This window comes from Amyelois transitella, chromosome 16 (genome assembly GCF_032362555.1).
Source record: "Amyelois transitella isolate CPQ chromosome 16, ilAmyTran1.1, whole genome shotgun sequence".
NCBI classification, from domain to species: domain Eukaryota; kingdom Metazoa; phylum Arthropoda; class Insecta; order Lepidoptera; family Pyralidae; genus Amyelois; species Amyelois transitella.
The window spans coordinates 6,473,449-6,543,012 of record NC_083519.1 but is presented as its reverse complement, the minus strand read 5'-3'; the positions used below and the strand labels follow the sequence as shown (position 1 = coordinate 6,543,012).

Genomic DNA, 69,564 nt, shown 5'->3' with positions numbered 1-69,564 from the left:
ACCCGCAGTTTCAACTGCGCGAAATAAAAACTCCCTTTGTTTATTTTTTTTATACACGGCACATTGAGTTAGCCTCGAAGTAAGTTCGAGACTCGTGTTACGAGATACTATATATTATAATAAATACTTATATAGATAAACATCCAACACCCAGGGCAATAAGAGAAAGTTCGTTTCTCATCATGCCCTGGCCGGGATTCGAACCCGGGACCCCCGGTGACACAGACAAGCGTACTACCGCTGCGCCACACAGGCCGCCGAATCTATCTTTATTACATAAAAATTTACACAGTCACAAGAAAATAGTACATAGTAATAAAATAATCAAATCACAATTTTATTAAGTGACTGAGTTAAAAACAAAGCACAGCCGAAACTATGTATGTATGATTGAATTACACAAACATACAGCAACTATGGGGTGAAATGAAGACGCAACTAGGGAAGACGCCAGGAGGATGATACACTGTTAGACTCGGGTCTGCTGTCTGTTGCTAGCCCATCGTCTGCAAGAGGAATACCAAGTTTATAAATCTTTCCCTTAGTCACCTTTTACGACATCAATGGGAAAGAAATGGAGTGGTCCTAGTCTTTTTTCTATTAGTGCCGGGATCCACACGGCACATAACTGATGATTGATAAGTGACTTTGTACGAAAAAAGGTATAACAATTCGTTTAAAAACAAAATTACACTATAATTTTATTCTGAACTAAAATGAACGTTGTAAATTTAAACCTGTATTTTTTTCATCAAAAACTGACTTGTATAGCAGCAGGGTACTTAATTTTGGAGTTCACATTTTATAACAAACGTATTTGTTGTTTATGGTTTCAGCGTTACGGCGAATTTGCACATGTAACGTTATCCAAACAAAAAGTCCATTAGTCCGTAGTGGTTGGTCCAAAAATGAACAAATATCTCTGCGTTTCATAATTTAAAAACAAATTGAATATAAACTTGTCTCTGCTGGGTACAATTGTATTTTTAGATAAGTGAAAATAGTTTACTTAATGCCTTGTACCATACAAAGAAAAAATATTAGCATGTAAGTAAGAAAAAAAAATATGTTCAGCTTACTGATAAGTATGTGAACTGAACATATTTTCTTTTTTTGGTAATAAAAGAAGAAAGATAAAGAAGTAAGATTTTTAATTTTAGTTCCTTTTTTTATTTATTACAAATAACTTCAAACCTTCTGGTTTGATTTTGTTTCAGAAGTGACTTATTCTGAAAATTTCCACGGTATTATGGCCCCGCGAAATGGCATTTTTGGTATGATATATTTGTTAACATTATTGCTTGAAATAAATATTTACATCGTTCTCGTCATCGTCTTATACATTTAATAAAAAATTCAGTGATTTTAAATTTTTGTCTTAAGACTCTACGGAGCGTATTTGCAGACTTGGCTCCAAGTTTCATCAACTTCTTGACGCAGAATGTTTCAGTAAAGCGCTTAAGACTAAACCGTCGGAGTCTGTTGGTTTTTCTATGAATATTTGCGGTGACTATGTTTACTAAATCTTCATAAAGTGCAATTCTGATATAGACGAAAAAAAGGTATACATCAGTGCAATATTATAGGAACAAGTCAGTTAAGGATTAAGTTGCTGAAATTAACATAATCAACATACATACATATAATCATCTCTATTTCCCTTGTAGATGGGTAGACGTCTCGTAAAAATTCAAAGGCCACGTTCACACACAACAATTTGTTTATTATTTGTCTTATATATCTGTGTCGTGAATTTTACCTTTAGGAATAATTTTCACAAGAAGACAAGTATTATATAAAGCAGACTTTTATTAAAAATCAAAGTTGATTGTACCTGTTGCAGCTTTAAGGCTCAATAAAGAAAATTGAAATAATTTTTTTTATTCATTATTATGGGAAATTTCATATCTTTTGGTTTTATAACATTGATTGATGTCAAATAAATTACTTAAAACTGAGTTAACTGCCGCTTCCAAAGCATCTATACAGAAAAAGCGTTAACAAATTGCACTGCAGCATTTTCTATAATAACGTCAACTTAACAATGAATATCAATTAAAAGACATTCCCCGGGCTCTTGTCCCATGAGATTAGGATGTAAACAGGATTAATGCCAGGAGGAGGAAGAAGAATTAATTTACTAATGAAAAATTAATCATATTATTTTATAAAATTAATAAAAGAACAATGTCGATAAGTATTACGCAGCGACTTCTAGTACATCTTGGCTTCAGGCACCGAATTAAGCTATTTCTCAGGCCTTGAATAACCCAAAAAAAATAAGCAATTCAAGAAAAGTCAACAGAGAAGGCGAATCCGAGCGCAGTTAATGGACGAGTTAACGTAATAGCCAAAAGCACTCAATGCTTACAAAGTCGCGTCGGCCGCTTTATGAGCCCACTAACTGTTAATTTCCTACATTGCATTAAAGGAAATTCGTTTCTAAGGAAAATATTAGCCTTATTCTGTATTGTTTAGTTCGCTTCGGATAGTTTCATTGTGGTGCCGTGTAGCGTATAACTGGTACAGTAGTTTGGTATTGTTCGGCCCTTTGTCTGGTCTAGATGGTTCAGGTTGTGTTCACTAGCGATGCGACAGCTGTAACACTGTTAGCTTATCATTATTGGGTAGTAAGCTAGGATTTGTATTCAGTAGTTTGGTAATGATACATACATACATACATAAAATCACGCCTCTTTCCCGGAGGGGTAGGCAGAGACTACCTCTTTCCACTTGCCACGATCTCTGCATACTTCCTTCGCTTCATCCACATTCATAACTCTCTTCATGCAAGCTCGGCGGTTTCGGGTACTTTTGACCTGACCCTTTATCAGGACGTCCTTAATTTGATCAAGATACGTTCGTCTAGGTCTTCCCACTCCGACCTTTCCCTCCACACTCTCCTTGTATATCTGCTTAGTCAACCTGCTTTCATTCATCCTCTCCACATGACCGAACCATCTCAAACTACTCTTTTATATTCCTATAACTACATCTTCTTTCACATCACAACATTCCCTTATCACGCTGTCCTTATCCGGTCAATCAATTTCACACCCATCATGCTCCTTAACGCTCTCATTTCCACTGCAATTATTCTGCATGTTATGATCGTTTATTCAATTTGTGTTGTTGATATTTTTTAAATCGAAGATGTGAGTGCGTTTGATCTTGATTTATCTGATGGTAAGTAAGCTCGGATTAAAGCGTCTAGGACCTTATGGTCGCATTCTGGATGGACCACGCGACGCACATTATCATTGAAGTTGTAATAGTTTGATATTACGACTCTTATGGTAACATCCTTGAAGCTTCCACTTACGAAGATAATGAAAACTACAAATAATAGTATAAAAAATACCATATTTGACTTCGTTCTTATTTTAAAACGCTCCTTCGTACAAATCTATTCGCCTCTGAAGAAATCAAGTTTCACTATTTATTTTTATTGTCAATAACAACAGAGTGTTCTGACAAAAACTCTTTTATATGAAGAATTTGTACGCAATATCGGATAACCTTGGTCCGGGACTGTGGGGCGGAAAATAGACGCTGGAGTTTGGAAAGTCGGAAAATCCAGAGAGCCGTGACGACTGACACTATACGGGGCCTAGCTCATGTTCATCGAAACTTTATTATTTTTTTTTTTAATTAAAACACATGTGCATAACGGCTTTTGCCTGGAGGTGAAATTTAGAGGCTAAATTGTTCCAAATCTGACGATTCCTGCATACTTGTTAAAACAACTTCGCGGTTAAGGGTGACTTTTAAGACATTCTTTACCTGTTCTTTCGCCAGAAAGTCGCCGATTTTATAAAGTTTGTTCATCTATATATAATATTTTATTTTTAAGAAACCTGACGACCTGACTTACAAAAAAATGATTAATAAATGAAAAGCTGGTCGTAGAAAGCTGGAGTATCACACTTTGGGAAGGTATGCAGAGGAGTACAGTGTTCTAAATAAACAAATTAAACGTTATATCATAGTAATGAATAATGTATCATGACATCATCAATCAAACTGAAACCTTGACTACTGGAAAATTACTGTTTTTTTAAGTTCTTATTGTAGGACAATAATTAAAGATGCAAAATGTAGGGTCTGTAGAAAAATTTGCAGAATTCAAAGATACTATAATTGCTACAAGTTTGGTAACAGGGTAACTGTCAATGGCCCATTCATACATATAGCCCATCTTTATAGCAGTTTAAAAGGTCATATTGGCAAGTATTTTTCTAGTTGGTTGTCTGACTCAAAACAAACAAGTGACATTAAAACAGTTAATTTAAATTTCGGTACGCTTTTTGCATATTCTATTACTTTGTGAGATCTTATCTAAGTTTCTAATTACTAAGGGTTCTAAGTATTAGTAAAAAAGAAAATTAAACTTTACTAACATAATTGACACACTAATTTGTATAAACGTTTCGAAGCAACAGCTGTATACAAATCATAATTTAAATTAATAGCCTTAAATTGTAATTTTATAACAATTTCAAAAGACAGAATTACGTTCATCAAAACTCACCGTTTGGTGTTAGCATTTGAAACAGATTTGTTGCTCAGAATCAGAATGTATGAAGACTGAACACAACATTAGCATTCATGTCGTTACATTTTAATTTATGTGGGAGTTTAATGCGACGGTGAAATTTATTAAACGTATCCCCTAATATTGCAAGTCGTAAAACAACCAAACGCGTTTAAACAGAAGTTTAAACTTACACGTATGGAAATAATGAGACTTCTTGATAGAAAGCGATGGAAAGAATTAACAAGTACAAGGATTTATTTATTCTGATGTTGAGTTACACTCGAGATAAAGTTGCAGGCAAGAAGTTTCGTAAGGAGGTAAAATTATTTGCCTAACATGCCTACTTGCATGTGTATGACTTTGGAAATTTTGCCGTAGACGAATTTCGCTGGTGTAAAAGTTAAAGAAGATAAATCATCTTTGAAACTGTTAATTTCTGTCTACGTGTTTATGTATTGTTCAAGGGACCAGAATTAAGACGATTACAATATAAATACCCACACTACCTTGTTGACGTATTACTGAAAAAAAAACACATAATATCAAAATATAAATAAAACAAGAAAAACAGTATATATCTTGTAGGGACTAAAAGGGATTAAGAAGATGCTGTTCATGCAGTAGGTAACTGAGCATTATCGTAATATTTGAAACTGCAAAGCGTCAGAATGTCTGCGGTTTGGAACTCAAAGTATACTTTATTCGTGTGGTTAGAGATACTTTATTTGTGTGCTCCTCTTTACTAGACCTTGGCTCGACGGCGGCCCTGGTATGGTAAGGTTCCGCGCTAGTAAGTTTATGTATGCTCAGAAGCTATTTAAGGCGAGAACTGATGCGCGAATAAGTGGTAAACTTTCATAGTCCTTAGTGTAAAATCCACCGTTATCTGGGCTCTTTTAGCATAAAAGAATTCTTTACACATAATATTACTAAACGTCATATCACGTAGCAAATTCCTACGAAAGAAAATAATTGCTCTAGCTTCGTAATATTTGAAACTGCAAAGCATGTCCGTACCTACGGGTAAATATTATCTTTTTTTATTTTATTTTAGAAGATTTTAGTTGTTCAGCTGGATAAGATTTGTAATGTCACTATTAACTCGCTTCTCTATGACATTTATTGAAAAAGGCGGTTACAAACGGATTTCTGCTTTGACTGCCGAACTGCGCGTACGTTTAAGTTACGGAAAAATGAGACTGTTTTGTAATTGGGAAAAGTGTTTCTGATACATAAATTGTTCGGGTACATAAGTGGTTTAGACGGTGGTGAGATCCATTTCAGAGGCCTATTGTAGTACTATAAGAACTAAATGTTCTGTTTGCACTAGATATACATATATTGATCTAGTTGTTAAGCTCAAGTTCCATTATTCTTCTAGAACAAGCTTTGCGTTGATATTGTATCGCGGTTTTTTGAATTACACACTTATATTTTGAATTTCATAAAAATATTTAAGCGTTGCTTAGCAAGACAGCCTTGGAGCGTCCATTTTGTAAGCGATCTTCAACAATTATGAAGTGTCTCGCTCAAGCGACATCATAAATTGTACAATGTTAATTAAAAGCAAAAACTGAATGAAATTATGAGATTAATACTTAATTGGCTTTCACCGTCGTAGGGATATCCTTCACGGATTATGACTTCAAATTTATTAAGTCAGAAACAAAATACCGTAGAGCGCGGTTCGGAGCGTTCAGCAAATTGGTTAATAAATTAAAAGCGGCAGTCTAAGGCCGTCGCCGACAGATGGCGCTTGAAATACGACAGGTATTTAGCGTGTTGCAACACGGTCCGCCGCGATCTCTGTTTTAATTTTATGCTTTACGAGCAATTTTTATATCAATTTTCCAGCGCTGTTGTAGAGATCATAATCGCAAAATATAGAGTGTACACAATTCACGCGATTTAGGGTGTTGGGTAAGGTTGTTGAACTAATAAGTGGTTTTATACTTAGATGACTCGAATCTTTGATGCCAAGAAAGCCAAATAGTTAAGAAGTAGCTATGATGTGTGGCAAACGTAATCGCGTACCTGCGTTGCGTGTATGTAATCGGAATATTACAAGATACAGATTCGGCTATGGGCGTTTTGTTGAAGAGGTATTCTATACAAACTTTAATTTAGTTTCTGACAAAATTCAACAGCTTTGACACTTGACTTCTCTAAGTCGATATGCCAATTTGCTTCGAATGCTGAGACAGACAACGATTTGTTTGCACGGGACATAAGGGTATACTTGGAGAAGAAAAATAGTACTTACTAAAATATTTTTTTTAATTACTCTTATAACGACTGCCTTAATAGTCCTTAGTTTTCTTTCCATTGCACATTGATTTATAAAAACATCTGATGTTATTATCAATAAGAAACAAGAACACGCCCGCGGCTCCGCCTACGTAAAAATCCCATTAAATACTGTTCCCGGGGGTTTTTCGAGAAATCCAGTCTTAGTGCACCTTATTTTAAAACAATCTTAAGACCGAAAAACATTAAGAAATGGTAAAATTATAGACCCAGTGATATTATGTCAGTTTATCAGTTACCTCTTTGACCGAGCCAGCGAAGCAAGTGAGGGCTACCAAGCAGAAATACATTTTTTGTATATATTCATTTATTCATTCATCCAAATAAAAACTTTATAAATGAATGACTTTTCAGCAACGTTTGGAATAAAGAAATTTAGATAGTGGATGTTACAGAATATAAAATTTAAAAGTGACTGCATAAGATGTCCTTTGAGGTTTATTCTTGGCTTCTTTCGCAATTGTGCAAGATAAACATTATGCAAAAGATTTATTCAAGCCGATCTGCCTGTTTGAGGAAATTCAATAAAACAAGTGGAACTGCGAAGAAACTTAAATATGCTTAAAATTTGCAACTAAAATCGCAATGTTACTTAGATGATTCATATTTTTGATTTTTCTTAAAAGAGGTACAATGAAGACAGCAATAAAGACCCTTATGGCTTCTTTTATTTTTGGTTCTGTGTACGCGGTTTTATATATATATATTTTTGACTAAGTGAATACTTGTTTTTCAATTCTCACATTGTACCTTTTACCATATGTCGTGGCCTTAGTCTGGCTGTTTGGCTTTGACTGAACCTTGAGGGAAGGTGGTATAATATATATGTATGTTTTTTCACTTTATCCGTTATTTTAAAATAACCAGTCGACCGGGGGCGAAACGTTTTATTGATTTACCTTTGATAATTGCTTAAAGTGAAAATTCGCTCAGAGACGTTCAATACCGATAAGATACACAGCGAACAGATTTCCTTAGAAGTATCTTGCCCTTAGCAATAACAACAGAGGAAGCAAACTTTGTTTATCGATCAAAAAGTACTGGGAACTTCCTGCGTTAATAACGCGAAATATCAAGAGCTACGTGACAACGCCCGCTTGATTTACGAGTAAAAATATACCCGTGATAACCTAACCGGGAACGTGTACAACTTGATGAATGTTTATCGTTCAGCATTAAGACTGATTTACATTAATGTCGCAGAACAAAGTTATGAAAATTTCAGAAAAAATGATTTTTTGTTTCGTGCGTTTTCATGCTCGCTCTATGCACCACAACAAATTCTCTCTTCGTGAAATGTTCTTGAAGAGATTGCATAATGCGATAGGGCCGCCATTTGTACATTATCATTATTATACAGTTTAGGATTAGCTATTCTTGTTATAATTTATGTGCAATACAAGGTTTTCTATTTATTTATCTATCTACGATGATGTTTCTCAGAATCCAAAAGACACAAATGCAATATTGAATAAAATACATACTCGTAAACATAAAGACTTTAAAAATCCGCTGGAATAGGAAGGGAGTTTATCTCTTTCTCCGAGTATTTTTTCGAGTATACTCACTCGTAGTAATGGGTGCTTAGAAGTTCTAACTACTGAAGCTTGGGAAAAAATATCATGGTAGCAGGCTACTGTTTAATAATTTTCTAGTTTTCATTTTTTTTGATTGAAATAAGGTTATCTGTTTGCTCGTAAAATCTCATAACTCTCATAAGACTTATCAATAATATGCCCAATTTCCTACATCTAGTAGTTTTTACAGATTTTTTTTTCAATTCATTAACTATCACTCAGTAACTTTTTCCACATATAAACAGGTTGCTGTTTGTAATCGAGATGAATGCGAGTAAATCTTTGACCGCAAAATTTTGTAAAGTATTATCTATAAACAAGCACTTTTGGTGTTACTGTCCTAAAATAACAATTAAATATTTACGCTAGCGAAGGTCAAAGTTTGCTGAAAGTTTTGGAGTGCAGGCGTTGTGTTGTTTTATTGGATTACGACAACGATGTTTTGTTGGTACAAGCCATCATATAAAATTATGAAAAAGTTTTGTACATTTTATAAAAGATAAACAGGATGACCTATACTAACGTAAATTTATACGATGCTGAAAAGAACAATAGGTTAAATTTTTTAGTTTTGAACTTTATTTTTATTTGTTATATTAATCAAATAATTTAAGTTATTATTTTGATGATAAATTATTATAGCAAAATTACTCTTATGATAAACAGAATCATAAGAGTAATTTTGCTTAAATTATTTGATTAATATAATAAATAAAATGTGCCTTGTGTTATAAAATGCCGGGCATATCATAGAATACTTTCTTACACTTTTCAGCATTGTAAAATTGTATTTGTTCTAAGTAATAAATGTTGTGTCATGAAAAGTTGACGTTTTACCTGATAGTTATGATAATGGTTTACATAGAATTGTAATGATAATTGAGCTTGTATGAAGAGAGTTATGAATGTGGATGAAGCGAAGGAAGTATGCAGAGATCGTGGCAAGTGGAAAGAGGTAGTCTCTGCCTACCCCTCCGGGAAAGAGGCGTGATTTTATGTATGTATGTATAGAATTGTTTGAGACACCCTACCTTAAGCTATTACGACCTATATCAAGTTTTGGAACCTGAATGTCGGTAATTTAATGCCATTCTATAATACTACACATGCTACGTAGTTCTTCTAATAATTCTGTGAGAGCCTGGTTCGGTATTAACCGTAACTTTAAATAGAAAGATATATAAAGTTTTACAATTGAATTTGCTTAAATAGCAATTATACATCTGTCTTTAAGTATTAATTTACTAATTTACTATCGAAATCTTTGATAAATGAAATTTGAGTTAGTCTCTCATAATGAATTGACAACGTCACATAAGTTGTATTGACAACGACAAAAATTTGTTATCATTTTTATCACGTCTTATCAATAGTCTGGTGAACATGTATTCAATTCCAAGCGCGGGAAAATATTTTAACATCACAAATATTATGTCTGTGGTTCTCATTGAGTGAAACAATTTTTTTTTGTATGTATGCAGCACCACGGTACAAACTTGATGTGGGCCGTTGAGTGTTATTCAATTAATTTTAAACACGTCACGCGACAGTCGTACTGTGCCCGTTTATATTGCCGTATTTATTTCCATTATATTTTCACAGATGTCGCCCACTTCCGGCTTTTGGGGTTAGCCATAAAAGTGAAATATTTTTGGACGGAACTTAATAATCACAATTTGTAAGAAATAAAAATCAAGTAAATCAGCGTAAAATGTAATAAACAACTTGGTACCTCTTAAGCAGACCCTGTAATAAAATGCAGGCGAGTTCGTCACGTCTGCAGCCACATCGCCGGACACAAGAGAAAGAAAGAAAGAAAGACGTGTCGTCACGCACACTCTGATTTATGAAGGAAGTCGCCTGGCCTCACGAAAAATGTGGTTGCCGATACCCAGAAACGTGCGGCAAATGAACGAAACTCATTTCATTCTGTTGCTGTGATGGCCGGAGCATTTGTCCGCGGCTACCCGCTGGACGCCTTCGACCTTCGATTAATCTTCAACCTAGATTGATCGCGGTAAACTTTGACAATATTCAACGTATTACCTCTCTTAGCCAATTGAAATTAAAAAAAAAACTAAAAAACTACGCTTTTATTGCTAATCAAACTAAAAAATAGAAAATAAAAATTAATGACAAAGGAATTCAGTAGTAGCAAGTCGAACAATCAGTTATAGTCAGTTGTAGTAGAAATTACCTCGGATTAAAATTATAACAAAATTAAATTTATAAACAAAACAATTTAAATCAGAGTAAAAAGCGTGGGGTGCCTGATGTAGTAAATATTAAAATCATTCTATTAGCATATATTTATGACAAGAGAGTTATGAAAATGAAGTAAAATGCACCCCACGCTTTTTCCACCACCATCTCAAATAATAAGGTACTTTTTACAGGAGTCCTATCTCAAAATATCTGCACAACACAGTAAACACACGAATCACACGAATATCCGGAAGAACAAAGCTCGACTCAACGGAAGATTCCAAACTCCAAATAACGACAAGTTATCAGCACAAAACAAAGTGCAAATAGGTAAATACACAGGCACCGGTAAAAAACAACAGAAAGAAAGTTTACAGGTGTTCGAATCGAATTCAATCAAAACTTACTGCAAAACTTATTTGACATAAAAAACTGTCACTCATTTTCCAAACGAGTATTACAGTGTTGCTATTATAAATAGGCAAAAGATACCTAATGTTAATTCAAGAATTGCATTAATATGTTAAATACGTATTAAATATCGCAAAGTTCTGTAGGTAGTAACTTTATTCTTGTATTTTTGTAAATTTAGTTGTTCAATTTTCATTTATTACTTTTGTTTTATTACTTATATATTTTTTATTGTTTTAAAATATTCTACTAATTCTACTATGGTTTCTAATGGTAATTCTAAATGGAGCAATGCGATGAAATAAAGAAGCCTCAGGTTAATAGTAACATTATATGGAAATATATTACATCTCTTTTTGACTCATTATACGTCAGAACTTCTTGGTTTCTTGTATGGAGATTACTGGCACTGGTGCTATCTCTGTCTCTCTTACTCTCATACGAAGGATCTAAAAATGAATTTATTAATCCTGGCAGTTTTAATAAGGATAATGAGAAACTCTTATCAAAATATTGCATTGTCATCGGTCCTTGATACGTGTGCAAAGTTCCAAGTTGATCAGACGTTTAGAAATCAGTGAAAATTAAGCTCAAAGATTCCGTTACATACATACATACATACATACATACAACCCAAGCTAATAAAAGCGTAGTAAAAAGGAACTGTTTCGCGAGTATATCATTAAGAGGTTTCGCTTTCTAAAGGGTTTAAGATGCTTTTTTGTGAATTGCCTCCTTTGATGTCGAGTGAAATTTGACAAGAAGTGTATTAGAGATTCTTGGAACAAGCCTTTTATTTATTAAGCTTCATTGCAAAAACGTAAAATACTTTTTCTAAGAGTAAATCAAGCGATGATATAGAGAAAAAAAATGTAGCTCTCAATTTTAATTGTGTTTATTTTTGATAATATACATATAGATATCTATCTGTTGTGCCTGGCTTTGCTTGCGAGTAAACTGTAAACTATGTGTTTTCTAAGTAGGTCAGACGGGTTGAGGCGAAAGAGTAACAAACAAATAAAACAAGTAAAATGAGATCGGTAATTTATTAGTATTTGCACTCTGTTTTCATATTGAACGGTCCGTAGTTCTGACATTATCGTCTTAATCTTACAGTTATCTTTTAGTGTAGCTTACCTTTAAGTAAATTCTTTTTTTAACCAAATTTTGTAAGGTGTTCCAAACTTATATTAAGTCCGTCTAGTAGATGGTAACGATTAACGTTAAACTGGGCTCCTGCGATCCAGTGCTTAGTGAAGGGTCCAGAGTAAACTAGTGTAGTGTTGATATTTTAGGTTAACACAACTTTTTTGGAATTGTGTCTCTGTTGATAAATAAAATTATACATACATACACATGGTCACGTCTATATCCCTTAATAAAGTTATTATTATGTTTTTGTAAGTAACTGAATTTCAGGAGGTAATATATAAATAGATTTATGTTTAATGGTGAGTAGATGTTGAGATCTTAAAAGTCAAAGGGGGAATGCAAAATGTAGGTATTTTGAGAGTACTTTGACAGCAAGCCAAAAAGCTTATTTGTAGCTTTCGAGTAAGCTGTACTAAAGTTTATTGAAACTTGCTTTATTGGTCAATTCTAAATCAGATATTGGAAATATTTCCTTTAAATTTCGACCATTCTCTTTCAAGAAAGTCAGTTAATTTCAAATAAACATTACAATTCAAAAAACCAATCAATAAATTATTTTATAATATGAGTACTACTATATACTCGTATAATAGACTACTCAATGTCACTAAATAATCTTGATCCATATTTATAAATTAAAAAAATTATTTCATTTGTTACGTCTTTTATCTTCTTAAAGTAATTATTTGGTAACAGAAACCGGTACACAACTTTGCTAGCAACGAATGTTTGATAAACCGTAAAAAGCTATTTGCATAGGCGTTATATGGGCAGCAGGCATCATTATTTATGATACGAGGATGTGCACGGAAGGCTTAAATATGCTTCGTTATGAGTTACGGGTTCAAAACTGTAGCCAAATTGTTCGTCTAGGGTTTTGATAAACTAGAACAATTTGCCCGGAGCGCAAACCAGTGTTATTCAACCGGGCTTCATTTTCTATCCGCGACTTTTTGGCAAGCTTGGGTATCTCATGTGAAGATTGAGCCATACTCACCGCTGTGAACAGATCTTTCAGCGAAATTTGTTGTATATTTTCAATAAAGAAGAATTGTTTTTAAAACACTGTGCAAAATGATTAATGAATAAAAAATATAAACTTATCTGCCATAAGATAATCCACCTGTTTTATATATTTTTTAATGGCTCAGTACCATCTATAACCATTTCAGACTGCAACGAGTTTGCATCGTATTTCTGGCGAGAGACCAGAAAGAATGAGTCTCTTGCTTCGAAGGTCAGTGGTATTTGTAAATGAAATCTTTTTACAAGAATCATTTACAGAAATAAAGTTCTGGGATCTTGTAGGAAACAAACATATTTACTCGTGTTTATTATTAGGTTTATAAAACCGCTCGGTAAATAAATATTAACAGCACTTTAACTGCAGTGCCAGTGCGCGCAGGCCGCAGACGTCTACAGAGATACTTGAAAAAACTTATTACAGTTATTTTCCCAGTAAAGCGCTAAATTACCTACTTGAAGCGTTGAACTTGTAGCTTCTTAAGCCCATAATAGGCTATATAGCAATCCAGGAGTGGAGAGAATTAGCCAGGCTTACCGCTTAATCTAGCTCCGACCAAGACACTCTGCCACAGGAAAAACAATTTAGTCAACTAATGACAAAGAAGCTTCGAGAAAATACGGTTTTTACTCACCCTAGGGCAAATTTTCTTCGACTCGACTCAGATCTTTCGCCTGCAATTTTGCGAAAACTATTTTAAGGGGACTGTATAATTTTATTGGACTGTTTATCTTGTTTCCATAGTTTCGAAACTGGAGGAGTTTATAATAAAACTAGCAATATTTTATTGCGATTTATTAAAAGTTCGCGTATTTTTTTCAAGTTGTTACATCTTGTTCCCCAATATCTTGGTAACGTGGACATTGGTTATGCATCGAAAGTTTCTTGTGTATGTGCAAATGTTTCGTAAGGTGCCTTTTTTGTAGTCCAATTATATACCAGTGTTTTTGAAGTAGGTGTGGATAATCTGTCTATTTAAGAGAATTACAATTTTGTTTTCATTGATTTACCACCAGATTCGGAATATCAATTTACTTTAAGTAGTGACCTATTTCATTTGCTTATGGCTGATACATTCAGAACTACAAGGGAGATATTAAGCAAAGCGACGTGTAAGAACCAGATTATTTTATGAGTCGTGATTTCGAATAGCCACATAAAACACAAGCGTTTCCACAATTCGTCATTTTCACGAAACGTCAATCGGATCTTTTATCACCCGTGTGTTGGAATATAAAATTGAAGCTTAATCCTTTGTTTTTAATGTAGAACAAAAAGGCATTTCTCACAATGTGATTGTTCTATTCACACTAGGTCGGTCCCTCGATTAACATTCAGCTGGTGGCCGCGACGTTCTTTAATGGTTTCAATTGTGCAGAAAATTTTATTGCATTCAATGAATCTGCGGAATCCAGCCACAGGCACCTCTTTCAGCCACCTTTTATTTATTGATTTTGCTTAAATGAGCTGTATTTTTAAAGATATTGAAGCTGACAAAACAGTTCGGGATGACAAATTCTTTCTTGTGCTTAGAATATTCAATTATAGGTATGCCAAAAATATATCATGATTTGCGATGGTAAAATTCTCCTAAATGTACCAAATTGACAAAAATTTGTAACGGGTTTTTAACAAATTTCTTAAGATAATACATACGTATAAATATTACGATTGAATGAAGAGAGTTATGAATGTAGATGAAGCGAAGAAAGTATGCAGAGATCGTGGCAAGTGGAAAGAGGTAGTCTCTGCCTACCCCTCCGGGAAAGAGGCGTGATTTTTATGTATGTGTGTATGTAAATATTACGAATTTGTGCTGTATGAGAAAGTCTATAGTGCCAATAGTCTAGATCGAAAGGCCACGTTCAGCTGGATACTGGCAATTTACTAGCCTATCGCTTAAAAGATGAGTCCGAATTGCTTGTATTTAAATTATTATCAGTCCTGGGCACAATTCAGTTTGATTGAACATAAACGCAAAACAAAAAGCCTGCCAGTCCAATGTTACCGGTTCAAATGAGAATTAATAAGGATGTACCGGGATTTAAAGTCTTGTTTCATAAAACGTTTACCTAAATTAGAGCAGGTGGTCGCAGTGAACAAGAGGGATTTCAGGTATTATAAACAAGATGGCCGCCCCTTCTGCCCAGATCTTACTGTCCAACTTTTAATTCGGCAATTCTTCTTAAAATAAAGCAAATGGACAAATGATCTGTTGATGTAAAGCGATTTCTGTTGATTCCCGTGAAAACAGAGATGTACATAATGTAGTGACATAAATATATCACATCTTTAACCACACAACTTTACACTGAAATGCCTCATTCTTATATGCTTTGATGAAGGAAATGTGAGTGCTGTATGTACCTTCTTTTAGACACATTTTGGAGGACACAAAGAAATCAGAATAATTATATGCATATTATTCCGATTTCTATGTGAATTGAATATCATAGTTGATAGGTCATTTCCAAAACCAATCTCACGTTGGGGAATAATTTAAAGAAAATTAAGTCAGTGTTTCTAAGTCTTTTTACGCAAATTTTCACATTTTCACTATAATTTATAGTTAAAGCAACGAGTAATTAGATATTCTCTTTGTCAATAAACATTTAAGCACAGAACCAAAAATTATTATACAGCCACAAATAAACTTGTCAGTATTTATTTAGTGGTGCCAGCAAACTACATTATTATATTGCATGCAACTATGTTTAGTTTCTCAGAAACGACTACAAATTATGCAGTCAGTCATTTTAAAATTTGCAAATTATTTCATTAGGTACCTTTCTTTCACCTCTTTAATGTTACAAAATATTTTCTCATTTCTAAAAACTACCCCTTTCCATATCTTTAAACCATTTGACAAGGGGAGCGTAAAATAATGCTTGCATCTGGCGGCTTTATTAATAATAAGGCTCTAATAAAAGGTAATTTTTTCAAATTTCATTGTTTCACAGTTAATTTCAGATAAGATGTAAGTTAAATTTTCCCTTCAGAATATTACTTATTCAGGTTGTTGTATATGTAGTATTTATTTCGAATCTGATTGAAATCCGAATCTAGCAGCGAGTAAAAATAACTTTAATATTTGATCTGAACAACCCGTTTTCCGACCAGAGTATCATTTCTATCAAAAAAAGGATAAAATGGATGGATGGATTAAATTTGAAGGAATATTTTGAATAAACTTAGTAAACTTATAAATCCTGAAACTTCTTTCATTAGATAACCAATATTTATCATATTCACAGTTCTCATGGAACAACTTGGCAAACAAAATTCCGAGGAACGACTAGTTTTACGATAAAACTGACTATTTGTAGTTCCGATTAATCGCCACTCCTTAGGGAAAACTTTCGTTCGCGCGAATTCAATATACCCTCATCAAAAGCGAGTTGAAGTTGACGTACTGAAGTGAATTAATATTAAACTTACCTATAATATGAGGTAGTGTTGGGAAAATTTCTATTTACCGCTTCAAAGAGATTTTCTGCGTGATTGACATTTGGGTACAAGAATGGCACAATTAAATAAGTTTGTAGACTTGTGGTTTCCGGTAGAGTTTAAAATGAAATCGCCATCTCTTCCTTTGAATTTTTAGGAGAACCTAAAAGGACAATATCACTACAATCAGTACTTCGAAATAAGTCAGATTGATTGGAAAATAAGTATTCGAATATTACGTAGGTATAGGTAAGTATGATATAGTCATTAAGGTAATCATTCAAAATATACAGCAACAGCGGAATTCGTTATTACAATATTGATAATTAATGAACTATTCTAAAAAGTAACTTGCTTGTAGAACTTACATAGGTATAAACAACCGATTTCATTCTCTCAACTATTCCATTTTATATTCCCAACGAATAATTATGCGTATTCCAGAACAATAGTCAGCTAACAGTTGACAGTGCAGTACATTTGTTTTAAAAATGCAGCGGCTGAAACCCTCACGCAGGCGCTGCCCGGAAGCGACTCACTAGCATTAAAGGCTGTTAATGAGGCTAGCAGAGCTCTTAAATTTTTCTTTTTTTCCTGTTCTTAACATCAAAAGTTTCCCTTTGCGAACGCTAACGAGAATTTCCATGTTAATTGCCCCTTGCTACCGGAATATATAATTGCATATATTGTTTCCCTTGTTACAGCCACGGCAAGAGAGATTTTGTGATTATTTTGTACTTCCTAATTAGAGTTCGAATGAGAAAAGTTGAAACTTTTGTCAGTGCTGCAAGTTACGTGCATAAGTTACGAGTATCGGTGGTCGTGTAGGAAGTTCAGTTCAACCGCTTCAATTAAGCATGTTTAATCCAAGTTGCATATACCTATTGGTGTTCATATCCTTCCGCTGGATCTTTTTGGATTACGTACATTAAGTAATTTAATTCATGTTTTTCTTATGGACTATGGACTGGTATGCTACCCGAGATGCTTATCGACGCTATTCAATCTATTATGGGCTAGATTGTCCTGCAAGGTTTCGGAGGACAAATGGCAGTCGTTTCGTGAAAACTTGAACGAACGAACGACAGTATGATGTAGATGATTATCTCTCTATTAGATGATTATCTCTCTCGTAGTTCGTTTCTGGTAGTTTCGTAGTGGTTTCAGGAATCGCACACGAAGTTGCTAGTTTTCAATTAGACTGCACTTTTGATTTTAATAGATAATTTAATACGTGGTATTTATGGAGAGTTTGTTATAATAATGTAACATGGTCTCCTAATTTTGACGTTTAATATCACTATTAGAATTAACTTTAAGGCAATTAAGGATTTACTCGTTATAACTTCTATGTCTAATTTTACCAGTTTCAGAAGTTGTCAAAGATGATTTTAAACCAATGGACTAAAAGCTAGTCAAAATGGAGCGGAAAGCGTGAAAATCTTACTTGTAGTGTAGGGGAACTAAGTTCTCAGTGGATCCTCCTCATTGGAACAAAGTAATTTAAATCATGTTCCAGTTTTATATCCAAAGTTGAAAAAAAAAACAATATTCTTTTCAAAATGACAGCAACTAAGAACGGAGCTATTCAAAGAAAATAAATTATGTTCCGGCCGTTCTTGAGAAGATCTACTTGTGTTGGTGACCGCATTTCAAGCAAGATAAATCATAAACGGCACCAAGTTTTGATGTCATGAGCAAGACGAATCGACGGGAAACCTATAAACTCCACCTAAAAGTTTGTTAATTAATTGCGTAGGTACCTCCTTAATGCCAACTCGAAATGTGATGAATGATTAAAGTATAAATTAAACCAATTAGATTCGCAAATCTCCTTGACGTTGTTAAATTGTGTGAACGAGTTAATATATCCGTTAATCATATTTACGAGCAATGTAAATGACTTAATTTGAAATAGCTTAAATTTTAATAAACCTATTTTCATATTAAAAAGAATTTAAAGTATTATGAAATGTGGCGAATTATTTTCTAATGACAAAAGTATGTCAAATTCTTTCGTTTCCAAGAATAATAAAGCACTCTACTCAATAAATATAAAGAGGATTTTGTACTTACCATCCTCCAAAATATAGGATAAAGTTTCCCGTCGTTTCAGGAAAAATGTGACGTTTTTATTTTAAGAATATGTTTCGGGTATTATTTTTATAATCTCTCCCTCTCTTATGTTTCCGCCATTTTTTTTCTGTTCGACTCTCAAATGCATTCCGAGTTATCTGTATCAACAGTGATGCGACCCAAGCTCCTTAGAATAGCGGCAGAGGTGCAACTGAGTACACGCAGATATGAGAGAACGCGAGCTGAAATTGATTTAGATTAAATTATAATTTTTCCGTCAAATAAGCTTGAGCAATTTTAAATTTACCTATTATGTAATTTCTCAGTATCAAGGATTACGAATTACGATAGAAAAATGAAAAATAAGTATATCAAACCGTGTGCAATGAAATGTATAACGCGCTCGAAGCCAATGTAACGTGTAACCTTTCACTAAAATACAAGGCGCCGTTTGAGTGTCGAAATTCGTGATCGTAATAACAGAGGGGACTTAATCATTATATGTCTGTGTGGCGCGTATTCAAATAAGCATACGCAGCTATGGCTAAGCGTTTATTTTTATTAAGGCTCGCGCAGATGAATGATAATATTTTGGAGTAGCGTTACATTAACATTTTATATGCACGAAATAGGAGTATTTTTCTGGTTGTTGTTTCCTTTTGTCATTTTATAGGTAAAATAAATTCAAAAGAAGTGGAAACCTTGTGTTTTATTATTTTCTCACAAATTGAAGAATGCATACACATAGATTGTTCGAAAAATGTTAGGAAAAAAATTCAAGTAACTATACAATACAATACATACATACGGAAGATGTGTTGCAATAGGTAAGCATCCCTCTCTCTCATCTTCGGCTGTGCCTAGTATTCGTATATAAATTCGAAATGCACTTGTGATACGACGCAATAATATCAAGTTCCTGAAACGGTAAATTCTGTCGCACGACGTGTTACGTCGCATCGCCCCGTTGTTGTACAGGTGGGTTTCTACCTTTATCGTCTATATGCACGGCACCCTAGCGTCCGCACGTGGTGCTGAGCGTACATTTTTCCTAATAAACATTATTCCACGCGGGCTTACAACGCAATGTTGCGTAAATCCAGCGTCGGCTAAATGGCCCATTGCGGGAGAATGCGGATCACTGCAGAATTAGTCTAATAGCTGGCTACTTCTTCAATTCGCGTTTGTTGCGAGTTTATGACAATTAATTTCGTTTTTATTCCACTTACTGGATTTGCGTGAACTTCAGGCTTTCATCTCCATGGTTTTTCTCTGCTCTTTGCGTGATAAGGAAATTGAGGAAGCAATAAGATTTAATTTCTTACTAAAAATGATTGTTCTATTGAAAATTAAAGTTGAGGCTAATTAGAAACAGGGTAAAATCTATTAGAGCATATAAAGTTGAAAAAAAAATTTAGTACATAGGGCTTTTAGTAACCAGGCTATATGCAAGCATTAAGAATACTGTGTCATACATGCCGCTTAAAATGGTCGTAGCGTAGAAAATAAATATTCTGTGGCCAATATGAGTGTAATTATGAAGTAAAATGCGTGAAATATATTTGTCTGTACATTATAACAACACAAAACTAATATCTTATCTTTAGTTTTACAACAATAAATCTTTCCCAGAGAAAGTCTTTTTTGGTTCATGGTACAAAGGCACAGGTTCTTAATAAAATCAAACAGCATGGTTCTCTTCAAAAAAGTAACGTCTGAAATTGTTTTTCTCTCCACTTTGTGCTTATTCATTTTTATTTCCAAGAAAATTCAAGCGAAATTAATTTTCGAAACAAACATCTACTTACAGGTAGCACGTACCGAAATACCAGGTGCATTATAAATGCAGAGACCCCTTAAATATTAATGAAACGCCCGAGTCCATTTCTAATTACAGTTTCAAGTTTGTAAAACAGAGTCTGACGGGGTAAGTTGCTGCAGTATACCTACAGATTATTAAACCCGATTGGTTGCTTCATACTTACTAAATGAGACGGTATTTGTTTCCACAGAAATCCTTCTTCCTCCTACTGGTTATATCGGTGTAATCTTCACCTTTTTGGAGAAAAGGCCGAGGGTCACCTTTTAACCACTTTTTTGGGTAAGTCAGTTTTTTTTACACGTAAATCTTATTCATATTAGGTCGTAAATAGATTAATGGGCCTATTCTTTTAGTCGTCTTTAACAACATCCATGGCAAGAAGATCCTATGCCTGCATCCACACGTCTTAGTTTAAATGTTAACCTATAATTACGGGAAAAAATGATAAATTTGTAGCGGGAGCGATAATTCGGCTCGACCGCCACCAAATGGAAGATTTTCCGCCAGGCTAGGTGTTATGCCTGAGGAACCGCGGCTTCGACGATGTTGTTTGGGAGGTTGTATATATAACTCCAATCCGTGAAATCTTTGCTTGCGCGATTTAGGTTTTTGCTGTTTATGACTGATAGCGTCGAGCGATTCTACTTTTTATTTTTTTTACTTGTGGCGTATAGATATCGCCACAAATTCAAGAAGAATACAGGATATAAGTGATAATGCAGTATCAATTTGCATTAATTTCCTTCAAGATGCTGCTTACTTTTATAAGAATTTATGTTAATTTTCCATTTATACTAAGTACGTAAATAAAGAGGAAATAAATTCGAGAGTTCTCGTAAGTTGGCTAAATGGGTAAGTATGTAAAATATGGCAGGGTTTCTTGGCTCCCTGCGCAATCTTGATATATAACCTCTCCCACACATTAGTACATTTGTAACAGAGACTGTGGAAAATAGTCACTTATTCTACTCGATATGTTATTTTAAAGTTTAAAGTGACATATCAGGGCTCCTTTTGAAAAATTAGAAAATTTGTTTCCGTGAATTTTCTTCTGAATTTTCGTCTGAGCCTTCGCCTTCAAACGTTCCCTTGATTACATTCATCATTGCCTAGTCATCCATTTCATTTATAAATAATTTTTTTCCTTACGATAAAGACAAGGCCAGTGATCACCAGATTCTTGAAAATATTTGACAATTAATGACTTTTGAATCATTGTTTATGCCAACGACATGACAACAAATATGTCCCCACAAATTTTGATGTTCTTAAATGTAGGAATACTATTTTAAAACTACATTTAAGAGAGTACCTAAGGTATCACAGAGCACGGCAGACCTTCGTAACAAGTCGGCGTAACAAGCAGCGCGGCGTATCATTAGGCACGTCTTAATGAGCGCGACTGACCCGAGTGCACCGATGTCGTGTACGTAGTATTATATTTAATACTGTGACTGTCGTGCTTGTCTTAATATAGGTATTTAACTAGTGTTCTAGAAATTGAAATGCATTAAAAATGCCGTTTTTGCTTAGATAAAGATGTAGGTTTTCATTCAACTCACCGTGTGCTGTTTAAAATAATCGGAAGGAAAAATTTAATTTTTTATTACTACCAATTAGAAAGGCATGATATTCTGGTCAAATGGTCATAAAATCAATTCAAAATTTCAAAGTTTAGTTTCTTCTTCACTTAGAACCAAAGAAATATGCAGGTATAATGGTAAGTAAGTGGAGAGATGTAGTATCTGCTTAACACAGTTTGTAACAAATTTTTGAAGACGACCCTCATATTACTAGTAGCAGGAGAAAGAAAACGTCGTGTTTTGCAACGACCACGAAATTTACTCATCAAAAAACGCAAAGCTGAATACTGGAATGGGATCTCACATAGGTATGTTTGTTTCTCCAAACACCCGGATCTATGATGTTGCATCTGGCACATGCATACGTAAATCAGATTACGCGCGAATCCTCCTATGTACAGGTTCTACGTAATCCCGGTTTCCACGGAACCTGCCAAATTTACTGGCAAACTGTTTTGATCGATACCTCAATGTGTACAGTCAGAAATTGCATATGAAAATATATAATTGGTTTATAGTTATTATTTTCTTTAAAGTATTCTTTCAAGTATATAAGTAAATAAATTTTTAATTTTTTCTTAGATATTTTAGCTATCATGGTCTATCTCCGGTACATTTTAAGTTATACAACTTTAACAAAATCTGGAAATCGTTTTGCGATCACTTGTCTACTTAACACCGACTTTCCTTGGGATCCAAGCATGCCTTTGTAAAATATTTCATTATATATTTTAACATTAAATCTTATTTGATCCTTAGAAAAACTAAGGTAAAATATGCCTTTGAAATGTCAGCCGTTACATAATCTTAATTCAACCTAATAAAATTGGTTTAAAAAAATTAAGCCTTCTTTTTTGCTAGCCGTATCGCATGAAACAATTTTACATGCCTGCTTTTGCCTGCGATTTCGCGGTTTTGTCCAATTTAGAATGTATTGAACGAAAACTAGCAGAAAATTACTTTTGTGTCCGCACTTCTATGTACGTAGCGAATACGAGTTTAATTAGTCACTTTTTACCATTCAAATGTTAAAAGCTTTTTTGGAATATTTGTTTATGTAGTGTTTGTCTATAGTGCCGTGCGGTTCCCGGCACCAATACAAAAAAGAATAGGACCACTCCATCTCTTTCCCATGGATGTCGTAAAAGGCGCCTAAGGAATAGGCATGCCAAGTTACCCTGCATGGAACTCTATGACGGGGTAATAGAGTATTACTACGGTTGCCTGTACAACCTCATGTGTGAAATATTTATTACTAGTGGGTTTCAAAAGATTTGTTTTATTTATCATGAAAAGTGGAGATCAGACAAGTATTTTTTCAGAAATTTATACAAAAAAATGCGTTTTGCACGTTGGCATCATGTGCTAGTTTATGTATATTGCAACTACAGCTTCAGCTACTTAGAAAAAAAACCAATAACTGTTACCTTCAGGACGTAATCGATTAATCTTAACATTCTCTCCCAAACTTCCACAATGCTCCATACATATACCTATATGATAGAAAATACAGTGTAGTAAACTACAGCGCACCGACATAAAGGAAGTGGCCGAACTGTCAAAACTCCAACTACCCTACTAAAACAGTCGAACACAGATGTAAAAGTTTCACGTGAAGTTATCAAACTCCAAATTTTACAATTAACCGAGCGGTACTGCCATATTTTAGCATAGGTAAGCGCCCGTTTCTAATATGCCGCGAAATATATGGGGTTTTCACTTCCTACAGAGAATTGGGCCAGGGTTTTATAGACGGCGGAGAGCGATAAAATGTAATACCGAGAAAGTTCAACAAGCCCGGCTTAGCTCGTTACCCGCTTTGTAGCAGAATTGATCTAATCCGCTCGTATTTTCAAATCTAGTATTACATTGTTTTCGACCTACAAAAACTAAAATAACTAGTTTCTAGTAGTGTAGTGTAGTTTTTGGAACGAGTTCATGGCCGAGGTAGAATTTACACTTGTCCCACCTAATCAAATCTACTAGCAACGCTCAGTGATGGACATGCATATATCTCATGATTTCACGGTTCGAGAAGTGGATTAGTCAGGTCATCATCTGACCGTTGTATGGCATAGATTATAAAGGGTTTTCATCAAATAGTTTACTTATAAACGTTTAGTTTAACCTGACTCACCTAATCCCGATGGTCAATAGCCGCAAACTGCGGGTTCCACTCCAGAGAGTTAACCGGAACTAAGACTAGGTCGAAGAAAATTTAACTTAATAAATTGGTCTAAAAGAAAATAATTCCCTGGCTGAACGAACCCGAGCCTTAGCAACAAACTTGCAATGGGACCCATGAGGGCGATCAACTATACTTACACTTGCGTTAATAACAGTACTCACCCCGTGTCAAGGTTCACTGGAGACGAATTTTACCAAAATTATCCAGTTCTGAACCTTTCATTTGGCCGTAAGTGGAATAAGTTAGGGTTAGAACTTTTCCGAATTATTGATTGTTATTTGAATGACAAAGTTTAACCTACTGTATTATTTTCGGGGAATTCGATATTACTTTATATCCAAATAGGCGAAGATAAAATTCAGTTTGGATAAGTATTATGAAAAAAAAGTAGAGTATTTATAAGTAGTATATTAACTTTGATGGTATTATAGTAAGCGATTGATAATTTTGAAGGTTTAAAGCCCCGGGAAAACATTTTTTTACATCTTATGAACATGATTATCTAGTGAATCTTATCTATTCCATAGACTTTCTTCGGGCAAATTAATTTGGCGTTTACAACATAAACGTATGTATATAAAACGTCAATTCCTAAATATCTACTCACTTATATCAGAACATTGTTACAAAACTACTCATTTGTAAGATAATAAAAATAGGTTGGTGTTAAAATTTCCCTAAAATGTTCCGTTCTTAACCTTGACTTGATAAAAGAGCCATATCTCGAGACTTCTCGAAACATTTACTTATTAAAATATTCAAGCATTCGAAACGCTATTGAAGCGTAAATCTTGGAGTCGATCGTAAAAACTGTTCCCTAGAGTCCTGAAAGCGACTCTGTTTCATTGGCTCGTACCATTGTCCTCATACGCACTCGGAGAAAAGACCAATTTCTGAGATTTCCGAAGGGCTTAGCTTCATTTCCTTTTATATCTCCCAAGATACTAAATTCGTTCAGCCAATAATAAAAAATCGGAGAGGACAGTCGGAATGGACTCTGCGTGAAATTTACTCTCAATCCCCGCGGCGGATTGGACATTATAACCCACTTACTTCGGAGGGGCTCATCATATATAGACGTTATTGTACCAGGAAGAAAATACAACTCCTGCTAATTTATTCCTACAAATAATTTCATTATTCAAAACGAATAATTCATTGACTCCTACAGAGGGGTTCTTAGATTAACTTTATTGTACGAAAACGAAAAACCAACCACTAATTTATCTCCAAGCAAATAAGATCAATAATTCCATTACTTGGAAAAGGGAAAGGTAAAATAGTAGTTGAAATTTTTTTGTTATTAAGGAATGTATAAACTAAGTTATTATTTCCAAGAATTTCGCAATATGGATTATAAAACAACATTCTTAGAACGATTAAAAATAACTTGTTTTAAAACATACAAAATTAAGTACATTTCACAGAACTATAATAGTTGAGTTATTTTACAATTTTTACGTCATAGGTTAATTTGGGAATTGGAAATTTGGAAAATCTACAATATGCTGAGGTAAAAAGTTTATTTTTTTACAACCATAACTTCAGTTTTTTATGTAACCACATGTTAAAGTTATCCAAATGACGTTATATTTGTAATGCATTATTCTTTGTGTATCTGTAATGCCCAGTACTACTTATTTATTTATTAACACAAGACATACACAACAGGAAACAATCGTTAAAACTTATTCTTAAATACATTCAACATTTTGAACTAGTTTGAAACCCATAAACGTGTACAGAATAAAACAAGAAAAGTACTTATACCTATATATTTTGGAAAAGACAGTAACTATTGTCGTTGTTTACTGCTGTTATATATCCTCGGAAAATTTTATCTTGTAAACATGTTCGTTAGATGTTTTTAACGTGGCCTTACAGTCTTTTCAAGTCTGTTAGCTCTGTCTGCCCCGCAAGAGATATAGACATGGCTATATGTATGTATGAATGTAGATTTTTCTAAAGTACCTACCGCACGAAAAGATCAGCACGAGCAGACCAAAATTATCCTGACCTGAATTTTCACTTGACGTACAAATCTTTTACCTACACCTAAAACATAACCGATTGCTTTTCTCTATTATTTTTTGTGAAATCTTGTATCTGTTCTTACACAATTAGTTTTAACAACCATTAATATTCCACCTACGTGAATTCTCCATTAGCCCCAAAGATTGCCTATAAGATAAACTGTAAGATGGTCTATTGTTTCTCTAAAATTTGATACGAAGATTATCCACCCACGCCGATACTATATCTATGACTATAAAACACTGAATTGAGGAGAATATTGTCATGAATTACTCAGTCTATTGACGAAAACTGAGTTTAAGCTAATATAACCTTTTGAATTGAGAGTTATGAATGTGGATTGAGCGAAAGAATAATGCAAGGATCGTGGCAAGAGGAAAGATGTAGTCTGTGCCTTTCTGAAGAAAGTTGTCATTTTTGACTTGTCCTCTTGTTCAGCCACTCCTTCAACCCTTCTCAACTATTTCCGATTTTGGCCGTTAGGAACTAGAGGCCAGCCATCTCTTTCAACTCGTCTTTTCACCTCATTGGCGATCGTCCGCTTGGTTTCAAGTTTATTTTGTGCAGCCAATTTACGTTCTTTTTTAGCCACCACTCCAAGGCTTTTTCACATGCCGCGAAGAAGTTGATAAATGTGGACGAAACAAACTTCATCCACATTTATCAACTTCTTTCCAAACTCGTCTGTAGAGTATTCATGACGTAACAATTTACTAAAAGATACATTCCTCTTGACTTTCACAGTTATAATTCAAAGCTGACCGCTTTGAAACCGAACCAAAGAAATGCCTTATTGTTTCTTGCAGATTTGTTAATGAAATATTGCATCAGAAACTTGTTACCCACAGTTATTTAATACGAGTATCGATGTATTCTATTTTCAAAGTTGGGACTTGGGACAATACGGCCACGAGTAGTGTGACGAATAAAGACTTATTGACAGTATAAATGAATATAGGTTGCTAGAGTATTTCAATAGGTGGTACGACTAGCAACGAAACATTGAGTTGAAACATAGAATTCGGAATATTAAAGGACTGTAGAAGTGTACCTACTTATACATAGGAGGAAAATCGCACCTGGCTGGTTGGTTGTGACACTATAACGTTTTCAATTATGAGATACAGAGACAGCTTCGTGTGCGATGTAAAGAAATGGCAGCTCCATGCTCTTACTATGGAATTTCAATTGTCTTGCATTATTCCCATTTCTATGATTGGAGTAACAATTCCTTTACATAATTAACTACTAACTTTTCACATTTGTAAGTAGTACTACGAGTATGTACCAACATACTCGTGAAAATAAGTACTTCTACTACCAAGTAGAAGTACTTATTTTCATCTTTAAAACACAAATATTTAATTATTGGTCAGGGCATTGTTGTCCTATCCTAAGATCTTTACATAAGTCCGTTTCAATGTTGTAACGCACAAAATATTTTAATATAAATTTTTTCTCTAATTGGTAAGTGTTCATTAATTTTACATGCAATAACCTCTTTGAAACCTAATATTCGTTAAACAGAAATATATAAGCAATGCTTAACTAGGCATGCTAATTGCTAACAATGCCAAAACAAGTAAGAAAATATATATTTTTTTGTTATTTTTTACTGATAACGATACCGATGTTTAATGAAAATGATACCTCTTTTTGCGTCGCTTTTCTCAATGCTAAATGTCGTGATCACCCCTCTTCATCACTCTTTCTCGCACGATCTTCCTCTTCTCTGGCGGTGTATAGAGCGTTGTGGATAGTTAAATCTAGAGTGGTGTGGATCTGATCGGACCAACGTATTGGGCTGCGACCACGAAACTTTTTCCCACACACTTTTTTTGGTCACGATGAGACTTTACAGGTTGTTCCCATCTTTCGTTGCAATGTGACCGAAGCTTTCTAGCACTTAACGTAGTTATTCAGATGACAACGTTTATAAATAGATAATGAAAAAACTATAACGAATACATTTACGGATTTTTATGTTCTTTTAAAGAATTTTTATGTCTATATTGAAATTTACGTAAAGGTTTTCATAAATACTAATGAACGTTTAATTTACGATAAACCTAACACTGGAGAGTATAAGCCAAACTAGATTTGAGCAGTTTGAGCTAGGAAATATTAACCGGTAACTATTTAAACCGATTTGAAAGAGCTATCAATATCCGAAACCTGCTTTCTTGGAGTTACGGAACTGAATTCATAATTAAAATGTTTAAATAAGTAATTTCCTTGTTAATCTTGTTATCAAGGACTCGAAATAATAGAGCGTCGGTAATCGAACGGTTAAGTTGTCTAACTAAAAAAAATGTAATGCCACTAGTATATTAAAGTCAATCTATTACACACTTCACTTGTACCTTATTATGTGGACGGCTTTGTGGCGTAGCGGTAGTGCGCTTGTCTGTAACACCGGCGGCCTCGGGTTCGAATCCCGGCCATGGCATGATGAGAAACGAACTTTCTCTGATTTGCTTGGGTCTTGTTGGCGACGTTTATAAGTATTTATTATAAAATATCGTATCATTACGTCACACAAGTCTCTAACTTACTTCGAAGCTAACTCAATCTGTGTAATCTGTCCCGTATATTTATTTCATTTTGTCTGCTTACACTCCACTATTTACCACTATGTACTGCACTTGTAAAACAGGTGAGAGTGAAAATTATCTGGTATTGTAACTAAATAGGAGCGGGAGAGACCTGGCGACCCGTAACACAGGGTCTTCGGAACCTAGTATCGGCACAACATAGCTGTGTATGATATTATTTTCTTTGCGTAGTTTTACGGAGAAAAAGAAATAAATAAAAAATACATACATATATACATACATAAACTCACGCCTCTTTCCCGGAGGGGTAGGCAGAGACTACCTCTTTCCACTTGCCACGATCCCTGCATACTTCCTTTGCTTCATCCACATTCATAACTCTCCTCATGCAAGCTCGGCGGTTTCGGGCACTTATAATAAAAAATAATACAATAACACAATAAAAAATCCTACCACGTTAAGTCAGATGACTAATTTCTGAGTTATGAATAGCACTTAATTTTATTACTCTGCAAAAATAGTCTGATATAATTTGAAGCGCGATATATAAGGTGAAAAAGTAAGTGCTGACGCATAGTGTCCAGCATTTTCATTCTCCAAATAAACAATGCACACGTGTTTTGGCTAAAATAAAGTGATTTAACCAAATATTCTTGTAAGCTATATAAACGGTCCACAACCTAGTTTTCATTACGTCTAAAGCCTCAGGGATATGTCCCACTCTAAAATCGTCAGGATAAAGTTTACTCAACACAGGCGTTGCTTTTAGCGGCAAAAGTTTAAACTGCAAGCGTTTACTCAAAATGCAAATTACAGCCTTCCTACAGACGCCCCGCGATGTGATACAGGTCCCAATATTAAACCACACGATCGCGTAATAAATTTAAACCATAATAGGTACTCAGTAATTTTCAGGAACAATGTGATGTTGAAACCTTTTTAAGTAGGTGTCAGCTTCTTGTTTTTACTTTAACTTAGTATGTGAAATTGATTATTGGACATGTTTGGAATTTAATTATAATTTTTATTAAGAACTTATTTCATTTTTGGTCTTGATTAAAAAGCGACGTGTTCGTATCAAGCCATTTACAATCCCAAACGACTGTCCCGAACTACTATTTACTACTTACTTTTTGAAATTAGTTTAATTTTCTAGTACTTGATAACATTTTATACATACATACATACATAAAATCACGCCTCTTTCCCGGAGGGGTAGGCAGAGACTACCTCTTTCCACTTGCCACGATCTCTGCATACTTCTTTCGCTTCGTCCACATTCATAACTCTCTTCATACAAGCTCGGCGGTTTCGGGTACTTTTGACCTGACCCTTTACCAGGACGTCCTTAATTTGATCAAGATACGTTCGTCTAGGTCTTCCCACTCCGACCTTTCCCTCCACACTCTCCTTATATATCTGCTTAGTCAACCTGCTTTCATTCATCCTCTCCACATGACCGAACCATCTTAACATACCCTTTTCTATTCCTGTAACTACATCTTCTTTCACATCACAACATTCCCTTATCACGCTGTTCCTTATCCTGTCACTCAATTTCACACCCATCATACTCCTTAACGCTCTCATTTCCACTGCATTTATTCTGCTTTCATGCTTCTTTTGCCATACCCAACTTTCACTCCCATACATTAATGTCGGGACCAACACGCCCCTGTGCACAGCCAGTCGAGCCTTTTTGGATAGTTTCTGACTGCTCATAAAGGCATGCAAAGCTCCATTCACCATGTTCCCCGCGTTCACTCTCCTTTCAATATCACTATCATACTTGCCATCTGATGTAAACTTTGATCCTAGATATACAAACTCTTTCACTTGCTCCACTTTTTCTCCTCCAATCAAAATATTACATGCTGTCATTTCTTTCTCCATTTCAAAAACCAGTGTTTTAGTTTTACTTACGTTCACTTTCATTCCTTTCTCTTTTAAAGCTTCGTGCATACAGTTTACCATCTCCTGTAACTCCTCCGCTGATGACGCCAGTATAACCTGATCGTCGGCATAGAGCAGACATTTGACGAGTAACTCATTCATCCTTAATCCACTTTTAGACTCTTTCAAATCTGTCAAACAGCTATCCATAAATAGGTTGAACAGCCACGGTGACGCAACACATCCTTGCCTAACGCCTTTCTCAATCTTAAACCACTCAGTGTGCGCTCCGTTTATCCTGACAGAAGCACTCGAATCCTCATATAAGGATTTCAGTGCTCGTATTAAGAGACTGCTCACCCCATGCATAGAAAGTGCTGACCACAATTCATTCCTCTCAACTCTGTCATAGGCCTTTTCCAGATCTACGAATGTGCAATAGACTTTTTGACTCTTGGCCAAAAACTTTTCGGCTATGCACCGCAAGGAAAAGACCTGATCAGTACATCCCATTCCCTTTCGAAATCCCGCTTGAGCATCCCATATTTTGTCATCAGTTTCATTCCTGACTCTATTAATCAATACCTTAGCATACAATTTGCCGACGACGCTAAGCAGGCTTATACCACGATAATTTTTGCAGTCCAGCTGTGACCCTTTTCCTTTGTAAAGTGGCACGATAACAGCCTTACACCAATCTTTTGGTACTCGGCCGCTTCTCCAACACAAATTGAAAAGGCAGTACAACTGACTAGCTACTACGCCTTTTCCTGCTTTAAGCATCTCGACCGACACTCTATCACACCCAGCAGCCTTTCCCGCTTTCATACTCTTAAGTGCTTCCACAATTTCGAACATTTCAATTTCGCCTTCCATCTCATTCTCTTTTTCTTCGCTATAGCAGAAATCTTTCTTATTTCCTTCCAACATTTAACATTTAACTTATAACATTTTATTGACAACACAAAGCAACTAAATAGCTGGTCCGTCCTAAGTTTCCGAGCAAAGAAACTCTTAAGTACCTTAAAGTTATCGAAGACTGCGCGACGAGCTTATGGCATTGTGAAGTTTAATTCAGTTTGCCACTTCACTCTTTGTACGACATTTACGTCTGCTTGTTTATTTTATTTTTATTTCGTTCGCCACCCGTTGTTTTTCGGGGAATTTAATTTATTTCATTGAGAAGAAATTGGAGTTCTAAGAACGGGTGCGATGATATTTATCGCTCTTTTGAAGTTTGTTTGTTTTCGAGTTTCTCTTACGTCAGACAATGATATAGGTAATGTGCTAAAAATAACGAGCTATAAATAAATGCCTTAATGTATATATATATATATATATTATACATATATAAGAATTGCTTTTACATCAGTTTAGCTAGAAGATATGAGTCAAGAATATCTTATGTTGAGATTTGCTTTCAAAGGTTCGTTAAATAGCATATTAGTCTTATTTAAAATCGTCAGTTTATATTTGGTCTCATAAATACAAATAGTGGATTTTTAAATTTATCAAATTTTGCCACTGTAAGTCAACCTGGTTTCACGCATCCTCTCCGTAGACCTAATATCTAAAGCATTCCCTTTTCTTGTCATAAGCTTATCATGATATTAAAATCTCCAAATCAGTTTTATCAATCATACGAGTAACAGTATTATATGGTTACAGTGTGCTTTTTTCAGAAGCTCGCTGTTCGCGTATTCATCGCCAAAGGAGATATTTATACAGTGAATGTTGTTTATCTTGTCAATTCCCCGCACGATTCAGGGGAAATTCTATGTCCTATTATTTACGTCAGGAGATCCTCTGTTACGAGTTAGCATGAGTGAGGAAACTATATCCCTATTACTGTTCATATGTCAGTGGTGTATTATTTTGTAATAAAAATAGGTTTTAAATGTGGAAAAGAAACATGCTCTGAAAAGGTATGAGTATGAATACTGTACAAATAAATAAATTATACTCTTGAAAGGCTAGACAGTTAAACCTAAAACAAATAATGAAAAACCTTTGAAAATAAAGGAATATACATACAATGCGCTAATCAAAAAGTCAGTTTCTTTGTGTTTTACTTGATACTTACTGATGAATTACAACTTAAAAATATCTAATAGAGAATTATTATATTATGTAAAATAAACTATTCGTAATCTAAAAAAATAATTCGAAATTAATTTCGTTTGTAATAATGCTACCTATCAAGTAGTATTAAGTAGGTAGTATTAGTAAGCAGGTCTTTAGATAAAAATTTCGAAAATGTTTGATAATATTAACTAGTAATTTGATTTTAAATTAGGTTATTATAACTAAGACTTCTTGTACTAATTGCCCATAAATTATATTATATTAAACCCTAAACCCAGCTTAAGGTGATATATCACTAATGTTCATCAGTCGAATGTTTCATTTACCATTAGCTGAATGTGAAAATTTTGGCAAGCCTCAATTCAGGGCGTGATAATAACTCGGAGACATGGTAATACCTTGCTGGTTACGTAACTTGATATCTCGTAAACAGATTAATGCCTCCCTACCTCGCCGGCTTGACTTAATGCTCTAATGAAAATAGCTACCATCACTGATCTCAAAAAAGGAGATATGACATGTATTCACCCAGGCACATTAAGGCGGGAATATGCGTTAACACCCCGGCTAAGTACCAAAAAAATAGAATATTAAATAAAAAACTAATTAAATGTATCATAATCGCCATTCGCTAATTAATTTTTCTACATATTTTAATAATGCACATTTGGCCAATTATGTTTTAATTCTATTCGTTTCTGATGCCATGGTGGGGTTATAAATTGGTACGTATATGGTGGTAATAGTATGTACTGATAACGGGGACGTCTTGGCGAAAGGTCAGGTCAAGGGCACCCTATACCGATGAGCTTTCATGGAGAGAATAATGAATGTAGATGTAACGATAGAAGTAATCAGGAATCGTGACAAGTGGAAAGTACCTCTGCCTACAATCCGGGAAATAATTTATGTATGTTTCGCAGTTGCAGATATTTTCTACATTAAATGAAACATTTCCTTTTTTTATTTTAAAATCAACTAATTTGCACATCGTCGTCTTTCCCTGATCTAAGGACACCACCCGCGTCGTGCTATAACCATTTTATTGCAAACCATAGCAGCAGATACTATTATATTGTCAACAATATTTCGCATCAATAATCATAAATAGTTGTGTTTATGGTCCGAACCGAATCGCTGATCACAGCTTTGATTAGTAAATGTCATAGGGTGTACTGTTTGCGCTAACATTGTACCTGAATTCCTAACTTGATTTATTTTTCCCCCGACATTGACCCTGGTTGCGTCCTGGCATATGTCATAAGTCATATCCTGGAATGAGTTAGCCAAGTAATTACTCGAAGCGGCTTCTATCAGACCTCCGTAACTCAGTAGGGAAACCTACATCTACTTGGATCATAAGGTTCACATCCAACAATGATTTTTCTAACCCAAAGTGTATCGGAAGAACATCATAAATTTAACCAAATATGATTTTGAGTAAAAAAGTTAAAAACTTTTTCTTTAGTTTGAGTGCTTCGGCTTCGGCATCTTAAGGTGAGGAATATCATCGTGAGGAAAACTGCACATTCAGACAACTAGATGTGTGGCTACGATCCAATACAGTTTAGGCAAAAATTGTGGAGGTCAGATGAGAATCTTTTCGTCTAAAAACTTGACTCACCCAATCGAGGATCCATAGTCAAAGACGTTGTGTTGAAGATGTAATCGAGACTAACGCCAGGGGAAAGAAGTTTGAAATATAATCTCATTACTTATTTACCATTTAAAGGTAAAGGGTCAGGTCAAAAGTACCCGAAACCGCCGAGCTTGCATGGAGAGAGTTATGAATGTGGATGAAGCAAAGGAAGTATGCAGAGATCGTGGCAAGTGGAAAGAGGTAGTCTCTGCCTACCCCTCTGGGAAAGAGGCGTGATTTTATGTAGGTATGTTTGTATATTACTTATTTACATGAGGTTAGTGCGTTGATAAAGTGAGGAAATTTCTTTGATAAAGTGAAAATGTTTATGAAATTCCTTTACGAACTCATCACTTATTTTAATTTTATTTCTTCTAAATCTTCTTATGAAATACACATAATTCCATAGTTTAAAATTTTACATATATAATAGTCTAGGTACGTCTGTATTTTAAGCTACACAAATTGATAAAACTGTTTATCAATTACAAGTCGATTTTGAGTTTATCATGTTAGTTTTCACGTTAGTGCATATATTTTGGCATATTCACGAAATGCATTAAGTAATTACCTTTATATCGCACTTAGCTTTCTCTATACAATGCATTAGTAATGTCCCGAATGCATTCTGGAAAGCTATCCTTATCGAGAATTGCATTTCCCGGACAGAGAAATTGCAGTGATTGAATTTAGATATCTATTAACCATATTAATTGTATATTTGTTTTTTTTTTGCATTAATATTAGTTAAGTTTTAATTAACTAACAGCTGTTTAAGTGACATCAACCTAAAACAAATTATTTGTAACTGATGATTATTATCAGGTTTATAGGTATATTTTGTATTATATAAGGAAAAAAACATGTAGCAAAATACACACAAATGAAAAAGTTTATTTTATATCTAAATACTCATTAAAACTACTGCTTTTATAATATAAAATATCGTTCTCCGACTTCCTTGTATGAACACAATATCATTCCGAAACAATAAAACCATCTGAACACCATCCCGAAAAGGTTTATCTCCAACTAATGCGGGAGAGGAACATTTACAGGCGTTTCACAATAGCTTGAAAGGGAGATTGTAAGTGCGCATGCACGCCACCGCGCCATAGTGCCAGCCGGAGTACCACTCCAGTTGGTACTGAGCCCGCGCGTGTGAACCCGCCTTTACGGCCGGCGCTGAATCGACGAACGTATTGTTTACACTCAAATTTAATTCCCAAGTGCCACGGATGTGACTAAGTGATTGGAAAGTTGTTCAAAGTTAAAAAACAACTCAGTGAACAAAATACGTGTTTTCAACTAAGTTTTGTTAACAATTTTGCCGCATTGTCGAATTACAAGTTTTATTCAACATTCAAGGTAAAAGCAATTTTGTTATCTATGAAAAAGTTTTTGAACTTTAATCTCATAATAATAGACATCATTACTTTTGTGGGATTGAAAATGTACACATTATATAATTTCATAAATTTTGATAAACAGCTACGGAAGTTTTCATCACTTTTTTTAAGATATTAAAGCCAATTCTTGTCGCTAGAGATCCTCATTTTTATTTTTTATTTTGTATCTGACCACAATGCAGTTTGGCCTTATATTGTCAAAAAAAGTAATTTAAGATTGGAATTTTTATACAATCTTATAAAATTGTTGAATAACAAACTATACAAATACCTACCGAACTTAATTCATTTCTCTTTTAATATACCTCGAACAAATTCTTGCCGGTGGAGTATCTTTCTATTTTCTTTGTGTTGGATCTTACATCAAACAGCATCATCTTACATTGTTAATTGGCCTTTTACCAGTTAGTAAAGCAATTTACTTTATTTCTATTTGTATAATACATTGTCCTGTATATAATTGAAAACAGAGAGAGAGAGAGTCAAGGTCATGCGAAATCAACGAGCTTGCTTGAAGAGAGTTATGATGAGGATGTTATGTGGATGATGGGAAAGAAGTATGCAGTGCTAAGTGGAAAATCGTAGTCTCAGTCTACTTTATGTATTTTTTGTCAGTATATAGAAACAGCACGTTAATAATTGCCACCATCCTCGTTATTAATAGAAGTCATTGCCAACGATCTTGGGAGTGGATAAGTCAGAATTTTACACGAAATAAGTCCCGGCTGACCTTGCCGAGAAATCTTACCTAGCTTGGATAATGGTCGCCCATCCAGTTGCCTGAATGTGCAGGTTCCTTCACGACGTTTCCTTTTACGGCGAGAGTATCAGTTAACAATTTAACTAAAGTATGTAACTCGGAAAAGAATAATTAACGATTTGTAATGTACGAGTAGATGTATTCATTGTATAATCTATTATGCAAGACAAAGACTCTGATCACAGAAAAATTAAGAAATTCTTCAGTCCCAAGCGTTTATTTTTAGAAACCGTGTAAAGAGAATCCTACTAATCCCACTTATATTAAAAGAAGAAAAGTTTGTAAGGAAAAAATTAGGTAAATGAGTATTAAATGGAAAAAATCGGAAAAAAATTAATTTGTATCTAGCAATACCGTTCAAAATTAATAGATATTATCTTATGAAATTTATTCTTAATTATCCGGGAAATTTTAATAGAAAATTAATAATTTGGAAATTAAGAATTCCACTAACCTCATTCTACCGGTTCTAATATCAGTTTGATTTCATAGAAATATAAGTATTATTTGAAATTAAATTTTCATTATAGTGAACAATAGGTATGAATCTAACTGGATTTGTAGGCAATGTTAGCTTTTGTAAAAGTAAACATTCAATATTTATATTGAACCCTGTATTCTCAAAGAGCGAAGTTAACTTTCAACAGATGCCTATGAACAAGCTATGATGACGTAAAGTATTTTTTTTTTCGGTAAAAAAAATGCATGATTATTATAAGGATCTTTACTTATGTAGCTACATACATATTATAAAATCTTTATTCCTTACGACAAGGAGTGAGATTATTTCTGGACAAGGAATAAGTTTATTCCTAAAGTTATGTAATTTTTATTTATAAAATAATATATCATTCAACGAAAGACTTTGCGTTGTTTATGCCCCATCGATGCAGAAATAAATAAAACTGAACGGAGATATCTCAGTGGACCCGTCAAAGCGAGACAATGCAGTTGGCATGCAAATTTCTGTAGTTTCCAATGCGCCTCGGAAGTCTGGGCAGTTACGAATGTTTTACATACGTACACGCTTGCTTACTTTACTGGAAGAAATAGAAAGAGATGTATTTTTCAAATGGAATAGAGAAGATTTCTTTTGGCGATAAATACTGTGTAATGGACGTATAAACTCAATGTAAGGACTTTTCTTAACCGAAAATCTAAAAACATTGATCAATTTCAAATCAATTTCTATGAAGCAACGGAAGTATGCACATTGGCTTGTCGCTTTGCTGACTATATTTCTGGGGAAGAGGTGTTTACGTATGATAATTTGATTTTTTTCACACGTTAGTCGCTATTCTGCATATTATTTTCTACAGAGTATTTGATTCAATCTTGGATAAAATCGTATTTTAGTACACATCTATTAAATTAATATTATTTTGAAATATCTTACTATCAGGTATTTATTTTAAACATCAACAAGTTGTCAGCAAATAACGATTTGTTTTAACTATATCTATAGTTTTTATAATATTATGATAATAACTTATTAGCATGATTCGATACTGTCAGGAGTCAAAATAATTTGCGCGACTTTTTTACTTGAAATACTTTTTTCACTTGTATTTTGTCGTCCAACGTTTACTTTGAAAATTGTTATTTTGAAAACTGTTAAGAGTTTCTTAGTTTTAAATTGTTAAACCAGCCTAAGATACAAGTGAAACGTAGTCATATGAAACTTAAATGCTTACAAGAACTGATATAGTAGACTTTTTTAATATCGTAATTATTCAAATACAAAACAAATTATGATCCGAACATAACAGTGTCTTTGTCATGAAATAATTGCATAATTAGGTTCATTGGAAATATTTTTATTTTGTTTATATATTGTGTTTATAACGGGAAAAATCTAAAAAAAAAAAACCCGGCTATTACTGAAGCTGTTAGGCTGTAGGGAACTTTATTTTTTGTAGCATGTATCGTTAAAACCATCGACATAGTGAGAGTTATTTGAAAAATGTGACGCATAAATGGTAGCCCGGGGCTTACGCGATGCCAATTTTGCGGCTACTGAATCGGAAATTGTGTCTGAACCATGGCAAAGCATTGGAATAAAACTGTATCATTTAATACTTCCTACTGCTTTTCTGAAACAGTTCTGTTGAGACCAACTGTGACTAAATGAAAGATTTACTTTTTGGCGCACATATAGGCAGTGTGGTAATTTATACTCTCAACTCTAAAGTATTTGAGGTGTTTGAATTAAAAATTATTAATGAGGTTCAAAATTATTTTTCAATAGGTACATTACATTATGCCGTGTGGTACCCGGCACCAAAAAGGGATAGGCTTATAAACTTTGGATTCTTCTTTTTGGCGATATGCTAGCAACCTGCCACTATTTGAATCTCAATTCCATCATAAAGCCAAACAGCTGAATGTGGCCTATCAGTATTTTCAAGACTTTTGGCTCTGTCTACCCCCACAAGGGAACTAGACGTGATTTTATGTATATAAGTAGGTATGGTATAGTAGGTATTTTAATTTCCAAAGTAATGCCCAAGTTAGTTTAAGTGATGTAATATATATTTAAATTTCTATTTACGAACCTTCTTCATGACCTCTACATTGAAAAAATTTAATCGGTTTGTTTTCTCTATAATACACATACTCACGTCTTTATTCCTTACGAGGTAGACAGAGTCAACAATCTCGAAAAGACTGAAATGCCACGTTCAACGGATTAATGATGGAATTGAGTTTCAAATATGTAGTGACAGGTTGCTAGTTGACCACCTATAACAAGAACGCCAATTGAATTGTCTTTCCCTTAATTGTATTTTACAACCTGCATGGGAAGAGTCCAGCCGGCACACACTATGCTTTTCTTCGCTACCAGAACACCATGGAAGCGTAATTGTATTGCTCTGTTTGCTAAGGCAGCGCCTTAATATCTTATTGATTCACATAATAATAAAATAATAATCTTTATTTCATGCGGTATATTGGCACATACAATTTGTTAGTAAACAGTGAAGCTTAAGAATCTAATGTTAGTACATACAATTACACGTAACTAATTAATTGGGCTTGAACAAATTGTCCGTGACTACATGCAGACCACAGCAGTGGTTGATGTAGTCACAGTCCGGCCGACCCGCTATCATGGCCAGGATGCCGCTGGTGCTGCCTCGGACGCGCCGCACCAAGCTGGCGCACCGCTTTCGCATATTCGCGAAAAAACAGTCGACTCGCGCCGCCGCGAACATGCCTGATGCGCTGCAAAACAGGCAGCAGGCAGAGGCGAGGCAGCCTCATCAACACCCTGAATGCGTTATTAAATTGGATTCGAAAAGCGTTGTACGATTTTTTTGTATAATTCGCCCACAGTGAGCTCGTATAAAATGATGTACAAAATGCTCTGAACAGAGTTTTCTTAACATCACCCGACCGACAACGCTCTTCGCTCCCTATCCTCATCGACATCATCCTTAAGGTCAGGTATATAATTATAAAACAAGTGCTTTCACGAATATTCATTTGCATTAAAACCTTTGGAATTTTGCTACGAATAAAAGAATACAAACAAAAAATAGAATTCTTAATACCTAAGTTAAAGTTAAGCTAATAAATGGACGTTAAAAATAAAATGATCCTGTAAAATCCTTTTAACTTCGTGCCGTAACAATAAAACTCAGTTATAAAATTTACCTGACAGCGTTTTCAAGTTTCAGAGACAAAGTGAAGATATTTTATAGAGACAGACCGTATTTTACGAATTGTCGGTGGATGTTAGATATTTTAACGGAATTCCGTAGGAGCTAAAATAAGTCTGAAAAGAGTATTTTATCCCGTAGGAATGAAATGTACGTAATTGAATAATGGAAAAGGTACATACTCGTAATTAGGTGCGTACTAATGTTGTATAAAAGTTTAGGATAATCATTTTCTTTCGCTCTTTGAGTAAGTTCGCAAAAACGACTTTGTGTGTTGTCTATAAATAACTAAACAGTGAGACTGTTACAATGTGAATCTCTAGATGTAAGATATTATATTTAATAATCAGTCGCTTTGGGTAGTAGTCAGTGATAAATAAGTAAACTTTTAATGGTATGTTCTTTTCCTTAAAATTATACGACTAAACAGGAAAAGAACTTGAGAGTGCATATTCAATTTTAAGCAATTAAAATTTGTTATAACTATTATGTTTACATTATTTTATATTTCAAGTATTGATAACTTGAATTTAACTTATGCTATTAATAAATCAATATTTTTAAAAGTCTTCTGTTAGGTACTGACTCATGTGATGACCACATGACGAAGAAAACTGGCATGTATGTTACTTAAGAAGTGTAGCAGCAATAAGACAGGATTTACTGAAATTTCTACGGGAACGGGAGTTATGAGTTTGTCATTTTACGTTTGCGATAGAATATAATTTTGTGTCATCTACAAAACACGAGACATTTGGTTTATATTGTATTATTTAACATAATCGGTTTTTATAACTATGGGTAGCTATTATTGGTAATAACACTTCAGTTATGTTACCTTTTTCTATTTATGTTTTATGGCGCAATAAAGGGTAAACATACCAAATATAAGTACTACATTTTTATTACGTGAAATCGTATGGAATACTGTCTTGTCATTGAAACGTTTGTTCCACTTTATTAAAAAATATATTAAGAAAGCGAGAAATAAGTTAGGTATTAATTTATTTTAAATTTTCTCTTTGTGACCAGTTTGATTTTTTAAACAAATCTCTATATACAACGGCTTTAAGCGACATGGAGTACTTTTTCACAAGGTTTCCACACGAATTTCATTTACGAAACTTCACGTTTTTCAGAGATATTCACACGACTGTGAATATCTTGGTGTTTAAACGTTTCTTTCTTTTTAACGTTGGGATTTTATGTCATGTACATATATATTTGTTACCTTCATTAATGAGTACATGAAACAATATTTAAGTTGAAAAATTGGAATAAGCTGATAAATTGAATAAAAAAAATAAAAAGAAAATTGTTTATTGTTTCAGATTGTGCGTAAAGTATGTCGCGGTTAAGTTGGCCGTGTTCTGTGCAGTGTAGTGTTGGGCACAGAATGTGAACGCCAACATGATGTGGGCGGCGGAGCTGAGCTGTTTCTTCATATTGTTCGGTAAGATTTGTATGTTACTCATACTACGAGTATTTACGCTATGGCAAAGCAGGAATTTTCGACTATTGCGTAACCAAATCTAAATAAAAAAAAAAAAATAATTAAGACAACGGACCATATTTATCATAAATTTTATTAAGTGCCGTGTGGTTCCCGGCACCAATACAAAAAAGAATAGGACCACTCCATCTATTTCCCATGGATGTCGTAAAAGGCCACTAAGGGATAGGCTTACAAACTTGGGATTCTTTTTTAGGCGATAGGCTAGCAACCTGTCACTATTTGAATCTCAATTCTATCTTAAAGCCAAATAGCTGAACGTGGCCTATCAGTCTTTACAAGACTGTTGGCTCTGTCTACCCCGCAAAGGATATATACGTGATTATATGTATGTACCTATGTATGTTATTTATGTAGAGGACTGTATGCGTCTTATAATACTTCCAATGCGTCCATCCTCTTATCTATGAATTTATTATAATAAATTACGACTGAGAATTCTCAAGATCAAATTAAAATAGTATAGGTAACTGTCTTCATACAAATAAATGGTTATCTCTTTCTTCTGACCTTAGTTCCGATTACATCCTCACCATACTGCAGATAAGCCCAGGTTACGCAGTTGACCATGATTATCTGGTTATCTTAAATGTACTAATTTACTAAACAAAATGAACAATGTTACGACGGCAAAAATATAAAGTAATTAAAATCCAAAAAAATTAATTAATTTAGTGACACGTGAAAATACAAGTAGGTACGGAAGTTTTAACACAACCGTAAATGACGAAGCATATTCATAAACGGATATTGATAGAATGGTAGCTTATTTTGGGACAGGAAATTTCCAAACTGAAATGATTATTTTTGTCCAGCAACCAAATTTATGGTTTCAACAATTTCAACCGTGTTACCAACTATAAAATATAACACCTACATTTATCACTACATAGTATAAATCAAAGTCGCTATTTTAGTCTGTATGCTTAAATCTTTAAAATTACGCAACGGATTTTGATGCGGTTTTTTATAACAGGTAGAGTGATTCAAGAGGAAGGTTTTTATGTATAATAACATTTATAATTTTGCACCCGTGCGAAGCCGGGGCGGGTCGCTAGTATTGTATAAATGTAAGTACGGATAGTAATGGATTTAGAATTTAATTTATTTCAAAAGTGCCGTGTGGTTCCCGGAACCAATAAAAAAAAGAATAGGACAACTCCATCTCTTTCCCATGGATGTCGTAAAAGGCGATTAAGGGATAGGCCTACAAACTTGGGATTCTTTTTTAGGAGATGGGCTAGCAACCTGTCACTATTTGAATCTCAATTCTATCATGAAGCCAAATAGCTGAACGTGGCCATTCAGTCTTTTCAAGACTGTTGGCTCTGTCTACCCCGCAAGGGATATAGACGTGACCATATGTATGTATGTATATTTATTCCAAGAAAAGATAATCGTTCATATGCTTGTCGGTACTCCTAGAGTACGACATTAAAAAAAATGTATACGCCTACATAAATACATATATGGATGGACGAATATGGATTTGGTCTAAGTCGAAACCAAAAAAGAGAGAGGAAACATGTTCTTTGCTGGGACTTTAAAGCAGAAAAAAAATGTTCCTAAATAAATAAAGCATCAACTTGTTTGATCTTACATTTACACAGTTTGTCGTGCTAAGTTGAACCCTTTTCGGGTTCGAGGGGGCCGGTGGCGAATAAATTACGTGACATGACATATTATGTGCTACAGTTGATCTTTCTGTCACGGGCCGGGTGCTGACGAGGCAGAAAAACTGGTTATTATGGCCTATTTCGTGAATAAAATATATGTCGCATAAAAATGCATACAAGTTGTCGTTCACGTTCAGCTGCATGCCTTAATCGGATGACTCGGCTCTGGCACTTGATTCGGTGGTGACAATGACAATCTTATTATATAGTTATGATTCAAAAAGATCAATAATCTTTATAATCTCGCGCAAATTTAAGTCAAACATTTTATATTGGTGACAAATAAATTTCCACTCGACATAATATATTGTTACAGCGAGAAATCTCGAATGCGACCATCCAGGCTGGACTCTGGCAATAAAAACGTGTTTTGTTTCTCGTCACATCGCGTTAATATATTTTTTTTCGCACCTTTTTGAACATTAGCCAGGGTGTTTCGTAAATATTTCATTATTCAGTCTGCCTATTGAATAAAACTCTGTTATTGCAGAGATAAAGGATTTCATTTGTTTGAATTAGAAGCAAATTGCGTTTTGGCCATGACAGCTTTCATTGTTCAGCTGAAAGTAAACAAGGTGTTTTTGTATGAGTAATATTGGCATTGTGCTATTAATATATTGGGTTTCATAGCCGTGTAACGTATATCTTGATAAATGACTTACAGTTTCGTCCTTGTCACAGGTACGGAGGTTATTTTTTAAAGGTTATAAGGTCATAGATATCTTGATAAGTATCTACAGACTTGATTTGGTATTCATGGTTATTATGATAGTATTTACTTTTCTATGCTTTGCACGAGATAGATACATATATTTAAAACCTTCCTTAAAAGATTTATTACAGACTATTGTTAAAATTGTGTAACCTCTCCAGAATAATTCGTTTTAAAATGATGTTGTTTAACTATATCCTTGTATTGAAATCTTAACAATCATCACTTTAATTCTTCTTATTAGTCAATGTCTTTTTATCTTTTTGTCTGCACGTGTAAATTGTAAAATTCTTAAATTGTGTAAAATTTGCTCCCTTCCTTCGCGTATGGCTAGCACATAGACATATATAGGTACATCGTCACAAACTTTCGCATATAAATTATTAGTAAGAAGTACCTTACGTTAGATTACTGGCAGCAATTAATTAAGAATACAATCTTAATTTTCTTACTGTACGAAACATTAATCTCATACAACATTCAATGATATACATTTTTTATGTATTTATCTGTTTGTAATAAACGAAAACCTGCTGTACTGATAGCACAGACATTGAAGATAAGAATGTTTACCTAGTAAGTAAAATAGGGTACTTATATACCTTAAATTCCTAAGGGAACGATGCTCCAAGGCGAAAGTCTAGTAAAAGATACTGCAAATAGTCTATAAAAAGTAGACAACATATAAAACTGTACCACTTTGAATCGTGAACGATACAAAGGTGGCATCTTCTTTATATGTGGTTGTATAGACAACCGCAGAAAAACTTGACTGTCCCATAGTTTTGGTTTGTATAACAGGGTGGTCATGTTTCACTTTCGTTGTCTGTACATCACGTGTTGCATATAAACAGTAGATATATTAATTCCCGTTGCGGTCACAATCAATTCAGTCCATATCATTATATCGGTGATATTAATTAGGAATCCACATCATCAAGGTAATTTTAGATTCACAATAGTCTATATGCGTAGTATATTAACACTACCCAAGATGAGTTGGGAATCAATACTTAAAGCTGAAACTATTACTTATAATAGTTTTGTGCTTAAATTTTTTTTCAAGGATTTCCATAATTTCAACCTTAGTACGAGTAGGTACCCAATTCAGGATCACGGGTAGGATAGGTCCACCCCGGGTTCCTTTTTTGGTACCGGAGGTAAGTTACTATTAACTTTGAGAACTGTTATTAACGGAATAAGGCTTACGCTTAGGCGGACTCCGAATAAAATTGCTGTGACATACAGACATATCTCCGATATGTTATTTTTCATTTTATTTAATACTAGCTTTAGCGTGGGGCTTCGGTCCCATGGAAAATTCCATTAAAATGTAGCCTATGTTACGAAGGTCTATTCTATATCTAAACTTAGTGAAAATCAGTCCAGTATTTTTCAGTTATTTGTTACAAAATCTTTTCTCTATATTATTAGTGTGGATTTGGATTAGCTATTAGCTAGAACGAGACAACGTACGAGTGAAAGTGTTTATCATAGTACTTACGAAAATTCACTGGGCATCATAATTCGTACCATAACAAGCCCAATAAAAAGGTAAGCACATTATACATATCGGATTTAAAGTTAGAGCTAGACATATATATACATTTGCGTAAACCGTTTCCATCATAGCAATAATTTTACACGTACAAACATACAGATAGACAGACAGACAAACATTCTGAAATAAGCCGTTTTGAGTTTTGTTGGTTAATTATGGATAGCGTCATAATTTTGGCAAAATCTTTAAAGTACGCAGACAGTCAGTTACAGTTTTATTATATGCGTTGTTGTAGTTTTATATAAAGGCTTATAATTTAAGGGATTTTAAAGAACTGCCACCATCTATGGATGAAATTGACATAAAGCCATCCAACTAAACGTGGTTCTAGCTTTGTTATTAGCTCTGTTGTAAGGGACATAGGTATTATTTATCTTTTTTGAATTGCTATAAAGATTAAATATGCTATAAAGAATATATTGCTATCACCCTTTTATACTTCGGTGAATTCCTAGCAAATAAAACTGTTGGATCGTCGGAATAAACCTCTTTGTCGTCTTCAGTTCCAAGCATTTCGATTTCATACCCGGTTATTGTATTCCTGAAGCGGATTTCACAGACTCAAACGCCTCTCGTTTGTACGCCACGCATACTGAATCTGGAAATACTGTTTCCGAGAACGCAGGTATGAGGACCATAGACTTTTAATATGTGACAGATTAAACACCTTTTCTCATTAACTTGAAAAATATGTATTAAAATAATTACTAATCTGTGGAGAAATATATACTATATTAAGTCTGTCTGTTAAGTTTCGACGGCTAAGCCCCTGGTTCAATTGAGAAAAAATTTTAAACAAATATTAATTAGTCGAGGTGAAATATAAGCTACTTTAAAAAAATATTCAACGGGAGCAAGAAGCTCTGAAATATTATATTTACTCGAAGATGAGTCGATCCCTTTGAGGACAAGAATCATACAAGATGACTATAAGCTGATGAAATTAATGTGAGGAAAGATAGAGTGCTTGAGTATGAAAAACTAGCAATAAAACAGACTACAAGAAAATAAGTCCAGCTATTTCTGTAGAGACTTAAAAGCCAATTAAAACACGATTTCAGAACAATTTCGCATTTTTTATTCAGATATCGGCATTATACGCTATTGTGAAGTCTATACCATAATATGTCTGTGGGTAAAACCCTATCTATGTCAATTTTGTGTTCACAATAGTCAACTATTGGAGTGATGGATTTTGAAACACTGGACCGACAAATTACGTTTGATACGAATAGGGTATCTTAATACCAAATATGCAATGCATTCTTGTTTACCATATCATGCTGCTGTCACCACATTTTGATCTTTCTACTATCATCAATTAATAAACAAACAATGCCAAAAAAAAAAGCTAAACGTGTTCTATCAGTCTCTTCAAGACTGTTGGCTCTGTCTACCCCGCAAGGGATATAGATGTGATTATATGTTTGTATCAATCTAGATATGTAATTCAAGCGTTACTGAGCGTATATAACTGATTTTAAACTTTCGCGTTGCATTATGCTATTTATAAATAATGCAGGTATTAGAGTCGGTGACCACGGATCATTGCATGAACATGGTTCAAAACATCCGAGATATAAAGGTGCGTTACGTGCGCGTTTAAAACCTGTATTATTTATAAATAACCATTTACATAAAGCAAATTGGCGTTATCTTAGAAACTATGAGCTGATTTGGTGACGAAAGGGTTGATGCAAACTCGCATACGTCATTATGTTTAGTTAAAGTAATATTTATCAATTAATGAAATTACTGAAATTTTATGCAAATTGAAATATTCGTCATACATACATACATATAATCACGTCTATATCCCTTGCGGGGTAGACAGAGCCAACAGTCTTGAAAATACTGATAGGCCACGTTCAGCTATTTGGCTTTAAGATAGAATTGAGATTCAAATAGTGACAGGTTGCTAGCCCATCGCCTAAAAGAAGAATTTCAAGTTTATAAACCTACCCCTTAGTCGCCTTTTACGACATCCATGGGAGAGAGATGGAGTGGTCCTACTCTTTTTTCTATTGGTGCCAGGAACTACACTAATAGAAAAATGAAATATTCGATAGATAAAAATAAATCAAGATAGGTATTACTTAATTAAGCAATACTAGTTCGAGTTGAAAATATAAAGTCAGCATTTATAGCACGTAGTAGGTATTATTATTGAAAATCATTTGTATTGTCCGTACAAATATTGCTAGAAATGTTTCATCTGGTATCGAAACAAAGGTTACAAAGTTGGAATTAATATCGAATGGAAAGGAAACAGTTTGTTAGCACCAGTTGCTTGTTGTATTAATTACCAAATATGTATATGACAACAATCCTATTGAAAACTGTCTATCTATACATGATATTATAACCATTCTTAATCTTATATATAAAATGTGGCACAGCACAATGTTCGTTATCGTACTCCTTCGAAACGGCTTGACCGATTCTCATGAAATTTTGTCAGCATATTGAATAGGTCTGAGAATCGGCCAACATCTGTTTTTTATACCCCTTAGTGATAAGGGTTGTCCACCCTTAATATATTTTTGAACTAGAAATTACTTAAAATTATTTATCTGGCAAAACAACGTTTGCCGGGACAGCTGGTTTTATACATAACTTTATCAAGCCTTAATGGCACAATAGAACTTTAAATTATTGCTAAAAGTAGGTACTTAAATAATCAGGCTTCAATACAAGAGAAAAATAAACAAACGTTATATTTACATAACGATAAAAATAAAGATAAAAAATGTTGAATCATTACATCGCGTGCTTTCTGATGAGGAAAGAATGAACACTTTTGTTAAAATTATGCCTGTTCGATATTCCTCTTCGTCGATATTATGTAACTTTAAATATTGAAGTGAGATGAAAAGTTGTATAATGTAATACTTTCATATTAAACTACTTCCTTTACTATTTATTCTACAAAAGCTAGTTTAGAAACCAAACAATATTTGCTTAATTGGAATTTAGATAATAGAAACTTTATAATATTTGATGAAAATGTATTCTGAGTAATAAACTTCACTCGTATGTACATTCGTGATAACTTAATCGTTATAAAATGAATTCCCTGTACAGTGGCATGAAAGTATTTGATTCTGCATGGTAAAATGTTACATAAAATGGGTTTATGCACGTGAGCAGAGCATTTTTTTATACTACTTAGTTATTGTTAGCTTAACAGGTTTGGAATTCAAGTTACAGGGATAGTCTGACCAAAAGGGATTTTTACTGATGTTTTTGCGAAAGAGACATATGAAGGTTGTTATCCATTAGGGGATGTCCCCCTACAAATGTTGCAAAGGCTAGAATTCCTAGCTTCGTGTATACGCTCACCGTCATCGGCGTCCGTGCGCAAACGTAGGTAGGTATGCGATCTATTTGCACCGATGCCGTGCCGTGACGTTGCAAGCATTATTCATTAATGCTTTGGTTTTACATTGGTTAGCTTTAACTTTTATGGCTTAATTTTATTATTGTTCTTGTAAATTATCATTATTATGATATTTTTTGGAAATAAGTGCGCATGTGCAGCGCCCAGACAAACCACAACATGGGTTTTAGGCGTCATAGTTTAAGTAATGTTATGTATTATATCTCATAAGGGTAATAAATAAATAAATGACAAGTAACGAGGAAAAAGTAATTCTTCTTTGTTTAATGACTGATATCAGTGGGCGATGGATTAACCTTTGAATGAATGCAAAAATATTTGCAGGAAAAGACAAATGTATGTAATGACATGTGGCATCTGATTGAGAAGAATAGAACCCGTCTATTTCAATTGTTTCGTAGGATGAGACAGAAAGACAACAATAACTACAGAAATAAATTTTAGGCAGCAGACTAAAAACAATTTTCAAACCAACGTTAGAATTTAATAAACTAGACCCTAAAAGCAATAAACGCCTTAGATTAAATAACGCAAAATATTGTTCTAAAACTCTGCATGGCAAAATTATTCCAATGTTGCTACCACAAAATTTGGCTATGTAAAGTTAAAGCCCATTATTATATGTACGTATCGCCCTTTAAAGCCAATAGACTCGTTAAACTGTCGCTTTTCTGTCCTAACGCGTTCTTTTAGCATCCCCGCGAGGATAATAAAGATTTGAGGAGTGGAGGAAATGAGACTGTATGTTCCAGAGGTTAACGTCGTGTTTTGTTTGCAGGTGTGTCTGCCGGCGGCGGAGGCTGGGAGCCCTTAGGGCAGCCGTACTTCGACAACAGCACGAAGAGAGAGGCCACCGCCGCCGTGGGCCAGCCCGCGTACCTACACTGCAAAGTGCGGAATCTAGCTGATAGAGCGGTGAGTGTTAAGGTTTTTTAAAAAAAAAAAATTTGAAATTTAATTTTCGTTTAAAAAATTCTCATTTGTATTCGATCAAAACATGCATGTCAGAATTTCCTTTGATTCATCATAGTAAATTCTTGGTTCAATCGTTTCAAGACTTGGTACTGTCTACCCAGTAAGGGATAAAAAAATATATGTATGTGTTTACATACGCCCTTATGTATAGTATATATTTCGTTACAACATGTAAGCAGACTCCATCGATTCAAACTGAATAATCATCAATATTGGTTTGGGCTCACGAGCGACTCCTGAATTCGTGTACGTACCATAGCTATTTCCCAGACTGATATCGGCTATCACTTGTAACCGTATCTAGATAGCCGTACCTTATGCGCTTATATGTTAAGCCAGCCTCCATTTCCAGTAGAATTATATTATCTTATATATATCTTACTTGTACTAGTAGGCTTGACTAACTGCTAGACGATGGGCGATTGTTATGTGTATATATGGATCTATATTTTTTCGCCTAGTAATTTAACCGAATTAAAATAAGAGGTATCTTAAAAAGTTTCTAACGTATCAGGTATCAATATACAAAAATATAGGTACATCGCGTCTCTGTCCTTTACGGAGCCAACAGTCTAAATGATGGATCTGAGATTCTTTATCAATTTCTTGACTTTTACTATCTTCTCGCTGGCACATACTATCTTATTCTTCTACTAGCGACCCGCCCGGGTTTTGCACGGGTAATATTTATACATATAAATGTTACCCGTGCAACGTGTATTGAGGAGAAGGTTTTAGATATTTAACGGACTTCAAAAATTAAGAGATTAAGCTACCTTCAATTTAATTTATTATGCCTTCTTAACCTCTTTGAATGATATTAGTAATACAATTCTAACAAAATTTATAATCATCCAGTACTACGCGTGTTACACAAATGGATGCAATGATGAATCATCAATCATCGCAATGACAGGTCGAACTGGTGTTTGTATCATAATGTGCCAGTATGTGTAGGGGTTAAATTGATTAATGGAAAACATAAAAGGTACAAAAATAGAGAGGAGAAACGATGGAGAACTTATTTCCAAGTTTCCAGCAGTAATTAGTACCATTTTTTTTTATTTTAATGTTTTATTTCATATAGCGATGTGTATGTAAGGAACATCACAAAATATGTAAATGTTAAATCTCGAAAGCAAAGTTCGTATGAATTAAAATGCGTTATGCGTTAAAATACAAGCTCTGACTCAATATCTCCAGAGCCGCATTTCCACAAGCATAATACTTAACATGGCGAAAGGTCTGTCTTAGGTGGTGGTCGGGTGGAAATCTTCATTTATCGAATCTTTATTGCATAAAATATAAATTTGTCACGTCACATGTCACGAATAAGTAGATATGGTTTCCCAAATTCTTGTTATTTGCTCTGTGGTGGTAAAAGACTACTGTATCTTTATATAAAAGAATAAAAAAATGAGAATATCAAAAAACATTTTTATATTCAAGAAAAATATAGACTATCTCAAAGTTTTTGAAAAACTCGAGTTTTAATTTACATTTAGGTCACGGCTAATAATAACAGCTTTACCAGTTATGACCGTAATAAAAGTATGTACATTTTAATGAATCTTTTACTTATTTTAGCTCGACTTATTTGCTTTCATGTGAACTCTTAAACTTCCTTCTTTAGTTTTTCTATTCAACTTAATCGGTGGCGTGAAATTTGACCTACAATCTTTGATCATGTATTTAGTTTACAAAACAGTTTTTATGTACATTGATAAATGATTCAGTCAGTCAGTCGTCACTTTATTTTTTATACTATACCTATTCGATTATGCTCATTGCTCTTCTTGCATAAAACGTAAGCCGTATATATTTCTCATTACCAAAGAATACTGAATTAGTTTAACACGCAAATTTTTTGGCTGCATGTTATTAAATATATAATTTATCTAGGTCATATGTTGACTCGCGACCTCAGGGATGATGAAGACATTCAGAGGGAGCGGAGGGCGTTGTCAGTCAGAGCGAACATGCTTGCCCGCAGATTTGCGCGCTGCACGAGGGAAGTCAAAGTTACCCTGTTTAAAGCTTACTGCTCTTCTTTTTATACGTGTGCACTGTGGGCAAAATATACTCAAAAATCTTACAAAGCCTTTCGTGTTCAATACAACAATGCGTTCAGGGTGCTGATGGGGCTGCCTCGCTTCTGTAGCGCATCGGGGATGTTCGCAGATGCACGTCTAGACTGCTTTTACGCAATTATGAGGAAGAGATGTGCGTCCTTGGTGCGCAGGGTGCGGGAGAGCCACAACAGCATCCTGCGCATGGTGGCGAGCAGGCTGGATGGCCCATTTGTCAACCATTGCTGCACTATTGCCGGGGGGATGGTGCAGAAATGGGCTGAACAATAGAATTATATTGATGACATTTATGAACTTTATTAATATAATTTTATGAATTTTATTAATGTAATTTTATTAATTTAATTAATTACTATTAGTACTAACATAGCGTATAACATAGTACTAACATTATGAGTCCTGGTTACTTAAATAAATACTATTTCATTCATTCATTCATTCATTAGTCAGTCACTCACTCAGGAACGCAAAAATATTAACACGATCGAAATTTTGAAACCATAACAAATCGTGAAAATATTTTTATGAAACTGATTCCGTCAATCAAGCTCTTTTAACCCATTTCAATTTAATTTTAATTTTTTTTGCTCAACATTATATCAAGCTTGTGGAAATTGTTATCCAATTAGTCAGCTGTTCAAAAAAGAAATTGAAAAATTAGGTCGGTTTCTATTTTCGAAGAAATTCTTTCTTACTTTCTATTTAACCGACTTAAAAAAAGGAGGAGGTTTCTCAATTCAACCGTATATTTTTTATATATATTTGCCTGTTTGCCACAAGTAAAGGCAGAGACTATGTGAAGGGATATACATATATGTGAAGGGGTATGCATATATGTGAAGCGATATGCATATGTACCTACTTGCCACGATCATTACCGATTTCTATTCTAGACTTCTTAACTATTATTTTAGTAACAAAAATCTACTATTTGGGAGGAAAGAAATTACATGGAACATATTTAGATAGTAAAAAGTAAAACAAATTCCACAATACTGTGAATTAAAAAAAAAACATGCGAAACTATGTAATTACTCATTAGTTCTACCGTGGAACTGTTTATTAGAATAAGTGGGAACAAATATTCAATACATTATCCAGGCTACGTTCAGAATGCAGGTGACCGCGACAAGCGACAGGTGACAAAAACAGTCGGCGACAGGCAACCGCAATTTGACACTTAATGGAAAAACCTGTTAACCCACGAAAATGATGGTCCATAATAATAATAATAATTTCTATTGAACGGATGAATGAAATTGCCTGCACAGAAGAACAGCAAGGCTGACGTCCTCACACTATAATGCGGCTAACCTACCTTTAAGGTCCTAAACTTTGCCATCTTTTGTTTGGAATGGCAGAATATAAGAAATGCAAAAAATTATAGGTGATATGTATAATAGTATTATTGCATTGCAAGCAGTCTCTTCGAGATAACCTTAAGGACATCGCGTGTAAGAAAATAAGGTACGTAGTTGTTGCATGCAGCATATAGCTGAAAAAAGAGAAAGTAAATTAATCACCGCAAATGGTTAACAAATGCATTATCAACTGTCTTCTTACAATTTTGATGTTAGTTAAAGATGATATGAAAGTGCACGCCGCGAAAGTATTGTACACTTTATACAATTTATAATATTTTATTATCGCAGGAGATGAGACGATTTGATAGCTAGCAAATTGTCATTATTTAAATCTCAATTCCATCATTAAGCCATACAGCTGAAGGTGGTTTTTCAGTCTTTTCAAGACTGTTGGCTCTGTCTACCCCGCAAGGAATAAAGACGTGATTATATGTATGTATATATACAATGTAATATGGTCGCATCACTTTAACCACATTTTTACCTGTTGTATATTTATTGTCAAATGTTTAGTTTTTGTACTTTTTGTATTAATATAATTTGGCAATTGAATTATGACACGAGTATGGTCAATTGATAAGTAACTTTTAGATAACTTTTTTACACAGAAGATCTTATTATTGTCAATGGCAATGTTGTCTTTATTCGTGTAACTTTGGTTTGTAAGAAGCCACGAGCGATTGATTAAAGAACTTAAAAGAGGGATATTAATAGGAACATCAAAAAGGTCCTATCACGTTAACGTTAATGTGATGAATGGCATTGAGTCCTTATTTCGATAGTAATCTTGAGTTCGCGGTTTCCAAGTCACCTTTTGCCCGAGATTTTATCAGTTTGTGTTCGATTGAAGAATGGAGAATAACAAGACATTAGGGACCAAATTACCCACGAATCGTGTCGCTAATGTTGGCGTGGACGTTATTTTTGTAAATGTAATTACAATGATATTACAGAGTTTGCTTACATTTTTGAGACTATAAAGTTAATGATTTACTTTATAATTATACCTATCAGTTATAAATATAAACTATCCTGATGCTAAAAAGTACCTTATTAAAATATATTGCGATTTTCTCGCATTTCCCCATTTCCGAAAAAATCCCTGACTATTAATGTTTTCCTGCTATCTTCATAATACCTACATGCCAAATTTTGGCCTTTTTTCCATCAGTGACACATATTTGACGTTGTTACTAACAACTTTTTATACAAACGTTACATTGCATATTTACTACCTGTTTCAAATTTACACAACCCTACATCCACACCGATCTACGATTACATCGCTACCGTAGTTAGCGACGAAAATATTTTATAGGTCACCTTTTTAGTAAAGCACTGTACTATTGAATGGAGTGGGCAATCTTTTATGTGGTTTCCGATGGGGACGCGGAGTGAATAGTGGCCAAATTGCCGGCGAAGGGCTGACTCATTCAGCAGATTGCGCCGATTCACTTAACTTATACTGAGACTCACATTTTCGTTGGTTGTTTCAATTATCGAAGGAAATTCTGCGCTATTTTATATAACGAGGTATTTCGAAGGACGAATTATGCTAAGGCTGTTTTACTCCCATTATGCATATCGCCCATACGGATTTATAAAGAGAAAAGGTGTTCAATGGACTCAAAAATGGCATCGATTTTTTTGCACACAGTTCGATTAATTAATACACTGGTCTAAACTTATGTAAGACCTCAGAAATGAATTATACTGTAATGAAATTTAACATACAAAATTACATCAAAATTGATCCACCGCGCAGCGATCAAGTCGTTAAAGCGTTTGCATTACTACTAGAGTACGCCCGTGGCTTCTTTCGCGTAAATAAAAATAGCTTCTGTATTCTGCGAAATCCAAGCTGTAAAGCAAACTATTACTGTAATGGTAAAACAAGATCATCCTTTATAGAAATATGTTAAAACTTCGTTAAAATTTTTAACTTTCTACAACCCAAATGATTTTAACTTTACCTTAACTAAACAAATTTTAGGAAATTACGAAGGGTAACTAACTAACTTCGGTAGGTGCTAGTTAAAAATAGGCAAAGATTTCGTGACCTAGACTATAAAACATTCTGTAACTTTTCAACGTTAATGTGTATTTATCGGCCTAAAACTCTCTTCAAACAGCGTCTAACAAAAGCGAACACTATTTTTAGGTAAATTATATCTAAATGGGGTCTAAAATTGCTGAACTAATTGAGGTTTACCCAGCAAAACAATTAAAACTACAAACAAGTTTGGTGTCACCCGAACTCCAAACAAATTAAATACTTTGTTTTAATCAAACGAACCTCAACAAACTATAGTCTACAGTTTGTTTCCAATTTTGTAGATTGACAAGCACTATTACAAAAGCCCTATTTCATTGGGACACTTTTACTTCAAACGTTTCAATTACTGGGCCGACTGACTTGATTCAATTTTATAAATTTGATTTTTTATAATTATGCAAATTCATATTCAGGATTTTTATATCAAATTTTCCGTATTGTATTTATAAAGCATTGGATGTAAACCAAAGTAATATAAGTTTTCTACCTTTATGTAGTAAGTTAGTTACATTAATTGTTTCTCTAATACTCTAAGGGTAAAGTAAAAGGCGTGTGGAAACTGTATAATTAGACATCCTAGTGTGTAAATAAGGTCTTACAATAGAATGTTGCATATGCCAAATTCATGGAGGTCAGAAAGCTGTCACTACATTGACTTATATAAACTTCAAATGTCTGGATCATATTCAAAGCAAACGGACTATCCATGCTAATATTTTCGATGTCGAAACACTCTTTGTGTTTATTTGTCCGTCTTTCACGTCAAAATGTCCATTAAATCAAATATACCTTTAGTGTGGAGTACTCGGGAGCGCGGGCAAAAGTTAGTACATATTATATAAATACCAAGATTTATTTTCTAAATTTTTATATTTTAAAACACACTCATATAAATTATAACGTGCTTCAAGGAAACAAAACAGTGTTGTGAAACGTAACTGTAATTTAATTGGTTAAAGCACCTTGTCAATCGGAAAAAATAACGTCGACTGCGGCGGTTAATTTACATAACGCAATCTGCTGTAAGTACTGTCAATATCGTTTGTGCCAACTCGCAATGAGTTCAATCCCAGTTGATCTAGGTTTGACCTATAAAAAGTTATCTGGAGAAAGAATGGGCGGGGAACATCCAGTTAGTTCTGTCTCCGCCACGCTTTAACCGTGTCGCGAAGAAAGTTTTAAAACCCCGCTGCGAATCGGCAGGAATACAAATTCAACGTGGAATTAAATGGAGAATAAAATACTGCAATTACTAAGTTACAATATAGTCTCGTAAATTACGATGGTAATTTTGTACGTACTTGAGTGGCACTTAACAGAATTATCAGTGATGTGCTCTTGTTTAGTACCGTTTTATGAGGAAGTGTGATGTATGAAAAGGGTTTAAATTAAACAAGATTTGTTTGGTAGGTAATTATTTGATTACAGGATTATAATTAATTTACAGGAGCATTGAAAAAATAAATATGATAATACCACTTTTCCTAAATCTTGAAATCCTTTACTAGAATTAATTTTAGGAACACAATGTTACAAAAATATGTCTGTCACAATATTAAACTGAATCTTTTTGTCCTCAGGTATCCTGGATACGCAAGCGAGACCTGCACATCCTAACAGTTGGGGTCCACACTTACAGCAGCGATGCTCGATTCGCGGCGCTTCATGCGGACGGCTCAGACGAATGGACGCTCAGAGTGGCCCCCGCTCAGCCACGAGACTCAGGCGCGTATGAGTGCCAAGTCTCAACTGAACCGAAGATTAGTTTGTCGTTTCGACTTACTGTTGTTGGTGAGAAATCAATACATAATACATACAAATATGATTCAAAGTCCACAAACAGAAAATATTAATTACAGAATATCAAATTAGTACCGATCTGACTTTCAATTAAGTAGATACGTTGTTATATTTTAAATCTTAGTCGAAAGCAATATTTTTATTAACTTCTTCTTTCTCCTGGCGTTAGTCCCAGTTACATCCTCACTTTTTTGGAAAGTGAGAAAAAACACCGATGAACACATTCCGGAAAATATGTGTTGGGTTGCCATTAAAAGGTTGCAGAGGTTAAACGGAAATAGCTTCGTGTTACCCTATTTTATAAAATGTTGTATCGTGGTGATTGACTAATATCACAAGGATATGACAGGCGAGCAAAGAAAAAAGTAAACAAACTTCAGTACATCTACGATACAGGTTTATTTAAAACTAAGTAGGTTATACGGTGGCACTTAGTCACAAAATAGTTTACAACAAAAATTTAATTAACAGTATAGTTGCCCAATTCGACAAATAGCAAAGATTCGAAGTATTAATGAGGTCGATGAAGGCAAAGTGTCGGCGGAAGGTCACCTAAATATTTAAGTGAAATCAGTCTTCAACGAATCAAACTTTGTAATGCAAATAATTCCGTAGAAAGACTTTGGATTCAATTAAGTATTAATTAGAATTTAGCTGAACTTCATTACACACTTACTGGTTGGTGGTTACGTTTTGATTATATCGATACCATAACGTAATTTTTTAAATATCGTTGAATTTTTAATGTGGAATGCTGGAATTTATACTACAGATCAGAATAGTGGAGTTTACATGAAATGTGACAGATCTGTCTGCAAAACCTTATAACTCTCGTCTATAAAATGGGTATAATGTATCATCAATTGAGTCTCGGGCTTGTATTGTGACATCGGGTTCATTTTTAAATTTGTATTTTTAAATTTAAAGAATCTCGTGTATTTTGTTCAAGTTTTATCTTCCTTGGCGACAGTTTTATCGTTTAACTCAATAAAGTTATTTGATATAGAGCTGCAAGTGAGAGACCTCGTTTATTCCCGAGGCGGGGAGTTTAAATGAATTTCTACGAATATTGTTGCCATATTTTTGGCCATTAGTAGGATATACATATAAATACATATGATTACGTTTATATCCACTCCGGGGTAGACTGAGTCAACAGCTACTGCCACGGTCAGCAGTATGTCTTAATAATGGAATTGAGATTCAAATAGTAACAGATTGCTAGCTCATCGACAACAAGAAGAATTTCAAGTTTTTTTAGCATTTCTTTTAGTCGCCTTTTACGACATCCACGGGAAAGATATGGAGTAGTCCTAGACTGTTGGCAACCACTCATTAGGATAATGGTGAATGTGAGGAAAAATGGCTTATCTCGGATTTTTAAGAACAAAGCAAATGTACTTCATGTAAACAAATAAATAAATTTAAGTATATTTGTAGAAGGTATAAGCATTTTCTAAATAGTAGCCAGTTGCTTATCTTGAGTTGATAATCTTGTAATGTAGTCCAGTTTTGAAAATGCGGTGGATCAAAAATAATGAATAATTCGTAGCAGACTTCTATTGGGTGTACAAAATCTTACTAACAATATTCGGTACGTTTATAATACAGGTATATTATGTGACCTACTGTACACGTACGTTGGTACGTAGTCACCAAATAGTTTACACCAAAAAAATATTAACAGCATAGTAGCCCAATTCGAAAAATAGAACAGATTCGAAGTATCTTACTATTTTACTATTTTGTGACAAATCTGAACCAATTTTGACGAATTGTAGCATCATATTAATGAACAAACTATTTTTTTTTTCTTAACTAGACACCGCAATCGGCATGTACTTTTGCTTTACCTACATATAATTTGCTTTTTAACACAAAAAATGTATTTCCATTCCATAGTAAATGCCATAGTTTCATGGAAAATCAATGAAGTAATTCTGTTAGACATGTCGTGTTATTACATACAAATGTTATGTAAGGGCGGGAACTAGTATAACTGCTAATTGCTCCACGCCTTGCATAAGAATTACAAATCTACATGTTTAATATCAAATATTAGGTCAAATATTACTGAACAATATTGCCGAGAATGTAATGTGTTGTGAAAGAAAAAATGCCCATGTTTACGTGACGCGTGTTTGGTTGTGTTAAACACGGTTTATTTTTACGAATATTTGTGATATAAAGGAGACTGCTGGAGACTGAATCATCATTTTCGAAGAGTTTCTTTGATATTGACTATGTGGAACATCCAAGGGATCGAATCCACAAGATAAACTTGGTATATTATAACGCCAAGACAAATACCTAATTTGACCTAAATTATTATTTTTAACAATCATAATTTATGTACAACTGTGTCTTGTGTTTATATTTTCTACATGTTTTCTCTGTGGTACTTGAGTTAGAAATTAAATAGTCAAATTGTCCATTTCAACTTGATCTTAACAATAGTTTACCATCTATCAACATAATTCCAAAGATAAATGTAATATTTTCTCCACAGTGTCAAAGGCGGAGATCCTGTCCGGGCCGGAGCTCTTCGTCCGGGCCGGCTCTGACATCAACCTCACGTGCGTGGCCAAATACGCACCGGACCCGCCCAGGTGAGAAAATTATGCCATCGAGGTTCTGGGGCCAAGAAACGCGCGTCGACTGTGAGAGCGACAAGATTTTTTTTTTTGTGTTTTGGCGTATTATTTTCGATAAAAATTGTTTTGTTTATGTTGTCAAATCAGCCTCTTGTGCGTAGGTAAATACGCGTCGAACCCGCCGTGGGAAGAAAATTATGCTAGGTGCTTGGGCCACTAAACACGTGTCGAGTGTGAGAGGGAGTCAAGATGTTATCAGGAATATTTATCATCTATAAATGTCAGTATATTTTGTTTGAAATGACAAACTTGAGAATCCGCTCTTTTTAAAGCCTACCGATTTTCCAATCACGACCCTTCGTGGGTGTGATAGAGACCCGAAAAATAAATTTCCTCTAAAAGTTTGAGGAAAACCTTTCTGAAATTACTTTTTAGCTTTTTGGGAGGTAATTTTACTTATAAGAAAAATAAATTTCATCATCACACATATTTAGATAAATGTTTAGCTTTCTATTGAATGTTCATTTTTTAATGTTTCTTTATTTTTAACAGCTGTATATAATCGAATATTCATTTGATTAAACACTTAGTAGTTGTACTCTACTTAAACTAAAAACTTACAATACTGCAGTACAATTATGAAGTACAAAAAGCTTAGCATCTCTCTCGGTCATACTCCAAAATGTTATTTGTAGAACGAGTAAAGTGTACGGGTAATTTAACACATCGCCACAATGTTGCCAATTTCAGTGTTTGCTACAATATAGCTTTATGAGTGAATAATTTCCCAGTTACAAGTGCTACGAACGAAATTTTGAGCTCACATAAAGTTACTTTGAGAAAGAATTAGCTCATATAGCAAGCAGTGACGCCTGTGGCCACGAGGATCAAACAAAAAAATTGAAAAAGGTTCCTATTTATAATATCAAACAGATGATTTTTGATGAATCTTAAAATGTGACAAGCTTTTTGGAAATAAGTGGGCAGAGTCGCGGCCATCTCTAGTTCTATTATAAGCAGACAGTATTGGTTCCACATCCATAGCGTTTCATTGAAAAAGAGCACTTAGCAATTCGCAACACGGAGGTGAAAAGGTGACCCGTCTTTCAGAGCTTACGATCTTATAATGGGAGTGTGTTATCGTGTACCTTTTCACACCACGGCGCATCTATACATTTAGTCTTCGCATCCATAAACATGATAAGCTTATTTCAGATAAAAGGGTCAGAGGGGTCCTTAAGTGAGGCATTCTTTGCCTATCACCATTTAATGGTGCCCTGTGTCTGCGATCTCCTTGCCAGGGACCTTCAATTTGAATATTGATAGGATGATATGCCTTAAGTCCCCACATAAGATGACATTTTTTATTCAGGTCACCTCATCAGTTATGTATATAGTAATACTTATAAGGTTTATAAAACCATAAAGAATTTTCATGATGTATTGTACCTACTGATAGTAATATGAATATTTAAAGTAGTATATTTAGGGAACAGCTGAAATAGCAATGTCTAAAACGATTTTAAAATAGACGCGCAATGCAGACGAGTGCGGTGTCTAATTTGGAAATTCGCAGTAAATAATTCCCGTTGCTAGCAAAGTCAAGTTAATCATTTACAAATTTAGAACGAAAATATATTGTATTCCTGAAAGTCTAGTGTGTAATTTATCGATAACTGACTGATTGGCTTTGCACTAAACCACTGGGTCTAGATATTTTAAATTTGGCAAGTAGGTTTACTTAGACATCAAAGGGTGCACTTAGATGATATTTCCTAAAATTCCCGTGGGAATCTAGTAATAAATAAAGAAATTTTTTCATAAATTTTAACGTTGCCCTCATTTGTTCTGTATATAAACAGTTTTGGATGACAAAATATATACAGCCAAACAGTTTGTAGGTACATTTATTGCCAATGTATAAAAATAAAACAAAATACTTGCACGTCGTCTGAAATACGACTCTACAATACGTCCGTCTATTGGAGTTTTAGACATTTCCTAGAGAATATTGAATTTTATCTTTGCCAACATTTCCAATTTTCCATTTTCAAATAATAATAAAATTCATACAGACATCCTACACATCTGAGTGTCTCTGAGTGTAATAAAAACATCCTTATTGACATGGTCTCAAACACCAGAAGATTTGTTTTAGAAGAAATCTGACTACTTAGCATCTTTAACTTGGCAAGTGTATTGGTTCTCGGCACTTTAGAATAAGACCACTCCATCTCTTTCCCATGGATGGCGACTAAGGTATTCGCTTATAAAGGGATACTTCGTTACTCGTCAGTGACCGAAGATCCTGGAGTGGATAAGTTAGGGTTTTAAGCGATGTGTCTTTTTTTTTTAAAACCTTAAACACGACACTAGGTTACGACAACAAAGGACCGATACGCACTAAGAAATGATTGGCATGTGCGGGTCAAGTCAGTTATGAAAACTTGGAGCACTTTTTTCTGACCTGTAAGAGAACCTAAGCGTTATTAGATTTTCTGATTCGTTTCCTTCCTCACCAGCCGGTCGTTTACGATTCGAAAAAAGAAGTAACTACATTGACTTAACTATTACTCAAAACTTAATTTAAGTACGAACATTCGAGGCAAATTTCTTAATTGTTTCCTTTTACAGTTTCATCTACTGGTACCGCGGGGAACAAGTGGTGAACTATGCGCAGCGCGGCGGCATCAGCGTGGAAACAGAGCAGCGCACTCGCACCAGTAGGCTGATGATCGCGCGCGCAGCCCCGCATGACTCTGGCAACTACACATGTGCCCCTAGCAGCTCTGGTAAGGGGCTCATTGATTGCTATGTTTGTTTTTAGCATTTGTTTTATTTGCTTCTTCTACGAACCAGCATAAAGTATCTTAAAATGTATCGTGTCTTTAGCCGAATCTTCCTCCCTCTTTTTTTAACCTCTTTCTTTCTCATCGTCCTCTTGACGTTTAGTTAACAATGGCGATGTGATTCTGTGTTTTCGTAACGCCGAATCTAAACCACTATGAAGCTAAGACTTTGGTAATAATAATTTTCTTTCTTAGAATCAAGCTGTTAAACAAATTATAGTTACAGTTTTAGCCCACGCTCTTTCAGAAATCTAGTCTAGATTATTTTAATTTACGCAGATGTTTATATCTGCGTAAATTCAAATAATCTAGACTCGTGGCAGCAGCTACTTACATTTTCATTTAAAATTGTACATGTTTTTGGTTTCATTAATAATCTCTAATTAAATAATTTAATTAATAAATAATAATAATTTAATTAGGAAAATTAAAAATCATTTTGCCTCGTAAAATCTTACATCATATCAAAAGTTGAAGTTCACCACACCAAATATTAATTACTGTATCCCATACCAAGTATCTCAGAAAAAAGTTGAAATACACGACGGGGATTACAGAGGTGCTACCCGCCTATTGTCTTCTAATGACAAAATTACACCAGATATACCAGAGACCACAGCTGCGCTACTATCCAAACAACCCCCAGGTACTTCCACTCCTCTGTTTGTGGATCCTCCGACAGATCTGTCCGCTTGTCTTCATGCTTTTGAGAAAACCGTAAGAGAAGCCCTTGTCTCATTTCCCAAAGGATCGGCGTCAGCTCGGCCTGAAAATTTATAGTTTGGTTTGCTTGTAAAATGACCGTCTGTAAAATCCCGTCTTATTTAATTGAAGAATTCATATGTTGAACTAGTTATATATATCAATAATGCGTTGTCTATTCATTTGCTAAGCTCAAATAACAGTATTTTTCATACCTTGTACTAGCGTATTAATAATACTTCTTATATATAGCCGCTTTTTTATGTAATAAATAAAGCAGTCTTTATTTAAAATGAAAGAGACGTAGCTACAAATGTAAGGTGGATTCTGCTAGCAGCCAAAACAAATATGTTGTTACACAATTAACCCGCCTCGCCCCGACATCGCTAACAATTACAGCAAATACATAAATTTAATAACAAATTAATTGCAGGAAAGTCAATATTTCACATTACCGCTATCGTTGTAACAAATCTCACAATATAATTACCAAATATGGAACAGTTGACATACTTTCAGGATATACGTCAAATAATGCGATTAAAAATGATGAACTGGGGTTATTAATGAAATCAATGGTTTTTAATCTGTTCTGTAATCGGAAACAAAACTATCAGGAGTTTTAGTCATCATTTATGTTTTTTCTTGGCTACCAGGTACGCATGGAAGCTTGCGCTAGATGAATTTGCTCCTATTTCCCATTTATAATTTCAGATTTTTTTCATTAATCGAATATCAGAATATCATCGCTGCTTTATTCCTTGTAGGTATTTTCACTATGGTGTTTTCTACATTATAAGTTTCTCGAAATAATTTATTATTAACAAGTTTCTATATCCGTGAATTATGATGGATGCTCTATTATTTATTGATTTTATGAACTGTGGACTCGATTTAACGTTAAACGCAAGAATATATAGCGAGACCGAAACGTACTCCAATTATAATTACTCGTATAACATACTCAAACTACCTTATCGATTTTGATGAATGGGCTTATACGTAGGATAATTTCTAGTCGTCTAAATGACTAAAACTACAAAAAACTCCTCGGCTTTCTCACAATTATTTTCTTTAATACATTCATATTATTTGTAAATTTTAATTCTTTTGCCTAAATCGATTAATTTTTTTTTGTTTTATTCCTTTTTCGTTGTGCTGATCGAATTCCGTAATAAAATTCAAAATTGTTTATGATGTAAGAACTCATATTGTAAGTCATCGATGTGATAAGAAATACAATCTCGTTTCGAATTACGTGAATGAAATAGGCAATTATTTGACGAAAACTCTCAAATGTCAATTTGGTCTAAAGGTTCAACTGTGGGGAAGCCTTTTCCTTATTTTGAGTGCAATTAACTATAAATAAATAAATAAAAACAGTACCTTATACTTTGAATAAATAATTATTTAATTTATCATTCAACAGAATCTGCATCAGTAATAGTCCACGTGCTCAGTGGCGAGCGTCCGGCTGCCATGCAGAGTTCAGGTTCGACGCCGCCTCGCATCGACCGCACTATCTTCAGTACCGTCTGCTTCATCACCACATTCCACCACCCAAGGATCTGGATGCTCCTCATCATACCACTCGTCACACCATACTTCTCCACGGCTACTCTATTGATCACCATTCTATCTATGAAAATGATCGCAGACTTTTTTAAGGCCGCAGATTGCTCAACTCTTAGTCTATCTTTGAGATGACCAATTTTCAACCAAATAGAATAAAATAGAGTAATCTCCCACTCGATTTAAAGGAAATGTACAGTTATCATTAATAGGCTCTAAGCATGTGATTGTCATAAAATAATAAAACAATTCTATTTCGGTTACGTTGAAATGTATGAAATACAACGAGGTTAGATTTATCAGATTTCTATGAAATTCAAGTGAAAAGTCGAAAATCATTAGAATATTGTCTGTTTACGAGTTGAGTATGTGATGAAACCTTTATCGTAAGTTGTTATCAGAATCTCGTAATGTTTTAATAGGATTAGCGAGCGTTTACGTTACAAACAGCCATTGCGAGATTATCCTTGGCTGAATTTCCTTTGTTTTTTCAGCTAACTACGCTCGTCTTAATCCTAGCAGTGTCGCACTCTTGTACCCATGGTGTCTCATGCTTTCTATTTGAATATCTATCAAAGTCTAAATGTATTAAGGGGTTAAATCTCGGTGATTTGTAGCAGTTTTAATAAAAAGGAATATTATGGTTACCATTGGTGTATCTCTAATTTTATCTGACTACCGCGTCCGCCATTTACCTATTTGGTTGGAACTCTAGCTACCCAGGTTAGTTAATTGTGGCTTTGGCATGAGAAATATTTCTTTAATTTTGCCTTTTACTTAAAATACACCCTTTTATTTTGAACTGTTCCATTAATTGTTATAATAATAGGTACATTGACAAATTTATTATTATTAGGCTGCATAAAATGAAACTGATTTGCATAAATGAAGTCATAGTAAAGCGTTTTTACTATTTCAGACAAGAAAATTAATTTGTGGAACATTTTCATTACCTGCCTGCATATATTATAGGCAAACACGAATGATTAGAAATTCAATCACAAAAATCGAGAAGAATGAGTATAACGGGTGCGGTACCTTTAAGGCAGAGATTACGCGGAATAAATCGATTCCCTTGTTCCAATCTGGAATAAACCAACACTGAATCTAAGCTACCTTATCTGTGTAATGGTGTCTAATCCCACAGTTGGTCTCTTTACCACGTTATTTACTTTGATCAAGTTGAACAAACAAGCGCATAATTCGAGATCAATTTCGCACTAAGACAGAGACGGCCCAAATATCGCGATGTATTTTTTTCCCGCGTGGTAAAAATGCGTGATGTCATGACGGTTTCCTTTATATAAAAACGGGAGTAAAATTCAGTTTTAAATGTTTTAATAAAGTTAAAATTCTGTATCTTAATATATTATATACAATAATTAATAGCGAAAGAAAGAGCTGCTTAATATATAATTTTTAATTTAAAGTATTTGTTGTTATAGCGGCAACGGAAATACATAATTGTGAAAATTTCTTAAACTTTCCTTATAAATGAAACTCAATCATTTTTTTTTTAATTCTAAGAATTACAAAATATGCGTAAGTTCAATACAATTATATGAATGGTTTCCTTATTATTAATTTTCTTTCTAGGTCCAAAAAAGCAACAAATAAATTAGACAACTTGATACTTATGAGTTCACTCAATTTAATTATCGTGATGAATGGGTAAAAATGAATTGTTTATCAAACAAATACCATTTGTCTAATAAACTACGTGGAAATAAATGTGAAAAACTAATGAAATAAGTACATATCGTGTTAGAAGGACGTTTTGTTAATTTAAGTTTCTAATAAAATTTTTAACTCTTAAACCCACATAAAGGGTTAACAAGGAGCCCAAGGCCAAAAATTTGATCAATTCTGAAAAAAGTGTTTGTTCAAATTAATAACAAAAATATCTATATAGGATTTCAAGAAAATCTTATATTTATTAATCATAATTTTATCAAATATGTATGTGTGCTTCTAAAGAAATGTGGATATGAAAGAGCGGAACCTTCACCAATGCGAGGCAAACCCGCACTTTTTCTTATAATAACTGAAGGCGCTGGATTCCCATGTCTTCTTATTTTTGTTACCTTCGAAGATAATTAAATTAAAAAAGTTTAAAGTGGAAAACTTTAGAACGCACTTAACTATGGTGAGTAACACCGGCCAACAAAGATAATAAATTTTGTTTAGAATAGGGTTTTTCTAAATAACCTCTCCATTCCTGCCCCCGAAGCGTGGCACGCGCGACGCCATTTTATTTTTATTATGATGTTGGCGCGATAAAAATAGCGTCGCGCGTGCTATGCGACGGGGGTTGGATCGTAAGTTAGTCCCGGTTATATCCTCATCTTCTGGAGACGAGCCCGCGGTGGACTGCAGTGTGATAAAGTAATATTATTGGAAATACAAACAATAAAAAATTTGCTAGCAGTTCCAGATATTTTACCGTTAAACCAACAGGATCCTTAACTTCAAATACGCGTTCGAGTACACCTATTATTTATATAGCTTGAACTAACATCAATCGCGGCACTAAATAATACGATAGCTAGATAGATATCTCAGCATGATGTTTTTATTCCTCACTCGTCCTTGTTTCTCGTACTTATGTCGAATGGACGAAGACAAACAAATTTACGACTTTCTGAATAAACGAACAAGACAAAAGGGTAAGACATACGGTCAATCGACCGTTTATCAAAGTTCTTCTTTGTAAGTCGGCACTATTTTAATTTCTAGGGAACTTTCTAACGCTTCACTAGCTTGTCTTGGACAAGTAAAAATGTAAAATAATGTTATCTAAACTATTTAGATCATAATCGATATGTGTATTTCATAAAAGAATATTAAATATGTGAAATCACATTTTGGAATTTTAAGCGAATTAGATGATTGTAAATATATGAAATACTTGTGTAAATATTTGATAATGTAAATATATAATTTGTGTCAATTTTACTTTTTGATTATTTGCGGCCTAAATTTCAATTTGTACATATTGATTCTATACCTTACTTAAGCCCTTGATGCTCATATTGCAGTTTTCTTTATTTATGTGACTATTTTATAATATATCGCTGTCTTTAACGAGTAGTTAAAAAGGGTTGTGTAAAACTATCAAATTGTAGTTGTATTAAACATGTTAATTAACATTTGTAATAATACAGAATAGAATAAAAATGATTTCAAGAAGTTATGCTGTTTTTTATTTAAAGAAAAAGTGACAACTTAATTATGGCATTGTTTAAACTTTTTAAATTACTAAGCGTGAATTAAAGCTGATCTGGCTTAAGTTGCTGTCTTTATAAAAAAGAAAAAGAATTCGCTCCGTGGTCGGGCACAAAAATTTCATTGTATTAAGTAATGTGACCACGAAATGGGTTCGGGATGGAGGCTGCATTGAGGGAAGGGCCGAGTCTATCTAAATGAGGGAGTAAGCGCGTATTTTCTCCCTTTCGTGCCCAGAAACGAGTATATTTTCTTCTAAGGGAATCATTTAACTTGATGTATGGGAAAGGGTTACGCATTTGAGAGACACTCTATCAAATCAAATGTATGAGGATACCAGCTTTCCTTACGTAAGTTTTTGGTATAAACTTTTTCAATACAAAGGAGCGGTTGAAATGGAAAGATATTTTTACGATTTTAGTTTAATTTAATTACATTAAATAAGTATTATAATTAAGCATAATAAGCGGCTAAATGTTTACTACTTAAAAAGGTTTTATAAAGTCTACAACTAAGATCAAAAACAAAGTATATACATAACTCATTTATTTTTAAAACAGTACAAAAAATAAATGATAGCGCATCAAAACCGCGGTTAAAAGCTACGTAGTCATTTTAAAAGAAAATTTTATTCTCTTTATTTTTTTCTTATTCCTGAATTTATCGTTTAACCGTTTGATTGTTGTAATGTATGTTTCTTTATTGCATATAAGGCTCTACACAAAAGACTAAGTAATTTCTCTTGAGATTGGTCTGGTTTTGACTACAATACAAATCAATAGGTTGATTGCAGTTAACCCCGTCCCGCACCCGTTTGCTAACAATGTAACATTTTGCTAACAAAATATTTCAATATTGCTTTTCCGATTCTCAGAGTCGCCAACACAAATTTCTGTTTAACAGCAGAGTTGTCAGCGTCTAAAATTTCATGCGTTATATATTAAATATAAATATATAAATATAAATATAAATATATACGGGACAAATTACACAGATTGAGTTAGCCTCGAAGTAAGTTCGAAACTTGTGTTACGAGATACTAACTCAACGATACTATATTTTATAATATAATACTTATATAGATAAACATCCAAGACCCAGGACAATCA

General features: G+C 34.2%; 1 protein-coding gene across 1 annotated transcript; it reads left to right on the top strand.

Annotated features, from left to right (window-relative positions):
• The first annotated feature begins 35,688 nt into the window (after positions 1-35,688).
• LOC106129594 (hemicentin-2) lies at positions 35,689-68,325 on the top strand. Its single transcript, XM_013328195.2, has 7 exons — positions 35,689-35,903; positions 41,698-41,819; positions 50,007-50,143; positions 57,294-57,504; positions 60,023-60,122; positions 62,742-62,899; positions 65,088-68,325. The coding sequence occupies exons 2-7, from the start codon at positions 41,777-41,779 to the stop codon at positions 65,363-65,365; spliced, it is 927 nt and encodes a 308-aa protein (XP_013183649.1). The 5' UTR covers positions 35,689-35,903; positions 41,698-41,776; the 3' UTR covers positions 65,366-68,325.
• Positions 68,326-69,564: the final 1,239 nt, after the last annotated feature.

Coding starts and splice junctions, on each gene's coding strand:
- LOC106129594 (XM_013328195.2), top strand. CDS start 41,777: ATGATGTGGGCGGCGGAGCTGAGCTGTTTCTTCATATTGTTCG. Junction 41,820..50,006: donor CTGTTTCTTCATATTGTTCG/GTAAGATTTGTA, acceptor TTTTGTTTGCAG/GTGTGTCTGCCGGCGGCGGA. Junction 60,123..62,741: donor TACGCACCGGACCCGCCCAG/GTGAGAAAATTA, acceptor TTCCTTTTACAG/TTTCATCTACTGGTACCGCG.